We start from the raw sequence: 72,089 nt of genomic DNA, 5'->3' as shown, positions 1-72,089 counted from the left end.
ATCCCTGCCTGCCTCTCCTGATCCTTGTAGATTTCAGGTGGAAGTCCTCTTTCTCCACCTGTCACAAGTCAGGCCCTCTTTCATTTTATCTTACTAAAGCTCCCAGTATGTATCTTCATTTAAATTAAATAACTAAATTCATAACTAGGGTAATGTCTGCCTCCCTGGCAAGAATGTAAGTGTCATGGGGAAAAGGATGGAGTCATTACTCTTGGATTCATGGTGCCTACATGGTGTCTGCTGAGTGGCAACCACTTCATAGATCTTGATAGAGATAAAGAGAAGAAAGGAAAAGAGTGAGGAAGGAGAGTTTCCTTCTTCAGGATACAAGTGAGAAGTAAAGTCCTTTCGTGGCCAAGTGAATCACTTTGGCTGGTAATTCACTGACTCACCCACGATCCATCTTGTCCTTTTCCTTGAAGGGATAGAAGTCTCACCCTATCCTTCTGCCCCATGTCCAGGATCATCTTCCCTCCAGCCAAGCTCTAGTGGCCTTTTGAGATTTAGAATCTTAATCTTTGGAATGGTAGACTATTTCCTTCATTTGGGGATTTGTAGTGAGGTGGATGGAGTTAGAGTCTGTCATACTATTTCCTTCATTTGGGGATTTGTAGTGAGGTGGATGGAGTTAGAGTCTGTGGTAAAGAGTGAAGTAAGTCAGAAAGAGAAAAAACAAATACAGTATGCTAACACATATATATGGAATCTAAGAAAAAAAAAAAAAAAAGGTCATGAAGAACCTAGTGGTAAGACGGGAATAAAGACACAGTCCTACTAGAGAATGGACTTGAGGATATGGGGAGGGGGAAGGGTAAGCTGTGACAAAGGGAGAGAGTGGCATGGACGTATATACACTACCAAATGTAAAATAGATAGCTAGTGGGAAGCAGCCGCATAGCACAGGGAGATCAGCTCGGTGGTTTGTGACCACCTAGAGGGGTGGGATAGGGAGGGTGGGAGGGAGGGAGACGCAAGAGGGAAGAGATATGGGAACATATGTATATGTATAGCTGACTCACTTTATTATAAAGCAGACACTAACACACCATTGTAAAGCAATTATACTCCAATAAAGATGTCAAAAAAAAAATTCACTTGCTAGCATCATCAAATCCACTTCCTCTGTAGATGGGGATGACATCCTTTGGACACAACACCTCTACTCTGACCAGAGCATATTCATCAGGGGTGTCAGAAAGGACCACCAGGCAGCTATGTGGTACCCACCCCCACAACAGATGCATGCTTCTCATTGCCACCACTTTTTAAAATTAATAAGTGAATCTAGATCGCTTGCATAGATTCTGGTCTCACAGAAATATGGGATCAAAGTCTTCTCAACCTTTATCCCAGATCGCATTCCTGGGAACTCAAAATCGCAATGATGTAAAAGCAATTTGCTTGAGGATTACAAAGGAGGGGGCCAAAACATGCCCGCGTGCATGTGGCTCATTGGCTAAATAACATCATCCTCTTCCATTCTGTAGATGCTATAGCTCTGATAAGTTTGTGCAGCAGGAGAATTGGGAAAGAGACTTGCATAAGTGCAAAGGGGTGGGAGCCCAGGGAGAGAGACGAAACTGTTCATCACCCAGAAAGTTTGCACATATGGGCTCTGCCATTACCAGGAGATGTGTGTAATTATCCAGCAGCTTGGGAGAGATCTCTGACTGAAACCCGCAAATGAAACTCTCCAGTTCCTGGTGAAGCCGGCCTGATCCCTTTCCAGAGGAAACAATGATTCTGAGTAACCTTTTAACACATCTCCTTTTCTCTCCCTGAAACACTGGATAATTATTTATTTTGTCATCTAATCAGTTAATTAGGCTGGCATTGTGTTTTAAGTCGAACATCCAGTTGTTTAGGTACTAGGAAATGGCTTTTTGTTTGTTTGGGGTTTTTTGCAGGGTAATGGGGACTTATTAACTGAGTGGCTGGCTCTGGGTGAAGTTGCTCAGGGACACAGTGCAGACTTCATGGGAGTAAATTGATGCATTAGCAGCAGAAGGTTGTGTTCAAAACAAGAGCACCTGGGTGCGGGCAGAGTCTTGGTGGATGGCTTCCGTTGTCATTTCACTTCCTCATGTTTATGTGGCAATTTACAGTTTGCAAATCCCGTTCACTTAAAATAGCTCATTTAGCCCTAAGGAAATCACCTTTGGAATGCATTTTATTGCTCCTAATTCACAAATGCGGCAACCGAGGGTCTCGACAGGCAGTGGCTAGCTCCCACCCTCTCTGCCCTGCTCTACAAGCCGTCTGTTCCGTAGGGTGGTGAAGAGGAAATTAAAGGGGGTGGGCTCGGGAGGGGAAGATCTTAGGTATGAATCCAAGTTCCTCCACTTTTTAAATTGTATCCAACATTCGACAAACCTTAGCCAACGTCTCTCTAGTCGGGCACAGTGCAAGGTGCTGGAGATACAAATGTGAATAACACAGGCCCCCTCGCTACCCTGGACTAGCTTCCGTGACTGACATCCCTCTACCAGACAGGCAGGTTGCTGTTGACCCTGAAGGACTATGATGGCATCGAGAGATGACAAATGTAAAGCACGAAGCCCAGACTCTGGCACCTCATAGGTGCTTTAGGACGGGAGCTATTCTTAATTTGACTCCAGGCCCATCTCTCACTTTATTGAGCCACAGGCTAAAGCTCCACTTCTGGAGGAACTGTCCTTTAGCAGGGCCCCCTTGCAGTCTTTGCATCCAATTCTTGCTCTGACTCAATACACCTTGCTCTCCGTGGCCCCCTCCCCTCCCTTCCCATGGGCTAAAGTGACTCTCAGGTTCTCGCCTCCAGAACTATCTTCCTCCCTCAGCTGGTAACTGGGTCTCATGAGGCAGGCCCCGTGCTGAGTGGTTTAACCTCCTGGCCTTCACATGATTCCATCTTATTTCCCCACAATTCCATAAAATGGGTGTTTGAGTTTGCTAGGGCTGCCGCAGCAAAAGACCCCAAACTGGGTGACTTCAGCAACAGCAATGTATTGTCTCACAAGTCTGGAGGCTGGAAGTTCAATATCAACATGTCTTCAAGGTTGGTTCCTTCTAAAGGCTCTGAGGGAGAATCCCTTCCATGCTTCCTTCCCAGCTTCTAGTGGTGGGCTGGCAATCTTGGGCTTTCCTTGGGTTGTAGGAGAAACACCCTGACCTCTGTTTCCATCTCATTTATGTGATGCCCTCCCTGTGTGCCTGTCTGTGTCCAAATCTCTCCTTTTTATAAGGACGCCAGTCATTTTGGATTAGGGGCCACCCTACTTCCGTATGACTTCATCTTAACTCATTACATCTGCAATAACCCTGTTCTCAAATAAGATGAACTTCCGAGGTACTGGAGGTTAGGATTTCAAAATTCAACATGAACTTTGAGGGGGGACACAATTCAACCATGACAGTGGGTATTAATTTTTCAATTTCTCGGTTAAAGACGTGAACCTCAGAGAAGCAGTATGTACAGGTCTCAGAGCTAGTTTTCGACACAGCCATTCCAAAGCACATCTCCCAAACAGCTCTAAGGATCAATCTTCTTTTCAGCAAGTGACCTCTCCAGAAACAAGAGATGCAAGGCAGGCCTCGGTCTGGAGGTGAAGAGACCAGCAGATTTTCCTGTGGCTGCTGTTTGCCATCCCCCTTGCAGGTTACCCCCACGCAAGCCGGAGGCTGTTTGGGGAAAGCATCCTCTGAACAGCAAAGAGGCCAGGACCACTTCAGTGACTCCTGTTTTTATTAGAACTCAGACATGCAGGGACGAGCTGTCCCCTGGAATCCACACCACCTGGCCAGCAGGTGCTCACCGGTACCCGGGCCCTCTGAGCTCTCAGCACACCTCACATTCGCTCTTCCTCCAATGTGCTCCTCATTGGCAAGGCCCTGGGCCACTGCTTGGGCTGTTCCTCTGCCCACTGACTGCTCATCTGCCTACCAGTGCCACCTAAATGACCCCTTTTCTCCCTGGAGTTGCTGCCCGCTGCTCCACAGGCAGAATCAATGCTTCCTTCAGCTTTCTTTTTGCTAAAATGTTACTTTGTTCACTCTCTCCATGTATCGCCTTGACATCATTTTGACTCATCTTCTGGCTTCCACCTTAGATGATGTCCTGTTTACAGAAACTTTGAATTAGAGTTTCAAGTCCCTGCCAACTTTGAATTAGAGTTTTAAGTCCCTGCTAGGAGGTTCATCTCTGTATTTCCAGCACCAGGCAGGGGAGGCCTTGGGAATAGAAGGTGCTGAATAAATGTCACTGGAGAATTGTTCCCTCCGTATCAGGGCACTGGCCCTCAAGAGGGATATTGAAAAAAAGAAATGGGTCTGATTTAAATCCGTGGTCTACATCTGATCTAAATCTGAATCAGCATTACCGTAATCATAAGAGAGAGAATTCAAACTCAAGTCAGTGGAAGGACAGTTGAAGGAACCAGCAGAGTTCACCCTAAGGAAGAGGTGATTCAAAGGGCCCAAGATCACTGGCTTCCAATCAGAAGGACTGCGTTAGAACAAACAGAGAGGATGTGACCTTGTGTTCTGGGGGTGACCACAGGGCTCACACACAGAACCTACAGGAAATCAGGTTTTATTTCAACTTGAGGGAGAATTCCCTCATGGGAACTGACAAAAATAAACTAATAAAATAAAATAAAATAGCATAAGTAATAAAATAAAACATGAAGGCTGTGCCACTCCGGCCCCAGTCCAGAATGAGTTCTCCAAGTCTAGGACAGTGGCTCTCAACCAGGGACAATTTTGGCCCCCTTGGGACGTTTGGCAATGTCTGGGAACATTTGGGGTTGTCACACTGGGGGGAGGTTTTGCTCCTGGCATCTAACAGGGAGGGGCAGGGATGTTGCAAAACATCCTATCCCACCCCAAAGAATCATTTGGCCCCCAATTTCCATAGTACAGAAGTTGAGACACCCTGCCCTAGAGGTGTTTAAACCCTGGTCAGATGACATAGCAGGATCATGGCATGAGGTGGTAGAGTTTATCATGCACAAAAATCATCAGATAAGCTGATTAAAAGTATTTACTCTTGGGTCCCAGCTCTTAGAGATGTTATTCTAGTGGGTCTAGGGTGAGCTTGGGACTGGGTTTCATGTGAACAAACACCCCTGGTAAACCTAAGTAGGAATCTGGGGCCCACCCACTGAGGAACATCACACCGGATGATCTTTGAGGTCCCCCCCCCATCATCTCCTGACTCCAGGAGAGAGGCAGCAGAAAGATAAAAAGCCTTTACTTCCTTACCCACCTTTACAAAATACTAGTGGAGCGAGGGGCCCAATTAATTAGTATTTTTAAAAGAACTTGGAGATCTGTTTTTTTTTTTTTAATAAGGAAATGAACATAAGTGCAAAGCATCATGACTACTCATTATTTAATTTAACGATTTGTGAAGATTCTGTTGCCATGGCGACTGAGCACTATTTATAAAAATTAAGAACATAAATTATAAATAATAATATTATTACATGCAGAAGGGACTCGAACCTCTCAATCAGAGAGGAATAATTTCCAGATGGGAAAAAAGAAACCAAACATAGTTTGCATCACATATGGGGAAGAGTGCTGGCGAATTTGCATTTGCACAGTGTTCTAGAGGGAAAAAACAGGTCAGGATGACGATTTTATGCCATTTTCATGACAGCCTGACTCTTTGTACTCCATGGGGTGCCTTGTGATTCAGGAGAGCGAGGGTGGGGCTGGCAATGGTGTCAGGGACAGCGTAGAAGCAGGGGTCGGGATGTCAGCTCTGAGATAGTAGAGTCACTCCCCCATCCCACACAACTCCCACCCACCTGGAGGTACATGCCAGCATCCCAGGGGTTCCTAGACTCAGGGAGGGTCAAGCCAGGATGCCTCCATTTGGTGATGTCAGGCAAGGTGGCTCTCAGTCCCATTAGACTCATTTGGATTTGATCAACATGTTTGAGCATCTTGCTGTAAGGCTGTTGAAGCCAGGGAGACAGGGCAGCCAGGGAGACTGAGCTAGAGGTCAGGGGACAAAATTGTTTCAGCCAGACCCTACTGGCACCCTATTAAGTGTGGGGTCCCGAGTTGGGAGTGATTTCAATCTCCTTGTTCCACTAAGGAGACACAGGAGGGGAATTGAGGCCAGGTGCTCAGCCAAGGTCCCCCACACAACAAGCTGGTGGCAGAGCCAATATCAGAACCCAGATAGCCTACCTCCTAATCCAAGTGTCTTCTCCCAGGTCACCGTCCTCTTCTCGAATCCTCCCAGGGTCCTGGGCTAAGAAACTACGGCTATGGATGACTAATTGGCACTCCTGTCACCATCCTGGTGTTGTCCTGACAATCACCTACAAATTCTGGCTAGAATCAGACTGGATTACCCTAAGAGGTTAGTCCAGGGGGCAGAGGGCAAGGGACAATATGATTTCGGATCTGGTTAAATCACTAGTTTCTCGGTAAAGTTGACTATGGATTTGATTATTAGTTGTGTTTATACTAGGGACTTCTACTTAAATGCTGTTCTCCTTACCTATTGCCCGTCCAAACCCTGTCCATCCCACGAGGACTAAAATAAGTGACTACTGACTCCAGGAATCCTTCTCTGACCCCCCAACCACCCCTCATATTTTGCAGCAATGTGTTGAAAAGCAGAGAGAAGGCATGCAAACGCTGACACCACACTCATTGTGGAGGGAACAATGCCCTCAGCTTGGTCCCAGACTAGCCTTGGCTCAGGGGGGGCCTGCATTTGGGCAGGGAGGTGGCAGTCAGACTCTGCCAGCTGTCAGCAGGAACCCCGAAAGGGTGGACCCCAATATAATCCTCTCCTCCATGGAATTTCTTCAAATTTTTAAAGTGCTTTTAAGGATGCAGGTTTAACCAAGATGTATTCTAGGCACTGATAGCAAATGGAATGTTTGCAGAATATAATTGCCTTTCCTTGCCATGACAAAGGGAATTAGGTCTCTACAGAGCTGGTGCTAAGGTGAATACTTGAACACTTCATGAACGTAAGATAAAGTGCACCAAAGCAAGTGTATATTAAGGAGGAGAATGCTTAAGCACTTGAACTTTTACACTCCATAACTTCACCCCACAAAGATGATTACCTGATTTTTAAAAAATAGCTAAGTTGGTTACCAGTGAAATTGTGGTATATACTGGCCAATAAAAACCTAACAAACATGTTTTACCATATGAGAAGGGTGGTTCCATTAAAATTTGATTCAAGAGGAGAGGGAGAAGAAGCCTCTAGAATTGGAGGAATGGGATTTTCTCTAAAAGCCATGTAGTCAGCAGTTGCAATGGATGTGCTGCCTCTCCTGGGGGGAGCGCCAAAGACCAGGGGCAGCTGAGCATAGCATTTGCGGGGAGCTGCATTCACCCCGCTGCCTTCCTTCCTGCCCCTCTGGTTGTAAAGGTCAGAAAGAGTACTTCTTTGGATCCAGATAATCTCCTTGAGGCTTCAATGGTTATTCTCTCTCATTGCTCATGAATGTACTCTTTTTTCTGAAGAGGAGAAAAATGTGGTTCTTCCACACCACTTTATAAATTGGAGGAACGTGGTATCCAGAGAGGTCGGAATTACATAGAGATTCACAAGCATCATTGTGTTCATCACGACCTACAACCTGGACCTAATAGCGCTCCTCCATCCAGGGCCCCCAAAGTGGGACAGCCTTCAGCACAGTGACCTTCCACATCTGTCACCACCTCCTGCTTTGCAATCCGCCTCCCGACCTGCTGGATTTATCTCTTCACCTCTCATCTAAGCAGTGGCCTGATGGGGTTCTCCGCTGCTTCCTGAGACTTATTGAGGAATGTGACCCTCCCTGCATGCACAGATTGTGGGCTCCCAGGGGATACGTTCACCTACACTCACCCCTGAAAATGCATCATTGCTCTGTGCCCTCCAGACCACAGCCTAAGCCAGGTGTCGTTCTGATGACTGTACCTGCAACCCAAGCAGGTCGGACCCGAGATATAGCAACTGGACCACTTGTTCCAGGTCTGCTTAAACCTGTGTGGGGAACATGACTGCCTAAGGGTCTCCACGTCAGCGTGAGGCCTGGACAGTCCGTGCCTGTACCCTGGGAAACTCCAATGAAATAGTCCTCTGTTCTCAAATACCTGAGTGATCGACACTTTGTGATCAGAAACATTTTACGATGTTGATTATTTCTTCCAAATGAGAGAAGGTGGAAGTAAAAAAAAACATAAAATCATCTATACTTGGCTAGTTCTAGGATTAACTGTATGGCAGGTATGGACGTCTTACTTGGAGGACAGCCCGGGAGCCCCACACCTACGAGGGAACCTGACAACACGGAGTGTGAGGACAGGAGGGCCGGACCTTGCTGATTTTCCTCACAGGTTTGGCCCGAGTCCATCCCTCCACAGGGTTTGTTGATTGACACTGAAGCTGCCACAACCTGTACACTTGTTTCTTAGGATCCGGCTTGGGTGGGCAGTGTGAGATTTGTTTTTATTTTTCTTCCAGGGGAAGAGGGTAGGAGGGGGATGGGAAGAGGACGGTACATTCATTGGCTTGTTTGAGTCCCATAAATAATAATTCATCAAAGGTTAGAAAATGATTTGTTTTCCATGGAGACACTGCAGGCTCTTTGCCCAACATTCAGATAAACATTTATTTATGCAGATAGTTTATGAATTATACAGTGCTTTGTAAAATGGGGTGGTGGGGGAAAAAAAGATAGCCTCCTGAAGAGCTTTCCTTGGTTCCATCAGAACTAGAATGAGGAGTTCCAGTCAAAGAGGCAAGGATACCCACCCCTGCCCTGCCTCGCTGACCACTCTTGGTCACCCTCTGCCTGCACAGTGGTGGTGAAGGGCTTCTGGATGCACAAAGTAGAGAAATGAAGTGGGCTATTTAAAGATGGAAGAAACCTACAGGCCATTCCCAGGAGAATGAGTGTGTGCTACACAGCGAACACATTTTTCATCATCTCCAATATGCACAGGCTACCTGAAGCCCTCCAAGAGCACCCTGAAGGTCCTAGGATCCAGTTAGAGAGAGCTCCTGTAGCCCAATTTTATAGATGTGGAAATCAAACAGAGCCAGGAAGGGTCTGGTCAGGTAATAAGTCTGTGACCCTGTCAGATGAGCCTCAAGCCTTTTTGACTCCTGATCCTGCACCACATAGAAAACAAGAGAATCAAGGCAGAGGCATAGCCAGTGGGGCGTGGAGGTACGTCCGAGATGGCATCTCCCAGAGGTCTCCGTCTGAGAATCTGAACATGCAGGTGTTTGGTGGTTGTTATGAGACCAGAGACATCTGAGCATCCTTGCTGCTTAATGCACACATGCAGGGATCATCTGTGTAATATCAAGTGAATTAACAAAAATATGCTGATTTCTACTCTGCATCAGGAGTTAAGGACACAAAGATGAACAAAACAGAGTCTGGTGAAGAAAACAGAAGAAAAAAAAAAAAGAAACTAAGTGTCATGTGGTTTGTAATAAAAAGAGAGACACGTTGAATAGAGGACATGATAGAGTAATGACTGATGATTTCTGCTGGAGACGCCATAGAAAGTTTCAATCAGGAAATAAGATTTGACCTGGATCTTGAAACACAATGAAAAGGTCGCCATATTTATTGGATTCAAAATGAATTTAAATATGGAGAGAAAAAGAAGGCAGGTTGGGAGTGAGAGGGGAAGGAGGGAAGGAGAAGGATCCAGTTGGGAAAATAGAAACTACACCGGGTGCTTCAACTAGAGGGAGTCCAATCCTGGGGATTGGTTATATGGCCCTTGGAACAGCTGGGGATTAAATATGAGAAAATCGAGAGAATCCAGAGATTCATCACAGCTGGAGGCCACCACCATCACCACCAAGAAAGGAGGTGGTGCTATCAGAACCCAGAAGCTGGAGTGCAATTGGGTCAGGGAAACTCGGAACTAAGGTGGATCAATTCCTAACAAGGGCACAGGGAGGCAGCTTGGTCTGCTCTCCCCACTGTCAGATGAAAACTGAAACTCAGAGCCCTTAGCCATTTCCCCAAGATCATGTAGCTGGTAAGACCTGAATGGGTCGCTCTTTCCCCAGAGACTTTGCCCTTAACCATACTTAATAAATGCCTCTTGTATTGAGTCTTCACTAAATACTTGCTCATTATCCAATTTTCAAAGTGCTTTCATGTAGTTCCTATTTTTCAAATCAGATTTCTTTCTCAACCAAACTTTCCAGTGTCTTGGTGCTGGTCCTAGATGCTATCCACTGGCAACTCCTTGCTTTCAGGAAGCATGGCAAAATTTTATTCTTCTTGTAAAAAATTAAAAACAATTATTATTTGTGAAACTTTGTCAGATAATTGAGTAATTAAGTTTTTATCTTAAGTAATAGTTTTTGTCTTATTATGAGAATTACATTTCTGGCACCAAAATCAGAGGTCTTACGAAATCCCAGCATGAATGATCTTTGGGAAGCATTTAAGGATGGTGACCCCAGACTGCAAATATGGGACCTCAAGTTAATCTAAGATACTTTCTATTGACAAGAGTTAAGCTGTTGCCAGCACCCCAAATCCAGATTGTTCCAAACCCCTTTGGCAAAATAGGTGCCTCTCTTACAGGCAATTTGTGCTTCAAGGTTTCATCTTGGTCATTACTGCTGCTGCAGCTGATTTAAATATTTTAATGAATGATGTTATTGTCTCTGTGCCTGGGGGTCTTTTCAGCAAAGGTCACAATTTGAAGGAGGAAAAAAATACAGAAAAATAGTTCTAAATAAGTCAGTGATGATGGATGACTCACTTCGGATGTGTAGCGAAACTCAAGCTTGAGGCTTCGGTGCTAATGAAGGATGCCCCCCTGTCTGGCAGAGGAGGGGTTTCAGAGGCATAGAGGTGTGTCATTGGAGGAACTAGGGCCATCTTCCAAGAGCATCGTCACCAGATTTTACCGCCAACCAAAACTAAGGGATTGGATGAAGGTGACTTCTGAAGAGCTTGTACGATGGAGTAACATTACGGACAGTCATTATAAGCATCTGGGGTTGGGGGGTGTGGGGAGCAGGGTGGAGGGGAAAGTGAGTCATTTAAATAGTGTGGAGAATTCTGTCTCTTATTCCACCCAAAGAGAATTTTTGCCCCAATGTGAGCATGACCAGGAAGTGTGACTTCTGTATTCTTACACTAAGTAGATCCCAGTTCCAACACGTGTGAATGTCTCACTGTGGAGGGTGTGATTCTAGTGTTTCAGGATGGGCATTTCAACATGGATCTGAAACTTGGGTCTAGTCCTGCCTCTGATGTTCTACTTAAGAAACAGTAGCATGTTCCACCACAAAGGGAAAACTGCAGGTGGGTGGGGGTTGATTGAGAGATGGTCCATCTGCCTCCAACATGGCAGCCTCCAATGGATCTCAGGAGACTTGGGCCTTGTACAATCTTCACTTTCCATGCTGACTTTGGACCCTTATGGTCACAATGCCCATTCATCCATTTAACTCTGCACTTAACCGTTTTTATTGAGCACTTTCTCTGTTCCAGGCAGTGATCTGCGGATGCCCAAGATACAGTGATGAGCAGTCAGTGGTGAGGGAGACGGACAAGAAGCGAGAACACAAATCGGTAAATAGTGTGACTTCAGGTAGTGGTCATAGTTCTAGAAAACAATGAAGCACAATAAGGAGGTGGGGTGGGAGTTGTCATTTGGGATATTGGGGACCCAGAGTCAGCAAGCACTTCTCTGAGGAGGTGACAACTGAGCAGGTAACAGTGATGTGAAGGGGAGTGTTGGGGACAGATCCAAAGAAAGAATTCCAGGGAAAGAAGCCTCAAGTGAAGAGTTGAGAATGTTTGAATAATAGCTCATACTGCTATTCACTAATCTGTGTGATTCCTCCCAAAAAACAATGGGGTGGCAGGTGAGATGTGATTAACCCCATTTTAGAGATCAAGAGCCTGGGTTGTGAAGTTTCTGCTCAGGGTGTGGCCAAGCCCAGCAGAGCAGACAGACACAGATGTGACCAGGAAAGGCATTTCCAGGCAGATCTCAGGAACAGAGCTGACAAAAGTACAATCCAGTGGAGGCTAGGCCAGAGAACCAGAATCTGTGGTCAGACAAGGGTCAGGTCATGGTCATGAACACAATTACCAAGATAGGCCCAAGGTTGAAGCCCAATTGCCAGGAATCAGTCAGTGCTAGAGAGTCTCTTTGTGGATGATATTGGGTCAAGAGTTAGTAAAAGCACCAAGATAGGGTGTAAAGTCTTTCTCAAGAGCCTTCTAGGAGCCTGGCTTCCTGAGATTTGATCTTGCCTACTTCTAAATCTATGTGCAACAGGTGATGATGTTTAGATATACATGGAATTAGTTTGTTAAAATGATGTTTAAAAAATAATACTCAGGGATCATTTAAAAGGGGGGGGGGGAGAAGGTAAATCCATGGAGGCTCTTGGATGAAATGGTTGCCATAGTTGTCTGGGACTGAGTGTTGGGTCACTGATAGCCAAAGCCAGGATTATATTATGGAATTGTCACAAGAGAGAAAAGAGGGACCTTTCCTGGGAGATAATTTTCCAGCTCCGAATTTATTTTTTGGGTCCTCATGTAAGAGACGCCTTTCTGAACAGAATTTTTATGGACAATACCTAGGTCAGCTTCTACTGGGAAGGTATGCTATATCTTGTGTGTGTTTGTCAACTACCACTCCGGGAAATTCCAGTGCATGGGCAGGGTGCTGGCTAGTTTTTGGGCCCCACCTGTGTGAGAATCCTGCCTATTTGTCAGCTTTCAATTCTCCCCTAAACAATTCAGACAGGGTGGCAGCTTCCATTGCCGTGAAGCCCTTGGGCTTGCTGTGGCCAGTGTAGACATGGAGAACCCAGGAGCAGACAAAAGAGGTATCACCCACCGCCTACACCCTCGGAATTGCCACAGAGATTTCCTGCCTTGGGGATCTGGTATTGAACAATGCAAACAGTGAGAGTCCATCATAATTAAAGTTTTCAAGATTTCTGCTTCAGTTATTTTGTTCAAAAAAACATAATCTCTCAGAGGTTAAAATGATGAAACTGGTATTTACAAAGACTAAATGGCCTCAATCCCTGGGCCTTGGAGGGGCAGATTGGGAGGGGGAGGAAGGCCAGGGGAAGGACAGGAAATGCTTTCTGCTTTGAGGAGTTTCTGGCAGGCAGCCTTCTACAGCTAACAGGAGCTTTGCAAGATTTACTCTACCACCCTCCACCCAGCCATTGTGCCTCCATATTCCCTTCCGGGCTAATCCAGAACGTGATCCAATGAAAAGGTTTAGAAATCTCACCTCCATTTTCAGACATCTTAGCTGCTGTAAGGAACTCTATTCTCCTCAAGACCTCCCACTAGAAATATGTATGTTTGCCTGCAAACATTCACCTCACATCAAGGTAAGATCAGCATCTCCAGTCCATTGAGGTCAACATGTTGTTACCAGAGCTAATAGGTATTATGTTCAAGAAAATTGCATGCATAAAAATCCATAATGATTAGAAGGAGGGGATGCTCAGACAAATTCAATTCATTTTAATAAACATCAATTGAGTACCTTCTATGTAGGACCCTTCATACCTATAGTACATCTGTGTTGTTACCTCCATGCTGGGCAGCAGGCTAAGTTCTAGCAACAATAACAACCAGTAACTTCTGTGAAACTACAAGTTAATAAGCCTTTTACAACCATTGCCTCATTGATGTATACCACAAGCCTGTGAGACTCTAATTGTTAAAATAATTTGACAGAGGACAGCAAGGCTCAGAGACACCAAGTAACTTTCTCAGGGTCACACTGTTATTTAAGCAGCAGAATTGGGCTTGAAACCAAGTTTTCAGACTTTCAATTGAGTGTCCCATCCTCCTCATGGGGCTGCCAGTGTGGATACAGGGCCATCAGAAAATTGGAAGATTCATACCTTGTTTAAATATGATGGAAATATTTCTTATTGATTCACACCAGTCTATATTGGTCTCATATAGCTCATTTTCCATCAAAGCTGTAGCTCTTAAAATTGGCAATCAAAATTATCAATATATGTTGCCATAATCACATACACACACATGCACACACACTTACCTGTGCTAAACACTTTACACCGATCATTTATTTCACCTGTACACAATCCTATGGGGTAAATACTCTCATCATCCTTATTTGCAAAGGCTTAAAGAAATGAAGTAACTTGTCCAGTCACATAATTGGTGAGAGTCCCATAACCAACCCTGGTTGTTCTGTCTCCAGAGTTCAAACCATGACACTATTTATATCTATATTTATTTTCTATAGCTGCCATTACAAAATGCCTCAAACTGAGTGACTTTACACAAGAGAAATTTATTCTCACAATGCTGAAGGCCAGAGGTCCCAAATCAAGGTGTCAGCAGGGCCATGCTCCTTCTGCAGGCTCTAGGGAAGTATCCGTCCTTGATTCTTCCAGCATTTGGTGGCTCCAGGCATCCCCTGGTGTGTGGGAACCAGAACTTCAATCTCTGCCTCTGTCTTCCACAACCATGTTCCCTCTGTGTTTGTCTGTGTCCTCACCTCTTCTTCTTATAAGGACACCCATTCATTTTATTGGATTAGAACCCATCCTAAGTCAGCATGACCTCATATTAGCTTGATTATATCCTCAAAGACTGTAATTACAAATAATGTCACATTCACAGATACCAGGGGTTCAGGCTCTGATAAACCTTTGGGGGAGGGGGCACAATTCAACCCATATGCTACTCATTGTCTTCCTCTTCAGCCTTCTTCCAAGTCACCTCTGTCTCATTTCATAGAAGGGTCATCTTTCAGCTGGGAATTATAAAGTGCTCAAAGATGATAGAAGGCGAAATTGACCTGTAGGGAAAGAATCGCAGAGGGTCAGAATCCAATCTGAATCAATCCCCCTTCCTACGATCCACCAATCTTCACAATTTTTTTTTCAGAACATAATGAGTTTCACCTTCCAAATCAGGATGTATTGTTGAGAAATGGAACTGAGCATGACTAAATGTTTGTTAAACCTGACTTCTGAAGCTTCAATCTTAAAAAATATCAACAAAATATTTGTTAATGTAATGAAAAAAGAAAAATCTTACATTTACGCAGCACACATGACTCCAATGGTCCTAAAAATGATTAAGTACTGCATCCAGTGTCTTGTGTGATTCATAGAGTTCTTGTCCATTCTAAATGTTGTTGTTTTTCTTGTCTGAGATCATGCTAAAGTCATAGCATGGAAGGCCAATAGCCTGATGTATCAATAAATGTGGAGAAAAGCTTTCACTTCATCCCCTTCATGGCTATTTAAGTGTCTTGCACTGATAAGTTAGTAGGAAATCTCAAAGTGTGCACAGCCCAAATGATGTGAGTGTTCAGAAATGAGTCTGAGCATTGAGTTACTCAAAATCTACACTGCCCAGGCAGAAACCTGCATTTCCAAAATAAATTACTTGTAAAATGCAATGTCTCGATGAAATATTCAAGTTTAAATCCATTTTGTATTCCCAATTTTAAATACAGACACAAACTTAGGCTGTAGCTTCTCCGGCTGTATCTGAAATTGAGCAGGTGCATTGAATCAATCAGCTGGAGTTGGAAGAGAGAAAAATAATCCCCCCATCCAAAGGCAACTGAAAAAATCCATAAATAAAAAACAGAGCTACAGAAAATCTCAGTTATAAAGGAAAGTTTGTACATGTGCATTTAAAGACAACTTATTTTTTCCCTCAGCTTGGAGATTTAAGGGTCCTGTTTTAATAGGCAAATATGTATGAACTTGACTTTCACCAAAAACTTGTCTACAGTTGCAGAAGTTTTTAACCAGAGTTACACTTGGGAGCAGAAAATTGTTTGCACAGCCATGAAAGAGGAATTTTAAAATCTTGTTGAATCAGGATTAGCTGTGTGCAGGAACAGGAAGAACAGAAAGCCGATTTCCATAAACTCTTTGCCTCCTCTTCCAGGAAGCTACTCATCTCCATGTGCCTTGGGCATGTGCAAATCTAAGGAAGAAGGGGGAAAACCCACACAGCAGAGGACCCCTAGCGTGGGGGTCCCTCTGATCTTAGGAGTCACCTGCTGAGTTATTTGGCAACTGGGGAAATGAAAATTGGGAGCATCTTGTTTGAGATTTTTGGGTACCAGAGCTCCACAAGCCATGTTCAGGTCCTTTCCTTTCTGGAAGATTCCCATCCCTTCAAATCAGAATGACTCAGCTCCTCAGGAATCTCACTCTGTTCAGCACATATAACTCTTCGTACTTAAGGCTGTGCCCTCTGATTTTCCCAGGCCAACTCTGCCACTATTGATGACCTTGGATCATCAATAGCACCAGAGCCCACCTCTGCTAAGACAAAGCAATATGCAAAAATAAACAATGATTTAAAGTTGTTATAAATAGACTCACCTTTCATACAGCAAAGATAAGTTATGAGACCCTTTGCTTCATATTGTCTCCCGATCAATACTAACAATCAATAACAATCAATAGCAATCAATACTAACAACAATGGCAGCCCTGCATCTTAGGTATGATTTGCCCTACTATCTTCTTATAATTTTTGTAGTTTTCCCCCTCTTTTTTTCTCTTCCTCATTTCCTGTTGACTTCCTTCTCACCCTCTTGCTTTAACTCATTGGTCTTGTAATTTCCAGCTCAAGTCTAGAAGCACCAGTTGTGTTCATGACATTCTGAGCCAGGAGGCAGTTTAGACAGAAGGAGTCAGGCCAGAGGAGGCATCTCAAGCTAGGGAAACCCAGATGGGGAGGAACAGGGAAGACCAAGCACCTGGTGATGCCCCCTTCCTCCATCTCCCCTATGGCTCACCCCCACACATTCCAGATGCGCTAAGGTAAGTCAACAGGTCATCGTTCTGGACAGCATTACTTGCGGATGCTATCCAGGTCAAGGACACGACTGCAGCCCATGTAACCCCTAGCTCAACCCCATTCTCATCCCAGAAAAGCCCCCCATCCCGCATCCTTGTTAACTCTGTTTGCAATTATCAAAAGGATATATCTGAAGGAAAACTCAAGACTAGAGGAGAAAGTGGTGGCGATGAAGTTTAGCACACAAAGCAGAACATGTGATGATTCCAGCTCAAGGATCTGATCTGAACACCCCTGCCCTAAAAGCCTCGAGCGCCTCCCCCATCCCCAAGCTGATGCCCCGCCCCCAACCCCCACCCCGCTGCCCTCAGCCCATGTGCTCCTGAGCTGTCCAGGTTGGCTTCTCCGCTTCCATTTCCCTGTTTACTGTTTCAGCCTCTGAGATTCAGACTCCCCCAACACGCTGGGTGCTCCAAAGCTGCTACACTTCCTGGATGAGGAGACTTCTTGGTCCTCATCTCCTCTTCATTAAATACCACTTGATCAGCCATTAGCTGAGACATCACTGCTCCAGGAAAGCTTTCGGTTTCAGCTACACACACACACACACACACACATACACACACACACACGCACTCTCCTCCTTCTAGATTGAAAATTTCACAAGTATAGAGGTTATAACTATTGCGTGAAGTTATGTCTATCTGTGAAAGTCTGTATGTCAGAGAGATGGGAGAGAGACCACATCATTTATTTGGGACTTGATCCCATGGAACACCTCAGATTCCCTACCACCGTGATAAATGTTGGGTGCTTGATAGATATTGAAGGAATGAATGTCTTGCCCCACCATCTCCACCCTGGGTAAGATGCCTCTTCTGAGTTCCCATAGCATCTTCTTCTCACTTCCACCCTAGGGGCTACCAAATCTGACTGTTTCCACATCTGTCTCCCCTCTAGACTGTGAGTGCTTCGAAGACAGGGACCATGTCTTGTGGGTTTCTCTGTCTTCAGCATCCCAGCCAGAGACTGGTAAAGCAAAACAAAACAAAAAAACCTCAGACTATTTATTGAATAATGAGCACGAATGTGTACAAAGCTCCAACTATGGTCTTTTGTTCTATAAGTTTATAAAATCTTCTTTTAATGTTTTCAAATATCTTCTTGGTTGAGAGGAACCTGGAACATGAGGTCCTCTCAGGCCCTCCTGCTGCATCCATATTCCAGAGATGGTCCCCATCATCCCCAGCCCGACCAGATATGACCAAGCTGGCAGGAGCTGAAGATAACATACCTCCGAGGGCACCTGTGAGGGATGAGGTGAGCAGAGCCCCTGCCGCTGCCCTCGGCAGGTGATTTTTTATCTCTAAACATAATGTAATAAGATGTAATAATAAACACAGCACACAGGGAAACAAATCATTCCTGCTCTCTACTGCCGTCTTGCTTGCACAGGCTGTGTAAAGCATGAAACAAATGTAACTCTTTTCAACTAAACCACATTTTTAAAGCTAAGTGAATATTTTTTAAAATGCTAAATGATGCTACTGGATGGAGAATATTAACATTTTTTTCTCAAAATAGCCAACAGCAGCTGCTTAAAAGCCATCAGGTCCATTTAAAAAAAGAAAGGAAGGAAGAAAACTAATAATAAAAACCAGAAGGAGTAGTGAAAGCTAGTTGCTTTCCCTGGAAGTCCTGAAAAAAGAGCCTTATTTTAAGTCCCTCTCTAGAATGGAACTAAGCTATTTTGCATCCAGTTTTATGAACATTAAAAATAAAGTTAGATCAGTTCTCACTTCTTTTTTCTCTGAAGGCCCTCAAGTGTCTCTTAGGCCAGGTATACAAGATAACAGGTAACAGGTCATAACAATTTTTGTAAATACAGTCCAATTAGCACCAAATGGGGGAAAAATAAATCAAAAGTATGGAAGGATGGGAAAACAAACAGCACTCTTTGCCACGATAGGATGTTAGCATTATTTATTTAACCACAGTTCTCCCACTGAGAGAGGCCTCATTTTCAAAGCCTTTCTAACGAAAAAGAAGACTTTCTTTTGGCAAACCGCATCATAAAATAGTCCTGTCTCCTTTAGCCTTCCACCAGCTAAAACCAAAACTCAAGGAGCTTCCCCGTTCATTGTCCCCAGTCTTAAGGAGAACAAAGGAAGTGACAAGACTTATTTTTGACAAGAAGCAGGCTAAGATGACTTTTTCAAGATCACATAATGTCAAGGTTGTCTGGTCCAGGGCTTTGCCATTACAGCAGCACAGGCTACTATCAAAAGTGTTTGGGATTTTGTTAAATGAAGCTCCCGGTTCTTAAATCTTGATTGTCAATTTGATACTGCCAAGACTGTGGGGCTGAAAGCCCATAGAGATATTTCCTACTCAAGATCCAATACACATAGATATATGTATAAGTGAATCACCTTTCTGTACACCTGAAAGTAACACAACATTGTTAATCAACTATGCTCCAATATAAAATAAAAATTTAAACATAAAAATAAAATGAAAAGATCCAATATGCAATTCAGTCTGAAGATGAAAACAATGCCCAGGGCCAAAGGGAGCTCTCCTGATCTTCCACACCCTCCTCCCATCAAACGTAGCCCACAGTTTACTCCAGCAGACCACCATCTCTTCTGTTGGATCTAGGCACCAAAATCACGGTTGCCATTTCAGGTTGGGTCTAAATATATCCATCAAAACGTGCTCCCAGGTACTTTACAAACACAGCAACAGGACTGCTTATGAATGAATGAACTCACGGTCCAGGTGTCCCCCACGAAGGTCAACCAGCATCGACCTCACCAAGACCTGGACTACGGACCCCAAAGGAGTTCTTCTGGCTCTTTCTCCTCAAGCTCCTTCTTCAATGGGCTCTGCTGCCAGTGTCATAGGGATTTCTCTGTGTGGTGGGAGTCCCACGCATCTCTACTGGGGTCATCCATGTTCTTGCCCCTTGTTCTCGGCTCTGACATGCTCTTGCCCTTGGGTCAGGGTCCTCAGTCTGTTCTGTAAAACATCTGGGATCATTTGTATCCATCAATGAGAAAGTTCCCTTTCAGTGCTTTGTCTTCAGCAATTGTTTTCTCTGGGGGATTCTCTCTCCATGAGAGTCCACAAAAGTCTACATGAGCATTTATCGTTAACCAGGGGCTGGTCCTGTCTGCCATGTCAGCACTCTTTGCCCCATCCTTCACCTCAGCTTGCTGCTACAAAGGGAAGAATGCCTTAGGGACTTTCTGTGCACAAAGATTATTCAAGCCTGAGTACAAGCCTGAGAATAACGGGATCATGTCCTCTCCTATCTCTCATTTCAAACCACAGAGAACATGGCATGGAGAGCCTGCCACTGGCTGGCTGAGAACCCCCGCCTGCCTGATTAGAGAGTGACTGCAGGGCCCAGTTCCATACAGGTGTCATATTCCAAAACAGAAATGAGGGTCTAGTCGAACACTTTGTCTTGCATTCCCCCAGCACTGTCTTGGGAGACCCCTGACAGGAAAGGTAGACAAAGGAGACCAAAGACCATCTAGAGCCACAGTCAAGCTGAAGGTAGCCACATCCTTTCTCTTTGAAGGCCTGCAGCTCTCAAGTGAAAGCACATGAGCCCGAGACCCCAGACTCTGGTCAGCCCCAATATCCCATATCTTAATCCCCTCCTTCTCCTGTTGTGAAAAAACACATAATAAATGTCAGCTTTCTTGATGCAAGTGGACTTCTCATCCTGCCCATTTGGGAGCCTTTTCCTTCTCCAACCTAATCCTAGATAACCACACCATCTCCATGCTTGCACCACGCCAGGTACATGCCCAAGAGTGTCCTACTGACCAACTGTCCTGTCCATTTCCCACACTGGCATGTGAATTTCTTGTGTTCTCTGTGTGTGTGTATAGGAATTTCCTGTGTTCGTTCTCTCTCTCTCTTTCCTCTCCTCCTTCCCTTCTTTCTTTCCTTCAATTATTCATTAAATAAAGTTAAATTGCTATCCTACATCTTGCTAGGCACTGTCTGGGGCATTGGAGGTAGAGTAGAGAAAAGGGAAGATGGGCTCTGCCCTCATGGAACTTAAATTTGTGGAGGGAGAGTTGAGGAGAGAGGGAGGTATGGTGAAAAGAGACTGAGCTATGGACTCAGAAAAAAATAAATGCAAATGCAATTCCTAATTCCACAATGTACTAAAAGCAACATTGGGGCAAATTGGGTGACACCCTTCATTCTCAGGTTCCTGATTAACTAAAAATGGTTGTGCCTACTCTGTAGGGTTATCTTGAAGATTTAATTGAATAATGCTTGCAAAGCAACTTGTACGTAGTAGGTGATCAATAAATGTAACCATTATATAAGGACCAACTGTATAGCACAGGGAATGCTGCTCAATATTCTGTAATAACCTAAATGGGAAAACAATTTGAAAAAGAATAGATACATGTATATGTATAACTGAATCACTTTGCTGTACACCTAAAACTAATACAACATTGTTAATCAACTATGCTCCAATAAAAGATAAAAAAAAATTTTAAATAAAATAAAAAATAAATGTAACGATTTTTATCATTGTGCCCATTGTCTTAAGTAGTGGTATCAAAACGTTTCTTGTAAATACTAAGCATGACTTCCCAATATATGTCTATGTATTTATCAGTCATGATATAAATTACACATGTGTAAATATCAGCAAATATACATATTGTTTTCACAGAGTTTAATTTTCACTTATATTTTTAGATGACAATAAATACAAATAAAGTATGTTCTACTATATTTTCTCACACCACAATAAATCATTTTGGGTACCCCTATGAGCAAACACCCCACTTTGAAGATCATTGGTTGAAAATGTGGGTTTCCAGGGAATTTATGAGTGCAACTTCACAGGAAAAAATATTTCCCCAAATTCCATGCTTTTTGTAACTCTCTTAGGAGTGTCTTGTTAATAAAGGTATTGCCCAATTCACTGAAGAGGAGCTAAAATGGCCAATAAACATTTGAAAAGAAAAGCTCAATCTCATGAGGAATCAGGGAAATGCAAATTAAAATAATGAGATACTCTTTCTCAATCAACAGATCGGCAAATATGAAAAAGTCCTCAAATACCAAGTGCTGGCAAGGGTGCAGGAAATGGGAATTCCCATATTTTGCTAGTGGGTGTGTCAAGTGAGTGGCAAAATCTTTTATTAGAGCACTTGTCAATGTCTACTAAAGAGCAAATTGTGAGCACCATGTGCCCTAGAAATTATATTGTTAAGAGTACTCACCTTGGAGAAGGGTTTATTTATTTCTTTTGTCATGGACCTTGTTGACAGTCTTGTGATATGTATATACATATGCATATGCATTATTATAGGTATACTATGTTATGTATGTATATGTATGCATATAATATGTGTAAGTATATTATACAATATGTATATTATATACATTATAACATGTAATATTATAATGTGTATAATAAATGCATACAAAGATTTTAAAAGAAACCAATTATATTGAAAGCAGTTATAAATGTTTAAAAAACAAACTTTTGAGATTGTAATATGTGTTGTTTCTTAACTCACTAACTAAAGTAAAACCTACTAATATTCTCATAATTACTGTAAATTTGAAGTGTTGATACTCATCAACAATATTTTTAGGTAACTTCAGCAACTGTAACGTGATCTTAAACTGTGATTCCCATTGGCGACAAAGCCACAGCATTACCAGTGCTACTAGAGTTTGTTGTCTGCATTCACAAGGAAATGCTAAATTTCAGGTAACTGTCAGTAAAAATAAAGATTAACTTTTTTTTCCTCTTTCAAGTTCTGGACCCCTAAATTTTCCCCACATGTTTACAAGAAGACATAGTCAAGGATGTGCATTCCAGCGCTGTTTGTGATAGCTAAAAATGAAAAATAACAAAAGGGTGGATAAATAAGTGCAATATGCTCATCAAATGGGATATTACAAAGCAGGTAAAAGAGATTAAGTGTAGGTAGAGCTCTCAAACTCACCACTGAGTATAAAAAGCAAGGAGTAAGACAAACAAAACCACAGTGTTCTTCCATTCAGGTCAATTATTTTAATAGCAAAAAATAAGCTGGTTACTAGTTACTGTAAAAAAAAAATGCATTTCTGATGGATTTACATTCAATAACACATTAAAGCATGAACTAAAATGATTCACAGAAAATGCCTGATAATAGTTCTCTTTGAACAAGGAGAGAGGAAAATGGGGTCATGGAGGGAAAAAAAGTGAGCTCAAATTGTATACTTGTATGTATTCCAGACAGAAAGGCAGAGAGAGAGGAAGAGAAGGAGGGAGGGAGGGAGGGGGAGAGGATACATAGATAGAATTCTAGATGTGTGGTGTATTTTACCATCTTCAAAATATGAAACATATATATATGTATGTGTGTGTTTATATGTGTGTATATGTATATATGTGTATATCTATATATAGAGATAGATGTACCCAGATATTTCTGTCCATCAAGAGGTCCAAGGAGATCTTCTCTATGGCAATAATTTTAAGACTGTATTTAAACAATAACCTAGAGCTTTTCTAAGTTCCAAAGTCATGAAGGAAGAAAAGAAAATGAAAATAAACGTGCAAAGTTCATTGGTTTGCCATTCAGTTTCTCAATAATCCTGACATCATTTTTAGAAGAACATTAGAAGGCAGAATTATTGTCACCAATATTTTGTAAGGTTCATTTTTCTAACTCTGTGATAAGTTAGTGGCACCTTTCATAAAAATTGTTGCTTGATGGCCGGATGTGAAGATTCAAGTTAGGAAGAAAATAAAAGACCTCTGCATATAGCGATGCCTCAGAAAAGGGCAGGTTCAAGTTTTATTAAGAATTTATTTGTCATTTTGTAAATGGCATCAACCCCAGGAAATGACGCAGTGAGCTCCCTGGTCCATCACTGCCGCCGTGCAAGGCAGTGCCTCTCCATGAATTGTTCTCATTACTTTGTTTCGAAGCAGCATTTGGCGTTTGCTGTTGCAGAGGTTGATCGCCAATGTCTCAGAAAGCACACAAGATAATGCAGGTGAGGGAGAAATCTTTGGAATGATACAACGTGGGGAGATAAAGTAAAAGCTATTTCCAGTCATGAAAATAAAATCAATCTGAATAGGGAGCTGGCTCTGGGTGGAGCATTGCACGCAGTGCACATGTGCTGGTTTTAAGATATTCCGTAGGCTCTAAAATGGTGACTATAACCTTCTGTGCCAGTCTTTTGCAATGTGCAGGTTCACAAAACCCTGGTGTCAGAGGAGAGCTTAACTATCATATGCTCCTTACACACCTCTAACCCTTGAATTAAGTCAGTGACGATGATGCTGATGATAGCAACAACAACTAAAGATTGCAATGGACCAGGCACTGTTTAAGCATCTTCCATTTCTTCAATGACCTGGAGGCCGTTTCGTCTCTAATTGCATGTCTTCAGTGACGGAGAGCTCATCACCTCCTGATGAAGTCCATTCATCTTTGAAGAACACTGGTTGGACAGCTCTATATCAGCCTGAAAACTGTGTCCCTTGGATTCTACCCACTGGCCCTAATTCTATGCCTAAGAACGGAAGCCCTCTTTTCTTATCCTTATTTGTATATTTGAAGGCAGCTCCCATGTCTTCTGAAAGACTCCCCCCCACAGCTGTCCCAGTGACCATCCTGTGGCTTGCACCAACTTCCCTGTAAATCCTATTACTACCTCCATGACTCTCCAGTGAATTCCAATGGCCAACCTGTCATTTAAAATACCCACAATGAATGTGATAATCTTGATGTGTTCTGGTAAGCAGGACAATCACTTCCCTATTTCAGAAACTACTCACATCCATGCAACCTGACCTCAGTTTTGTATTCTTGCAAACTCTGGAATGTTACGTGAAGAAGTAGAGGGCATGTGAAAGAAAATAATGGGGAAGGATACTAGAGAATGTTCTTAGAGCCTCTAAGATGCCCACTGACTTGTCTGGACACTATCCTAGAGACACGGGGTTCCACTGAGTTTTTAAAAGAAATTTGTATTGGGGTATAATTGATTTACAATGTTGTGTAGTTTCAGGTGTGCAGCAAAGTGAATCAGTTATACATATACATATATCCACTCTTTTTTAGAGTCTTTTCCCATATAGGTCATTACAGACTATTGAGTAGAGTTCCCTGTGCTATACAGTAGGTTCTTATTAGTTATCTATTTTATATACAGTATTGTGTATATGTCAATCCTAATCTCCTAATTTATCCCTCCCCCCACCTTTTCCTCCTTGGTAACCATGAGTTTGTTTTTTACATGTGACTCTATTTCTGTTTTGCAAATAAGTTCATTTGTATCATTTTTTGGATTCCACATGTAAATGATATCATATGATATTTGTCTTTCTCTGTCTGACTTACTTCACTCAGGATGACAATCTCTAGGTCCACCCACGTCACTGCAAATGGCATTATTTCATTCTTTTTTATGGCTGAGCAATATTCCATTGTATATATGTACCACAGCTTCTTTATCCACTGACTTTTATAACTCGAGAGCACCAACATGATCGAATCTTGAAAAGGGTGCAAAGGTGGCCTGGAGAAATTCGAAGTGGGGAGCCAAGAAACCAGGTGGACCATTAGGAAAATAAAACTAAAGCAAGAAGTGCTTAGACTGGGTTCATGAGAGGAGGACTAGAGAGTTCTCATGATCTAGGGTGCATCAGAATAACCTTGGGAGTGTGCTTGAAATATCCATCACCAGACTCTCTAAATGGCCTCTAAATGGGGCCAGGGCATCTGCATCTTGAGAACCTCAGGCTCCTGAGACACAAGATGTCATGGTGAAGAAACTCACTGATAAAGGAGGGAGAGCTTGCAAATGAATTCGGTACATCAATCCCTGGAAACTGGACAGGACAGGTTGTTAACACAAGGAATAAGGGGACACAGGAGGCAAAATAGAACTGAGGGGAAAAGAAAATTATTTTTCTTTTTCCATGCTGAGTTTGCATGGTCTGTGGGACTCCCATGTAGAGATACCCAGCAGATGCTTAGAAAACAAAGTTAGGACTTGGCTAGATAAAATCTACTGGGGGACGAATTTCTTTCAAATCTATAGAATCCAGCCCCTTATTATTATATTTTTGTACTTAAATTCAAAATAGCATCTTTGAACTATTTAAATCCAAATGCTCAATTGGGGTGAAGGTTTGAAAAAAAACAACTGTTTAAGTCAGATGCTAAAAGGACTAATATAAACTCACTTTTGATTTTAAACTTTTAAATAACTTTCTATTTAAAAAAAAAAAATCGCCTTCAAGGAATACAAGTGCTCTCACCCAACAGGCAGTCCGTGAGAGTAGTTATTGAAATATCAATGTGTTTTTTCACAGGTGCTGAAAAATAAATGCAAGTCATGAAAAAAGTAATGAATCAACTTGAAAACCCAGCGGGATGGTAACCTCCTGGAGTAATAATAGCACACTCTCTGTCGGGACGGACGGCACATTAGAAAGGTATTTGCACCCAACTTTGTTTCCATGAAAAGCCTAGAAGTACTCAGTAGTAAGGACTGCTGGCAGGATCCTGACAATCTTTAAAAATATCTACCCTCTGAAAGAGTTTGTCACACCAGAGTTATCTCCTATACAGAGAGCTGTTGAAAGCATGGATGGGTGCAGACTGTATAGAGGAAAAACCCAGAGTAATCCAGAGGGAAGAGGTGTCAGGTGGGAGAGGGGTCTTATCACGGCTGAGGCAAAACTCCCTATTAAGAAGCTAATGACGCCAACCCTGAAATTTCTATGATTTAGAGACAGGAGACGTTTGGGCTTTATGTTTTTATGTGCTTTGAGGAAAGATGCAAGGGGACAATTCTAGGTGGGACAGGTGGCATCATCATTTTGGAAGCTACCTGAAATTTGTCACTCCTTTTTTCAAGGAAGCACCTCAATGACCTTGACTTCCCCTGGACTTTTCCAGCCCACGGACTGCATCAGGTCTGTGGGATCACAGGGGATGGAGATGGTGGGACTTGTACCTTGTTAATCTCCGTATCCATAGCAGCCAGCGCCAAGACTGGCACATAGGAGTTGCTCAGTAAATGTCTGTTGGAAGAATGAATGAATGAATGAATGAGCTGCTTTAGGAAATATGCCCAGTGTAGTCAAAGTGCTTAGGTCTCAGAAAGGGTTGAGCTTCGATGAGGTACAACCTGAGATAAATGAAGTGAGCTGGACAATCAGTGGACAATCTAAGAAAGGAGGTTAGGAAAGGGCCTGGGAGCCAAGACTGCCCGAGGCTTTGACGTTGCCCAAGTCTGCTATTTTGCACCCTTGTCTGATTCCCCTTGTCAACACACACTAATGTACAATCAACATGAACATACACAGACATATATTTTTAAATCAGCCTGCATTGGTTCAGCTTTTAAAAGGGCATCAAACTAGCAGCCTCAGATAGAATTTCTTGCAACCTCTTACTACAGTAATTCTGAACACAGAATAATAATGGTAAATGCAATAAACATTTTAGACCCCTGATATTTTTGACCCAGATGGTGTGATAAGGGCTTGACACAGTTTTTACTTAGTACTCACCACCACCCTCCAAAGGCAAGACTGTGAAAATTGACTAGTTTACTGATGAGAAATCAGAGGCTCAGAAAGATGGAGAACAAAAGCTCACTCAATCAACACTTACAAGGAGGCTTGACAATCAGCCCAGTGCAAACATCTGGCCAGAGCAAGCCTGGGTGCATAACTCAGGGGATAGGACAAAAGACTGATATTCCTGGCCTGCCCTGTCCTATCATTGCTGAGAAAGTGAGCCCACCTGTCTGAGATAGAGAGAGAGACCCTGCGGCCACCATCAGGGGTCCTCTGGGACAGAAATGTAAGATGCAGCCAAAGCAGGGATCTAGGAACTCACTTCCTCTCATTTTAATTTCAGCACCTCACCCCTTCCTCCATCAGCCGTCCTTACTGCGTAAGGGGTAGAGGCATCAGGACAGCTCCGACTCCATGTTTTTAGCTGGAAAATGGGAATACTAACTAACAGCACCTCTCTCCCAGGGATTCTATGAGTAATCATAGGATTAATGCAGGTAAAGTACTTCACACAGTACAGAGCACATCAGAGACCCTGGAGAGGTCACTTAGTTCCATTCTTACTGCTCATCTCACAGTTTTCTAGTTTTTAAGAGATTGTAATAATCAGAAAAGAAGCGGATCAAAAGTCAACAAGGGCACCCAATGGTGGCATGACAGGTCTTGGATGGTGTGGTCTCCGTATCTGAGGCACATCAAGCAGAAACAGAGGCAAGAATGTCCTGATAGTGGCTCATGCTGGAAATGGCAGTTTAGCACAAGTCCCTCGTGTTCACTGAGTCTGAGCCTGAACTTGAGACTATGAAAAGGGGCATCTTGAGTGCACAGAGCCTCCTTCCATGACCTCTTCAGACCCATCCCATATTACATGGTGAGCTAAAGGCAGGATTCTGCTGTCTTGGCTGGATGGACAACCTCTGTCAAGGTGTGCACTTTTCTAGCCCCCAGTGGTCTCATCTGTGAAATTTACTACAATAGATAATGCAGGGTCATTGGGAGAATAAATGAACTCATGTATGAATAGCGGTCAGCAGGGGTCCCTAACCTCCCAGCCGCAGACCAGGTACCAGTCCCTGACCTGTTAGGAACCAAGGCACAGCAGGAGGTGAGCGGCGGTCGAGCAAGCGAAGCCTTATCTGCTGCTCCCCATCACTCCCCATCTCTCACATTACTGCCTGAACCATCTCTCACATTACTGCCTGAACGCCGCCCCACCCCCGACCCATTCCTCCGCAAAACCGGTCCCTGGCTCCAAAAAGGTTGGGGACCACTGACACTCAGCATATTGACGGCCATGTGCTAATCCTTAATCAGAATCAGGTAGTGTCACCATTTCTATTGTGTTTGTTCACACCATTATCATAGAAGATGTTTGCATTGAAGAGCTCAGAATATGTATAATCTATAAATGGCCAAATGGGAGAGAGAGCACATATGGGACGTTGTATACACATCTCAGCTTTGGTCAACACAGGGTCAGGAAAGCTCTCTCCTCGCTTGAGGATGAGTCAACAGGGAACGGGGCTTATTAGAAAGAACAACACTGCAGAACAAAAAAAGGGGAAAGACAACATCATCTTGAACAGTCCCTGAAAAACCAGGACACATAGAATGATTTAGTGCTGATTTTTTTTAAAAGGAAAATTGTCTGCATGATTGGGCATCATCAGTGGGGGGCCAGCTGGAAGTCACGAAGAGAAACAATGCCAAAGCAAACAACTACACCAGAAGAAAAAGGAGGTGAGAGGGGTGAGAAAGGATTGGAGCAGCTCTAAGATGCCCCAGGTCTGCAAAGAGGAGAACTGGCACCATGAAAAAATAAAAACAGTGACCAGGAGCAAAGGGTAATAGATCTTTTAGAATTCAGAACAACAACAACAAAAGACAACAAGGATTTGAAAATAATTCAGGAGAAGATGAGAGAAAGTAACGAGAATAAGAAAAATGTTGACTATCTGAGTTAAAGGAGATCATAAGTAAAACGAATAATCAGAATAGAAGTAACAAGTAGATTGAAAGGAGACCAGGGCATTTTTACCAGAAAGGCTGATCTTATTTGGGGGTGGGGGGAGGATCAAAGAAAAAAGAAGCAAATACTAGCAAAAGTGACGTTATTACAAGGAGAAAGAAAAAATAAGACCTATAATACCCAACATATAATATAGGTGACTTAGAAAGTAGTAAAACTCAGGATAAATTCTACCTTCTTTGAGATTAAATGATAGAAGATCATGAAGAAACATCTACAGAAGTTTGAGGAGCAAAATTCGTGCAAGAGAATTAGACCCAGCAAAATTATCTTTCATGTATGAATGCAAAGGGAAGTCATTTACTCTCAGCCAGACAAGAGGTCAGAACATATATCTGTCCTCAAAAGCCTGTCTCTAAAAATTTAGTTGAATATGTATGCAAAACCACTGAAGTCAATCAATATTAGGAACTGAATGATGGTATTTAAGAACTGGCAATGAGCATAAAAGCCAGGAATACTTGAGGTTAAATCTAAACTGCTATTGAATTTTGGTCTCAGACCTAATAAGACATTGTAAGATGAGCACTCTCACTGCCGAAAATTTTGTAAATGGAGGCACTTTTGCAGAAAAATAATTTGGTAATTTATTTCACAAGCCTTAAAATAAGTATACACATTGACTTGATTAAATCTAAAATTTTATTTTAAAGAAATAACCAAAATTGCCCTCAAAGATTTAAGTTGTAATATATTTATTTTCTCTTTGTTAATAATATTTAAAAGATGAATATCACCTAAAAATGCCCGATGAAATAAAAATTAAAATGGCTTAATGAATTAATACAGCCATATAATGAAGTGTTAAGTTCCTTTAAAAAAAATACTTAACATAGAAATATGCTCAGGATATAATGCTAAGTTAAAAAAATATTAAACAAAACTGTATAAATGTTCCTATTTCATTTTTTGAATGGACTGATAGATATATTATTGATTGGTGGGCAGCTATTTAGATAAATGCAGGGGAAAGTATTGAAAACAATATCAAAATATTAACTATTTTAATTCCCTGTTTAATAAAATAGGGCTAATTCTTTTTCTACACATGTCCATTTTTAAAAATTTCTAGTGTATTAGGATGTGTAGAAATTTCTACACACCATAGAAAGTAAAAGAAAAATAAAGAATATAAAGAAAAATACATTTTTTAAGGTGAGAATACACAGCAGTCTTCAAAATCTATAGGGAAAAGTAGCTAGGAAGTGTCAACTTTACCTCTTACCTGCATTCATCCAGTAATCCTTTCTTCCACCCACTCATTCACCTGTTCACCACAGACCTATGGATTCCTAACTCCCACTAGATTCTAAGCTAGATTCGGGGCACACAGAGGAGAAAACTCCAGATAAGACCTTGGCCTTCATGGAGTGAACAAACATGCAACCAGCTCTAAAGCAGTTGCAGTGGAAAGTAAACACAAATGAGATTGGTGGTGCACTGGGAGAATGAAAGACTGAGTCCGTGGGTTCGTGGAGAAAGGTGAAGGTACCTTCCTTGCATGGACCTGAGGTGGTGCTCTGGGGGCATAGCAAAAGGAAGTCTCACCAGACCTTGGGCACATGGGCAGCATGATGGACTTTTTGAAGCATTTTCAGTCTAATATGACATCAGTTCCTTTTTCTAACCTGAAGTAGGAGAGTAAGAGGATGGAGAAACCAATGATAATGAGTTTAACTTTTCCCCCTTCAGGTTCAATATGAGTCTTACAGGGCAGATGGAGCTAGAAACCAGGTCTGGAATCTCATGACCCTGACCAGGTTCCACCAAAATATCCTCCTCCCACTTCTCTCCTCCAACTCAAATGTCCCTTCCACTGTGAAATATTCCCAGTTTCCCCATACATGTTGGTCATTATCTCTCTTGACTCTTCGAGAACTGACTTCTAATTGTATACTCTCGACATTGAACTCTATTATCTTTCATTTAAACTATTTGGAGAGGAAACTCTTATGACTGTCTCCCAGCTACAGTGGGAGATCCCTAGGTCGGGCACTGGATCTTTTCCTATTTGTTTGTCTTTTGTTGATTCTCATCTCCATGTGTCCAGACCATCGTAAAGACCCTGATACATAGGTCTGAGTTCAGATGGATTCACTGGAGTTAGTGGTGTGAGTAATACCTGTATGACTATGCAGCTTACACATGAATTATTTATAATTACACACAGTAACAGGCAGAATATATTCTGGGTGTCTTATCCTGAAACCAGCAGAAAGACTCACATACAAATCACCCCTCCCAAGGCAGATGACCAGAGAGATAACAGATCTCAAACAGCCCTACCCTCCCAAACTAATCATATCTCCGTCCTTCTGCACATCACCAGATGCAGGCTCTGCCTCCCTACATCAGTCATAAATCTGCCCTTGGGCACATTGCTCATCTGTCAGCAGCCTTTATTCCTTTTGTGCAACTGGGACACTCCACCTGGGATCACAGGACAGGACCCAACTCAACACACTATAGGGCAGTGGGGGAGGTCCATCAGGGGTTCCCTCTCTTCTGTTGGAAGAGAGACCCACCCACCATCCTGCCCTCCTGCCATCACACACTGAGCCCTCAGAGGCTGGCCTACGGGGTCCTCCATCCACAGGCATGCCTCCCATTCCTGTGCATGACTTCAGCCTTCACTTTTTTTAAAAATGAACTATAGTTGATTTACAATATTGTGTTAATTTCTGGTGTACAGCAAAGTGATTCGATTATATCTATGTAATATATATATTCTTTTTCAGATTCTTTTCCATTGTAGTTTATTACAAGATACTGAATCAGCTTCTGGTGCCTCTTCCACACAGATACGCTGGGCTCAAAGTGGTACCTGGTCTCCCTTTCTGAAAGTTCTGCTTCCTTGATTCTCCTTTAAGAACTTTCTTGGATCTCTAGATTCAAAGGTACTTCCCAGGATGGGTGGGGACGAGAACGAATGTTCATTAAATGCCTCCCAAGTGATGGGCATTGCAGCCTTACAACCATGCTGTCGTGGAAAAAAGAACTGTCCTTGATTTAAGACCACCAACAACTCCACAAAGGCTAAGAGATTTGCAATAATTCACTCTATGTCACACGCTAGTAAGAAGAAGCAAAACTGGGGTGAAAAACCAGGGCTGCCTGTCTCCAGAGCTTATGTTCTTTCTATTACATGAGGGCCTGACTGGGAAAGGGTGCCTCTAGCTCCACACTGCGTCCCTCACTGTGTGTGTTAATACAAAAGGAAGGTGGAAAATGAGAGAGGAGAGAAAGAAGTTTTATAGCTCATTTACTCCTCCCACCAGGGCAGCCTCCACCCTGACCCCGCCAACAACCAAGCAGCCAGGACGGGTGAGCTCCGACCCCTCCTGGCCCCAGGGAGGGGCTCAGCTCTGCACCCTCTCAATTTTCTCATTTCTGTTGCATTTCCCTTGCCAGGGCCCTCCCTGAGAGTGGGGTGGGTCGGGGTGCTGAGAAAGGGAGGGTGTGGAGCCATGGCAGTGCCTGAGGGAGTCCTTCCCACCACACACCTGTGAGCCCTTCAGCCTCCTCCTACTGACAGCTGCTTTAGACCTTCAACTCTCACCGAAGCCTGTTTTTGCTGAACTTGCATTAAACAAAGACCTGGAAACACGGGTCAGCAAAATCCAAACACTTGCCTCCTTCAAGAAGTTGTCTGAGGAGCTCCATCCCTTCTGTGAAACAGCATTAGCAAATACCGCAAAGGGAACCATGTCTCATTCTGGGTACCACCACTCAACAAGCCCCAGACCTCAGATAAAGTGGAAACCCCTTACCTTGATTTGTCAGGCTCTGTGACATCTTGCCCTCGCTGCTCTCCTGCCTCATTGCCATTCAACCCAGTTAAGCCTTTAGTTCACTTTCCTCCCTTCCTTCCTTCCTTCCCTCCTTCCTTCTTTTCCTCCTTCCTTCTTTCCTATCTCTTCTTCCTCCCTCCCTCCCTCTCTCTTTCCTTCCTTTCTTCTCTCCTTCCTTCCCAATAAACACTGAGCACCTGTTTACTCCTGGGTGCTGAGTCAGGTGCTGTAGACACAATTTCCAAGGCAAACGGACTCACTGTTCTTTCTCCGTTTCACGTCCTTGTGCCTGAAGTCCCCTTCACACGGAATGCCCTCTCTCACCTACTCTACCTGGATAAAACCTGCTCATCCTTCAAAGGAAATATCCATTTTGTTTTGTTTTCTAAATAATCTTTCCCTATTCCCCACCATCCATCCTCCAGGTGGGGTTGGGTGCCTCTCCATAGCCCTCTTTTCCTACCCTTCCTATTGCACTCTTCATCTTTGGTGCCATCATCTGCTCACTTGCCTGTATCCTCAACTAAACTGCAAGATCCTTAAAGGCAAGGGTGCTCAGTGTTTTTCATCTATGCATCCTCCTGAGCCAGCTCTCACCATACACCTCTAGGCCTTCCAAGATTCCCAGGCTCACCAGCAGCAGAAAACTTGTTCCTCTTAGAGAAAATACAAACCCTCAGATAAAAATACTCTCAACTGCCAGCTTCCAAACCTACGCTCACCTGTATATGCTCCCATTTTTTTCTCTGGAGTCCCAGATCACTACACCCAACTGTCTACTCAGAATCTTTGCTGAGACAGCTGGCAGTCAATTCCAACTCAGTTTCTCTAAGACAAACTCATCCTCTTCCTTTCCAAACAGACGTCCCTCATTTTCTGTAGGTCCCCCAAAACACAGTCACCTAAGCTGACACTCAGAGCCAACTCTGAGGCTTCCTTCTTCCTCATCCCATGCATACAAACAGCCACTGAATAATGTGGATTCTAGAACCTAAGTATAATCCATCTACATCTCTGTCACTCTGTTCCACATCTCCATCATTTATCTCCAGGATTTCTGAAACAGGCTCTGGACTTGTCTTTCTGCCTCAGCCTTGCCTCCTGACAATCCATTTTCTACAATGAAGCAGGAGTAATCTTCTTAAGACATAACATGATGTCATTTGCTAGCTTAAAACACATAAACACCTTCCCATTGCTCCAATGATAATATCGAAAGTCTGTCATGGAGCTTCCAAGGCCACTCAGATCCCAGCCTCTACCTTCCCATCTTGCTCACCTCCAGTCACCCCCCTCACCTCTGTCACACAGTCTCCAGCAAGACTGAGCCTTCAATTAATGAAAACCCCTTGCCCTCTGTGGCCTCCAGGCTGTTATGATCATGGTTTTCTCTGCCTGGAATATTCCTCTCCTTCTCATTGCTGGCCTAGGTGTGAATGTCACCTCATCATCACGCACCAGTCAAACTTGCCAGGCAGTGCAGGGACAGAGACACCTCTTCACGTCCCTTTGGCCCCATAGACACCTCGAGTGCCATGGGGTGGCCTCCCTGGGCCCACATAGCCCAGATGTTCCCCGAGATCCCCAGCGGGAGCTCCTGCTGTACCTCATTATCACCGTCCCTGTAAATAACAGCAGCACTGACACCAGTCTGCAAAATGAACACATGCATATTTGATCTGTATAAACAGTGCATATAATATGACATTTCCTTTCAAAACTCCCTCACCACTTGGAAATTCAAATGAGAATCTGCACTACCCTTGGACTGGAGACTAATGAGGGCATCATAAATATTTGATTAAAACCAGGCCAAATTCTAGGGTTTTCCCCTCACAAAATTTTGAAGCAACTGCTGAAAGATGTCTTGAATATCTTAAGTACTTTTGGGGGGCAGCAAAAAGTAGCATCCCTCTGGAGGAATTTTCCACCTGCTTCCACTCTTGCACAGGGTGCCGGCTGCTATTTCTCTTGAATATTGGCAGGCATTTGGCTCTGTCTTGGCTTTAAAATCACCTTCCACTTTGGAGTGTTGGTCAGTGAGCTTGTGTTCATCACAAAGAAACAGTGACAAGAGAAAGGAATATTGGGCTACATTTCAGAAAACCTGCCCCTCAACCCAGCTGGCCAATGTCTGGCTCTGTCAACATGGGGAGGGGTGTTGAACATCCCTTGGCCTCAATGTTTTCCTCTGTAGTTGATGAGAAAATAAGTGGTTGCCAAGATGAGAATAGATTTTGTGTACTAGAAATTGTTAAAAAAAAAATATGATAGATTGGGATTACTAGTTAACAAGCTAGGCTAAGTATTTGGTCATGATTTTCCTTGTTGAGACTCTCCAAACAATACTATTTAGACGACAAAATAGGAGAACCCATTTGGAAAGCCATTCTAATATCCACAACTTTGGACCTCTTGTCATACTTTTCATGGGAATGAAATACTACACACTATGAAAAAAGTACTTATTTCGAAGAGTTTTTTTTTTTTTTCATTACCAAAAAATACTCTAAAATAATAAAAACCTTGAGAGCAATAAAAACAGCCAATAATAGGGTCAAATAAATTATGATATATCCCAACAGATTATTGTATAGAAAAATAGTCATTACAAAAATGCCTCTAATAATAAAGTTATATGATTAATAAATGAACTTATTTACAAAACGGAAGTAGAGTCACAGATGTAGAAAACAAACTTAGAAAACAAACAGGTGGTAAGGGGGGAAGGATAAGTTGGGAGATTGGGATTGACATACACACACTACTATATATAAAATAGATAACTAATAAGAACCTACTGTATAGCACAGGGAACTCTACTCAATACTCTGTAATGGCCTATGTGGGGAAAGAATCTTAAAAAAGAGTGGACATATTCACTTTGCTTTGCACCCAAAATTAACACAATGTTGTAAATCAACTATACTCCAATAAAAATTTAAAAAAATATAATGTTGAGTAAAATCAAATAGACAAGTCTATGTGAAATAAAAAATAAAATATTTTTTTAAAATATCAAACTCAAAAATCTAAAAGAAATCACTAAATATTGCCTAATCTCTGAATAAGAAAGAGAGTCCTAAGATTAAAAACATAGGATAAATTATTAAAACTGTTTAAAATTAATTTTACTATATAAAAATTTCAAAATTTTAAAGTAAATATACCATAAATAAAGTTCAAGAAAAATAACATTATAACAAATATGACAAAGTACCACTCTGCTTATTAAAAGACTCATGAAAATTCATAAGAATATAATCATTCCAGTAGATAATAGGGTGAGAAAATGGACAGATAATTTAAGCACGCAAAAGAAAAAATCATTTTATTTTTAAATAATCAAACCTACAAGTAAATAAACAAGTTGAATTTACTATAATTTTTATCAGATGATCAAGAGCTTTTTTTAATACACTAGTCAATGTTGGGGGAGGGAATTTATGAAGAGAGGGCATTCTACTGCATTCTGATACATTCTTACATTGGAAGAAATGTAAAGAAAAATTTATAAATAGCAATTTTAAATATAAATCAAAGGCCCTAAAAATGTTCAAATCTTTTACCCAATAATTTCATTTCTAGAAGTCTGCCCCCAAAGAAACAACCACATAAGCAGATAAAACTTTATACCCCTAGGACTATCAGAGAATTATTTAAAGTACAAAAATTAAAACTATGTAAGTTGTTATAAGAATAATTAAACATTGGAAGGAGAATATCAATTTTAAAAGTACATAGTAGATGTGGTCCATACTCTTCTATCCATACTATTTCTAAGACAAAAAAAAAAAAAAACAAAGAGAATAAAAAATTTAAGAAAATTATTTCTTTCACAAAATCAGGAGATATATTCTGAAGTGAAAACTGATCTAACATTAAGTGAATATGTTGAAAAAGCATACCCGGTATGGCAAAGTCAGGACACCATAGATTCTTCAAAAAATAGGCAGATGATGGTGTAGCAGAGAGTCTCCATGGACAACAGACCAACACACAAACTTTCTCCCCACAAGTTGCCTCCTAACCCACCACCCTTTCCTGACCTCTCTCTTTCACATAGTCCAGCAGCATAGAGTTCATTGTAAGGAACTCCCCCATTTACAGATGAGGGAAGACTAGGAACTAACAAAGGACCATCACCAAAATTCTAGTTTGAGAGTGTCAGAAACACAGCAAAGCAAAAGGAGATGATAAACATACCTCAGAAAAATTTTGGTATTCAGTAAGGCAATAGCATGCCCTAACATTGTCTCATTAAAAGGAATAATAACCTCTGCAAAACAAAAGATCAAAGTAGAAATCTAAGAACCCAATTTTTAAAAAAGACAACCAAATGAAATAAAAATAAATTGGCAAAGAGCAAGAAAAAGTAGAAGAGAAAAAAATAAAATCATCTAATAAGTAAAGGTCATTTTAGAAGCAGTAAATAGGAAATAGACTCTGCCACGGTAATGATCAGGGGCATGGAGGACAGACTTGAGAAACCTGAACAGATTAAAATAGAAAAAATAACAAAAAATGTAAAATTATAGAAGAGAAATGATGACTGTGAAAGATGACAAAGAAAATCCAATGTATGCAAAATTGGTGACTGGAATTAATGAACAAAACAGATAGAACATACAAGTTGTTCAAAGATGTAAGATAAGAAAAATATTTTTGAGATAAACACTTTACTTATTGAAATGACCAACAGTTCCCAGATAAGTCGAGGCAGGTCTGTAAGCAAAGAGGTACATTTTATTAGAGTTATTAAACCTCAAAAATAAAGAAGAAATCCTATAGCCAGGGAAAGGAAGTCAACTCATCTACAAGAGGGAAAAATCAACCTGCCCTTAGACTTCTCCCTGAGACACTCAGTGCTACAATATAATGGAATAATGTCTTCAGAGTCCTCAGGGAAAGGGTGAGAAAATAATTTTATATGCAGCTAAAATGTCCTTTTAGAATAAGGAGCAAATAGTTATTTTCAGACATTCACAACTCAAGAAGGGAAGTTTCCATGATCTCTTAAAGGAAGTATTAAAAGTTCTTCTGTTGCCATTTCAGGAATAAAGGAAGAAGATACTGTAAAAAAGTTAGTGATAGTTATTATATTTAATTTAAATGAACTAATTTAAACAAATATTACACAGCTGTGGGAAAATATTGCTATCAAATAAAATGTATATTCTATCAGCTACCACACTGAACCTATAAAACATCAGAACAGGAAGAAAGGGAAAGTTATGATATGAATGCCAGTCTCTTTGTCTTGTGTAATGAAAGCTGGAAGATCAATATCTGTAATATTTAAAGCTGATAAATAAAGAAAAATATGTAAGTATATTATTTAAAGGTGTGAAATATTCACTTGAATAAATAAAAATAATAAAATCAGGTGGTATGGAGAGGCTGGAGAGAGAGTAAGTGGGAAGAAATCAAGAACCTTACCGTGCATGCATTTCAATAAATACTGTCTGAAGAAGTAAAGATTACCTATATTCTATAAATTTAGTAATAAACATAACTACTAGAAGAAGTGAAAGTAAACCCACAATAGACCTTCCAAAGTGCTAGAAGAAAAGAGAACCATATACATACGCATGCAAACACACACACTTCAAAGTACATACCAACCTTAAAATGTCATACAAGGATAAATTCAAGGCACAGAGTTTTAAAGGAGATCTGTATGACCATTTTTAAAGAGTAAACAAGTTACCATGGAGATATGGCAGTCCTGAATATTTATACAACAATGAAAGTTGTAGTAAATGTAAGAAGAAACAAAAAAAAAACAAACACGAAATAATGTTAAGATATTTAATGCACCTCTCTCAGCCCACAAAGATAATAATTTAAATGAGATAAAGTAAAATAAAATGTGAATCTACAATCATATCAAAATAAAAAAGGTTTTAGAAATATAAAAAAATAAAATAAAATCAGGATATAGACAACCTAACTAGCATAAGACAGAACTAATTTAAAGATATTTAATATATTATATATAATTACATAATATATAGAACTGATTTTTATGCTTATGTAACATTCTGGGTTTGAAGTTGCAACAACAGAAGTTGTCTCTGGCTGATTAAGTACAGAAATGGAATTCATCAAAGATAATCAGTAGTTCACAGAAATATGACCACGTCTGGGGAGCCACGCTAACGGACACACCCACAGGAAGAGTCCCCAAATCATGATTATAAAGTAACCTGATGAGGGCATTTTCTTCACTGCCAGTTCAAAGCCCCATCTGTCCCAAAATCTCAACCCTGCTCTACCTGTTGGTCTTAAATCCCTCAAATTGCTAAATTCTGCTTCTCTGCTTCTATACATTTCTCAAGATGCTCACTTCCCAACAGAAGTGTCACCGAGATGAATGGGCTTAGTGGAGTTTGAGCCAGATGCAGAAGTTTTAACGGCAAAAGCAGCTGGGGGAGTAATTTTATGAGTCCCACCATGGGAGCCTTTGAGTAAGCCTTGGGCTTAATACACCCCACACACAACAAAGGTGTCCTATAAAGTCTTGGCAGCCTCAACACCTGACAGACACCTGCCCCAGGTCACTCCAAAGTTGATCTGCAGGAGGAGGCATTGTGTCTTCTTTTCAAAGTCCCGTGGAATATTTACCAAAAAAGTGAATAATAGATAGGCCACAAAGAAAACCTTACCAAATGTTCTCAAATAGCTATAGCTCAGATATTTTCTAAACATAAAGTAATAAAAATTAAAATGTCAGGGTGGTAAGGATTGTATGCCACCCAGAAATTAATAAAATAAGATACATATGTACACAAACTCCCTCTTAAAAGGAATTTTCCTTAATGGTAGAACATCTTTCTAACATAAAATTACAATTATATGAACACTAAGCATCTAACCAATATTGTTAAAGTCACGTTCAAAACAAAATGTTTAAAATTTTTTTTTAGTTTTATGTTACTAGGAAAAATGAATGAAAATATAGGAAACATTTGACTAAAGAAGTAAGAAAAAGATCAATACAAGAAATGTGAGATAAGCAGAAGCAGTCAAAAGGAGTACAAATGATAAAAATAGAAAATAGTGAATTTGAAAACAAATTGGTAGAAAGAATAAATTCAAGACCTTAACAACAACAAATAATTTTTTTTTAAAAAAAGCTTAGATGCGCTAGTCAAGAAAATAAATCTTTGAAAGTACAAATACCTAAATAAAAATATGAGAATCAAATACAATAAAATAAACAGAAAAAAAGGAAAATAAAAGAAAGTAAGAGAATAATGTGCTCACTGCTGGGCAAATAAACTTAAAATTCTTGATGAAATTGATAATTTTTCTGAGAAATCATAAATGAACACACTGATCCCAGATGGAAAGATTATTTGAATGAAATTGGTGTCATAGAAGAAATTGAAGACAAAGCCATTCTTCCAAAAAGCTCTGGGTTGAGATGGTTCCATGGGTGAACTCCTTCAAATCTTTGACGAATGGATTCTTTCTATGTCCTTTCATTCCTGGGCAGCATAGGGAAAGAAGGGAGCCTTCTAAATTCTTTTTGTGAAGCCATCCTAATGTTGATTTTTAAACCTGACAGAGAGCATAAAATAAAACTACAGACCAATCTTGCATATGAATATTGATGAAAAATCCTAAATAAAATATTAGCAAATAGAATCCGGCAGCACATTAAACCGGTTTGAAGATGGCAATCTAAGCACAAACTGAGCCTCCCTCTTCCTGTACCCAATCCATAGAAATGATAGTAAAGCTATTTTTAAAACAAACAAATAAATGCACACACTCAAAAATAGAATGGAGGTACTCTCAGAATGCCTGAGCAGTAAGAAATTCCTGAGAGAAAGCAAAAGGAGAAAAATGCAGCTGAAACATGGTGGCTTGAACACGTTCCTTCCTGAAACGCCACTCACTCAGATGACAGTGAAGTAATATTTTTAAAGGTATAAGCCCACAAGAACAAGGGAGACACGTATTCGTTTTATTGCTGTACAGCTAAGCCTCCAAGTCTCATGACTCAACACAAAAGAAGTTTATTTCTCAATCGTGAAAAATGCTGCCCATGATAGTGTGATAGTGGGAGACTCCACTCCCAGACCTTCAGGGACCAAGTCACAGCCATCGTCAACCCAGTGGCTCCTCAGGTGGCCCCAGGCATTGACATCCAGTGGGCAGGTGAGGGAAGACAGAAGGGAGAATCATAATGGGAAGTTTTATGAGCCACCCATGGCAGTGGTGTGTATCTCCTCTGTTCACATTCTACTGACCATTACTCACCCTGAGGTCGCAGTTACCTACAAAGAAGGCTAGAAACATACATGCCCAGGCAGGAAGTGTGGTGAATACCTGCTGAGTCCCAGCATACTCCACCTTTCCAGTTAGCAAACACCTATTTCACTTTCTTTGCATAAAATAAAGTATACTCAACCATACATACTCCTAGAACAGCAGCTCCCAATCCAGTAAACTCAATCTAGCCACTGCATTCAGCCCAGAGTCCAGGATGTATGTTTCAGGCTTAGTTTCCCCTATTACCAAGTTCAGATGTGGGAAACTACAGAAAGCCAAGCCCCAGATATGTGGGGAGGTCATCTTCAAACAATGACTCAGAGAAGGATAAGAGCAGCGATTAAAAATCCCCACTCAAGGGAATTCCCTGGCGGTCCAGTGGTTAAGACACCATGTTTCCACTTCAGGGGGCATGGGTTTGATCCCTGGTCAGGGAACTAAGATCCCACATAACACGAGGCAAGGCCAAAAAATAGAAAAAAAAAAATCCCCACTCTAGAAGAGTTTACAGATGAAAATTTCAAGCCACATGAAGAAAGCTGACATCATACAAGTTATATAAATACAACTAAGGGAAGGTGGATTTTTTTCTAAGGAAATGGAAATAATTATGCAATTGGGAAAAGACTCTAAATATAACAGTAAAGTTCTCGAAGTGATATAAGAATGAATTGTAAATATAGAGCAAGATAGGAGACTAGTTTAAAAAAAAAAAAACATTGGCAAGTATCGAGTACTAACAGGTATATATTAAACCAATAGATATTAAACAAGAAACCATATCATTGTAAAATACAGAATTGTGACTGAAAATCTCAATATTAAATCTGTACATGGGGCACACTCAAAGACTGAACTTGTTAAATAGAATATAAGACTGAGGAATTTAACCAGGATGTAGTACAGAGAGATAAAAAGATAGAAAATGTTAATGGGAAATTAAAATACTTGGAAGAATTCTGGAGATGTTCCAACCTATGTCCAGTAGGAGTTCAGAAGAAGAGAAAGCATGATGGGGAGAAATATTTAAAGAGATGATAGCTAAGAATTTTTCAAACATAAAGAAATATGTGAGTCCCAAGATAGTGCATACTGGGTGCAGAGCAATATAAATAAAAGTCTACATTTGAATACATTGTAGAGAAATAGCAGAATATCATGAATAAAAAGATCTTAAAGGCAAACAGAGAGAAAAGAGAGATGACCTTCAAATAATTGCATTCTCAGCAGAAACAATGGAAGGTAGCAAGTTGAGGTAACTTGTTAATCACTGGTATTTCCTAAAAGAAGACTGGTTACACTGTGACATCTTGGTGCATTGAATGCCACACGGCTATTTAAAGAGTTAAATAAATCTGAAAGTCCCATCAGGATAATCTCCAATACTGAATGGGAAGATAGCAAAGTAATAGAAAATAGGTCTATAGTGTACCCAAATGTGTATAAACAAGCAAACAAAAAAGAGACGCAAGAGGGAAGAGATATGGGGACATATGTATATGTATAACTGATTCACTTTGTTATAAAGCAGAAACTAACACATCATTGTAAAGCAATTATACTCCAATAAAGATGTTTAAAAAAAAAAAAAAAAGCAAGATATATATGAAAGATACAGGAGAAACACTTGACTATGCAGAGGTTCCTGGAAATTTACAGAACAACTTGTAATGAAGGTTGCCTCTGTATAGGTGAACAGGCTGGAGTCTAAAGAAAGAGAGACTTCTTTTTCACTATATACTCTATACACTGTCTGAACTTTTAAAATGTGTTTATACAATGCTTTCTCAAAAATAATTTTAAAACTTTCCCAAATTGCATTGCAGACATCAGTGAAAGAGAATGACATCATAATATTGAGGGATTATGGGTGCTATTTTGTTCCCCTTGCACTTTGCATTCTAAATTTTCTGCAAAGATTAGATAATGATTTTATAATCAGGGAAAATAAACTAAAATAGAAACAACTTTAATGTAAGTGGAAGTGCAATTTTTAGATAAGTGTCCTTTCATGTAAATAAAGGAAACTAAGAACTTCAGCCTCGGGAGGCATAAAATCGTGGTACCTCTCAACTCCAATGGGGGTCACATGGAGAATTGCTTGTGAAATAATAATGAGAGGAAAGGAAGAGAAGTATGTAAAATGAAGAATATATTGTTTTTTTAAGAATTATTTAGTCACCATTATCCCTCTGGACAAGAAATGGTTGTTTTTTCTCTTTTACAAATACAGAGAGACCCTTGCAGAGAAGCTCATATTTTTTACAGTGAACATCTCAGAAAAGCTTCTTGGCCATAGATGCTAAAAGGAGAAATGGTCAGATGTCTAAATAGCATCTCACATGCAGTAAATCCTCAAAAGCTATTTCTTACATATTTTTCATCTCCCAATTTCTCTAGACCTCTAACTTTTCCCCTTCATGCTGCCCTTTCTAGTCTTCCCACATCAATGAACAGAACTAGGTGCTCCAACCAAAATCATCCATTTCTCTCTTTCCCTCACTACTCGCATGGGATCCGTAAGCAAGTTCAGTTGATTGTATCCCCAAGTATATCTGGAATAAGTTCATCACTTTCCACCTTCGTGGCTACCACCCCGATTTGTGCCACTCCTCCACCTGCTCCCACCTCAACAATCCACGTCGTGGGTTAGCATTCCCTGCCTGGAAACCTTCCCAGTAATATTTCATGGCAGCCTCCTCATCACTGATTTCTCAGCATCAATCCTTGCTTCACCGACTACTCAGCTTCTATCCCATTCCCTTTCTTTAAGGTTTTCTCTGTAACACTTAACTTTTCTTGATTGATTGATTGATGGTTGATTAATCGTCTGTCATTCCCATTAGAATTTCAGCACAATAAAAGTGGGGTCCTTAGCTGTCTTGTTCACCAATAAATTCCCAAAGACAAGACCGGGCTGGCACATGGTAGGTCTTCAGTAAATTCTTGGTGAATAAATGAACAAATGTTCTACGTATATTCTCTGCCAGACTGTGAGCATCTGGAAGATAGAATCAGCGTCGTGCATGTTTGCGTCCCTGTCATCTGGTACACACAATAGCGCATCAATAAAGCATGTTGGGTTAATGAGAACTGGGGCACACACTTCCTGAGATTTTACTCCATACAGAGGTAGAACCAATACACAGCCCATCCCCAACCCCTCCCTCTGTAAATAGCTACCCTAATTATAGAAGGCATTTACAAAGGGCTATGTGTTAGGTACTGTCTCACATGCTTTACACACATTAGCTCACTTTATTTTTTTATTTCTTTATTTTACTGAGGTGAACATGCTTGACATGAGATCCATCCTTAACAGATCTTTAAGTGTAGCCTGCAGTATTGTTATCTACAGGCACACTGTTGTACAGCAGACCACTTAATTATTTTAACAACCCCACACGTAGAGCAGGAGCTAACACCATGCCCACTTTAGAGATAAGAACGCTAAGACACAGACAGGAAGAGGGCTAGAGCAGAAACTGAATTCAGACTCCTCATCTCCAGTGCTCTTGGGAGCCCATCCACTTTGCCAACCTGACTCAACCACCATCTTTCTGTCTACATTCTGTTTACCTTAGAACTACCTTATCCAACGCCTCTAGCCCTAGGTGACACTCAGATTTAAATCAATTACAGCTACATAGATAGGAAATTCCCTTTCCTCAGTGACACTAGCCCAGGTTACCTCTCAATAGCCACATGCAACTAGGTGCTACTTTATCAGAGAGCACAAAGAATCTCTCCTTTGTCACAGAATGTTCACAGACAGCACTGCCTTGGAACACAGATCCTTCAAGGGCAAAGATCACATCTCTACATTTATCATAACTTTTTGGTGGAGCGAAAAGGTCAGCTCCAATAATGACCATAGCAGAAACCCATGATAAATACTTGACGTCCATTCCTGAGGCACGTCTTTACCTCCCAGTGGCAAACTGGAATACCTTGAGACGAATAAGTAAGCATTCGTCTAAATCGCACCCTCCATTGCTCGTTAACGGGGGAAGGTTTAAGTTCTTCTGTTCTCAGTGTTGCTCACCGCACCCCATGCAAGAGTCAGCTTCCTTTATCTGCCTATTCTCCTCCTAATTGGGGATGTTTATTGTGTTTTTTGTTCATATGGATTTTTCCTCAACAAATATATTTGACTATTTAGCAGTTCTGAACTTCCAAAACCCTGGAGAGAAAGCTTGAACTCAGGATCTATGAAAGGTGTCTGCCACACTCAAAGCAAAGTCTTCCAAGACTGTGATTCTATTTTCTTACTTTTTTTTTTCAGTAGCTGTTTTCAAATTCCATAACATTCTAATGGGTTTCCAGAAGCATGTTAATCAAGACCTTCTGCTTCATTGGCAAGAGCCGGAGACATCTGCAACAGTTCAGTACAAGCAGCATACATTAAGGTCCTACTATGTGCCTGCCTTGTGTTAGGCATTGGGAATTTGGCAAGTTCCTACTATGTCTCTGGTCTGATGCTAGGAACTGGGTGTTTGGAGGTGGTCCCTGGACATCCAGGGGCAGCTGCTTTGCACACTCTTATATACCACTGCCTAGCACAATGTCTGGCGTACAGTAGGTACTTAATAAATACTGATTGAATGAAGAAATAAATGGATGTTTATATGTCTCAATTTTCCATAAGTTGGGAAGCCCCTGGATGTCCTGTCTTTGCAGAAATTGTAGAGGGAAAGACAATCCATAAACAAATAATATACAAATACATAATATGCCACATGCTGATAAATAATAGTAAGAAAATTAGGCAGAGACTAGAGGTTGAAGGTGGGATTTTAGAGAGAGAGACAGAAGAGGCTCTCTGATTAGGTGATGTGAATAGAGACAGAGAGAGATATCCATGAGGGCAGAAGGTGTAGGGAGTCACAGCCTTGCCATGGGAGGGGCTCATCATGCCTGGGGAGAGACTGGGGAGCAAAAGGAGGGGAGAGTGGCAGAGGATGAAGGCAGAGATGCACGGGGGCAAAGGAAGAGAGGATCTCACAGCTATCGGAAGGACTTCTGATTTGATTCTGAAGGTTCTGAGCAGAGTTGTGACTTCACAGACTCATATTTTAGAGAATAATCTCTGTATGAAGAACAGATGTAAGTGGGCAAGGATGGAAACAGGACACAGTTGGAGGAGAACGACAATAATAACTCAAGGGAGAGGCCACTGTGCCTCGGGTTAGGGTGGTGGGAGCCACATGGTCTGCTGGAGAGGAAGGAGAGGAAGAAAAAGGAGGCGAGGAGGACCACAAGGTCAGTTGGGATTGCGTGAGAGTATGTGATGGGGACGTGCACAGACCTTAGGGACGCACAGAGGATGACACCTGCTCAGGATGACCAGAGATTCCTAGTTAAATTTGAACTTCTGATAAACAATCAGTTTTTAGTATAGGTATGCCCCACGTGATATGTGGAACATACTTACATTACAAAAGTATTCATTGTTCATCTGAAATTCAAATTGAACAGGCTGTTCTATGTTTTATCTGGCAATCAGACCAACCTAGGGCATGAGACCCAGGCCTGCTGCGCACAGCTAAGCTAGGTATTGAAGACCAGACAGGTCTTGGCCATGTGAGTAAAAAGGAAAGGAGTCCCAGGTGAAAGGACCCACTCCCATCCCTTCTCTGAATTTCTGTGGGACTTCCAGAGAGCAGGACTCAAACATCTGGCAGGTTGTATGTATGGAGTGGGGAGTGAGGCAGCACAAAGCCCACTTCCGGTGTCTCTAGAAGTCGGAAGTCTGACCAAGGAACAAAGTTCTAGGGAGGCGCCTTTTTTTTTTTTTTTTAATTTATTTATTTTTGGCTGTGTTGGGCCTTCACTTCCGTGCGAGAGCCCTCTCTAGCCGTGGCGAGCGGGGACCACTCTTCATCGCGGTGCGCGGGCCTCTCACTGTCGCGGCCTCTCTTGCTGCGGAGCACAGGCTCCAGACGCGCAGGCTCAGTAGTTGTGGCTCACGGGCCTAGCCGCTCCGTGGCATGTGGGATCTTCCCAGACCAGGGCTCGAACCCGTGTCCCCTGCATTGGCAGGCAGATTCTCAACCACCAGGGGAGCCAGGGAGGCACCTTTTAACTTAGGTTTAGGAAGAGTTTTCTCTTAAAGCCTGGAGTGTATAAGGTTCATGTTCGTTGCTGAAGGATGAGAGGCCAAGATGCCTATCGCTGATTCCTTCTGGTCTAAAGGTCTGTCTTGTACAGCTTGAGCGGGAGCTTGAAGGGACAGGATTTAGAGATACGTTAACTATCAAAACCACCTCAACGAATGCACAAACATTCAGTGAGGGTCTACCATGTTTCAAGGGCTGCATTCAACGTTTTGTACAAGTTCATACCCAGGCCCATCCAGCTTCAGGCACTGCTGTCTTTTTCTACACTGTTTACTCCCATCCCCACCCCCTACCCCACCGCAAAAATGTCCCCAACAAAGTGGGAAAGGAAGAGCTTGTTGAGCTGGGCAGATTGCTTGAGCAAACATGTAAAGGTAGAAATGCACGTTGTGATCCTGGGGACAATGAAAAAATCAGTCTGACTTGAAGGGATACAGGAGACAACTGAAGCTTTGTGTGAGCTTGAGTGCTGGCCACCCACCCATCCACTCTGATGGGAAGTTTGGAAGACCCGGGAGATGGAACGAAATAGATGGCGCAACAGGAGGAAAGCCAGAGAAGCATGCCTCTTTCCAGAGCCTATTCACAGAAGTAGCCAAGGGTGAGAATGAGAAAACACCCTGCCTTTATGAGATTTTTATTAAGAAGCAAAATAAGACGTTAAGTAATGGCCTTTTTGAGTGCATATCCTCGGCAGGGAAACAGCCAATGATTTCGGAGAACTGTATTATTACTTTGTGTTTGCTTATCTTTTTCTCTCCTTGCCTGATAATCCTCTGTAGCTCTATCTGTCTTTTTAAGTACATGTGAGAAAATAGAAAAGGTTACAGAGGACAGTCAAAGAATTGCATATTATTACCTGGTTTTCCAGAGCTGATTGTGCAATTGTTTGTTTTGGATGAGATAACAATGAAGATAGAATTTTTCAAAGCAAATGGTGTTCAAATTTCATTCAGCCAGAACTCACTGCCCCACTCTCATGCGTGGCTGCTCCCTCCCACCACTGAATAGTCTCTGGGGCACCTCAGCGACTGCCAGTGGAACAAAGGATAGAAGGTAAAACCCTTTCTCTTTGACCTCCATGCCCACTGGGACCAATAAAATTCCTGTGTTATTGGAATGGTGCTAATTTCTGGGTACCGGGTTCTTACATACGGTCTCCCAAACAAGCCCTTTTGCTCACCCTTCTTACCTTGCCTATGTTAACTCTTCCCAGTTAAACACCATCCTGCTTTTTCCAATCCACCTGCACTCTGTAAAAGTGCCTTTTTTCTCTGTGACACTTTCCCCCATCACCCCCAGCATATTTCATCACAGTGCCCTTTGTTCCATGGATGCAATACATTTCACACTTCAAGGAGGTGTTCCTGCTTCTTTATTTCCGCATCTACCTTCCCATGGGTCCATGAGCTCCCCAGGGCAGGGATCATAGTCTGTGCATTTCTGGAACACTGTGCCTGGCACAGAGCTACCTATCCTTGGATTTTTGTCCAATAAATGAATACATAACAAAAGGTATGAGTTTACCAGGAGTAGAAGGAGAACATTATTTTAGGAGTCTTCTACAGTCTGTGTGACAGACTTTGCATCTTATTCCTATAACGCTACTGGATGCCTTTGCATTTCAAAAAAGAATCATGTTGATTTTTTATGAGTCAGATCACAGATGAGACACCCGTACCATCGATATAATGAAGGCAGCATCACTGTATGAGATTGGCCCTCTACATTGTCTTGGATCTCACCTGGAAGGTAAGACAAACTCGTGTGAAAGACTCTGGGCTCTGGAGTCCAAACATTCTGAATTCAAACTCAAATTCTGTCGCCACCATCTTATGCAACCTTGGGGAAGTAACCTTGCACTTCTCTCAGACTCAGTTTCTGTAGCTGTAAAAAAAGGAAAACAAAATTATCAACCACATAAGAATGTTGTTAAGAGTAAGATGAGCTAATACAGGTAAGTCTTAGCACAGCTCCTGCTATAGCAGTATTAAAATAAAGTAAGTCCCCTGCATATGAATGAGTTCTGTCCCAAGGGCATGTTCATAAGTCCAATTTATTCATTAAGTCCAACAAAGATAGCCTAGGTACCCAACTAACACAATTGGCTATATAGTACTGCACTGTAATAGGTTTATAATACTTTTCACACAAATAATACATAAAAAACAAACACAAAAAATAAAGAAAACATTTTAATCTTACAGTAGTACAGTACAACAGCTGGCATACAGGGGCTGGCAACGAGTGAACAGGCAAGAAGAGTTACTGACTGGAGGAGGGAGAGGAGTTGGGAGATGGTAGAGCTGAAGGATCGTCAACAATAGGAGACGGAGGGCAAGCTGCAATTTCACTCACACCTGACGCTGATGGCACAGGTTCTGGTTCCTTGCTGGATTCAATTCTATCTACCCACTTGAATTCAATTTTATCTACCCTCTTGAAAAAACCAATCCAGTGATGTCTGGGTAGTAGCTCTTTTTTTCCCATCATAGATGACATTGTAGCACTGGCTTGCATTCTGAACGGCTGCTGCAACTTTCATGTACCATTCTACGTTTGGGTCCTGTGCCTCAAAAACTAACAGTGCCTCCTCAGATAAAGAAAATCCCCTTGCCATTTCCTGCATCATGAATCTCTTTGGTTCTTCAGTTACTTCTTCTTCCTCTTGTCTCTCTTCATCCTTTCTCTGGGCCTCCAATTCCAACAGCTCTTCACTAGTAAGGTCTTCGTGTTACACAGCAAGGAGGTCGATAAAGTGGTCCTCTTGTAGATCTAGCTCCAGCTTCTCGCTGAGGGTCACTAAGTTGCTGAAGACCTCTTTGGACTCCTCATCCACGTTCTCAAATCCACAAAAATCATGAACAAACTTCACACAAATGTTCCTCCAAACCCCATTCATGGTGATGGCTGTAACCTCACTCCAAGCAAAGTCAATGTTCTTTATGGCCTTGTAGATGTTATAGTCCTTCCAAAATTGTCATAAAGTTCTTCCTGATTCGTCACTTGCCTTTAGTGCCTGACGAAAAGTGTGACGTAAATAATATTTCTTGAAAATCGCTATAACTCCCTGGTCCATAGGTTGGATGAGCGACGTAGTATTCAGTGGCAGATGTACTACTTTGACGTTGGCATGAAAGTCATCCAAGAATGGGGGGTGGCCCAGAGCATTTTCGAGAAGCAAAAGAATGTTGAATGGGACGTCCTTCTCCAAGCAATATTTCTCTACCTCCAGGATAAAGTGGTGGAAAAACCAGTCCTGGAAAATGGCCTGTGTCACCCAGGCTTTGGGGTTACTCTTCTGCACAACAGGGATAGAGCCATTGGCTATGTTTTTAAGGGCTCTTGGGTTCTCTGAATGATAAACTAAGAGAGGTTTCAGCTTCATATTGCTGGAAGCATTGCCACCAAACAGAGTTAGCGTATCCTTTGCTGCTTTATAGCCTGGCATCAACTTTTCCTCCTTACTGATGTAACTTTGGTCTCACGTCCTCTTCCAGTACAGTCCTGTCTCATCCACATTAAAAACCCGCTCGGGTAAATACCTTCATCAGTAATTTCTCCAAGCGTTTCAGGAGATTCCCTGAATCGGGCAGCTACTGTATCTGCACTCGCTGCCTCGCCACTTACTTTTACATTGGGAAGGTTGGTTCTAGCCTTGAACCAATGAAACCAGCCACGGCTGGCATTAAAAGATTCACCCTCTGACTCTTTGCCGTGTTTCTTCTTCAAGTATTCATAAAGGCATTTAGCTTTCTCTTTTTTTTTCCCCATGGTTTTTCTAAAAATTTTATTGCATTTATTTATTTTTTATATATAAGGTTCTTATTAGTTATCTATTTTATACATATTAGTGTATATATGTCAGTGCCAGTCTCCCAATTCATCCCACCACCACCGTCTCCCTGCCACATTCCCCCCTTGGTGTCCATATGTTTGTTCTCTACATCTGGGTCTCTATTTCTGCCTTGCAAACTGGTTTATCTGTGCGATTTTTCTAGGTTCCACATATATGCATTAATATATGATATTTGTTTTTCTCTTTTTGACTTATTTCACTCTGTATGACAGACTCTAGGTTCATCCCCCTCACTACAAATAACTCAGTTTCGTTTCTTTTTATGGCTGAATAATATTCCATTGTATATATGTGCCACATCTTCTTTATCCATTCAATGGACACTTAGGTTGCTTCCATGACCTGGTTATTGTAAATAGTGCTGCAGTGAACATTTTGGTACATGACTCTTTTTGACCTATGGTTTTCTCAGGGTATATGCCCAGTAGTGGGATTGCTGTGTCATATAGTAGTTCTATTTTTAGTTTTTTTCAGGAACCTCCATACTGTTCTCCATAGTGACTGTATCAATTTACATTCCCACCAACAGTGCAAGAGGGTTCCCTTTTCTCCACACCCTCTCCAGCATTTGTTGTTTATAGATTTTCTGATGATGCCCATTCTAACCGGTGTGAGGTGATACCTCATTGTAGTTTTGATTTGCATTTCTCTAATGATTAGTGATGTTGAGGAGCTTTTCATGTGCTTCTTGGTCATCTGTATGTCTTCTTTGGAGAAATGTCTACTTAGGTCTTCTGCCCATTTTTGGATAGGGTTTTTTGTTTTTTTAATATTGAGCTGCATGAGCTGTTTATATATTTTGGAGAGTAATCCTTTGCCCATTGATTCGTTTGCAAATATTTTCTCCCATTCTGAGGGTTATCTTTTCATCTTGTTTGTAGTTTCCTTTGCTGTGCAAACGCTTTTAAGTTTCATTAGGTCCCATTTGTTTATTTTTTATTTTATTTCCATTACTCTAGGAGATGGATCAAAAAAGATCTTGCTGTGATTTATGAAAAAGAGTGTTTTTCTTATATTTTCCTCTAAGAGTTTTATAGTGTCTGGTCTTACATTTAGGTCTTTAATCCATTTTGAGTTTATTTTTGTGTATGGTGTTAGGGAGTATTCTAATTTCATTCTTTTACATGTAGCTGTCCAGTTTTCCCAGCACCACTTATTGAAGAGACTGTCTTTCCTCCATTGTATATCCTTGCCTCCTTTGTCATAGATTAGTTGAGCATAGGTACGTGGGTTTATCTCTGAGCTTTCTATCCTGTTCCATTGATCTATATTTATGTTTTTGTGCCAGTACCATATTGTCTTGATTACTTTAGCTTTGTAGTATAGTCTGAAGTCAGGGAGTCTGATTCCTCCAGCTCCATTTTTTTCACTCAAGATTGCTTTGGCTATTTGGGGTCTTTTGTATCTCCATACAAATTTTAAGATTTTTTGTTCTAGTTCCGTAAAAAATGCCACTGGTAATTTGATAGGGGTCGCATTGTATCTGTAGATTGCTTTGGGTAGTATAGTCATTTTCACAATATTGATTCACAAGAACATGTTCACAAGAACATGGTATATCTCTCCATCTGTTCGTGTCATCTTTGGTTTCTTTCATCAGTGTCTTATAGTTTTTTGAGTACAGGTCTTTTACCTCCTTAGGTAGTTTTCTTCCCAGGTATTTTGTTCTTTTTGTTGCGATGGTGAATGGGATTGTTTCCTTAATTTCTCTTTCTGATCTTTCATTGTTAGTGTATAAGAATGCAAGAGATTTCTGTTCATTAATTTTGTATCCTGCAACTTTACCAAATTCATTGATTAGCTCTAGTAGTTTTCTGGTGGCATCTTTAGGATCCTCTATGTATAGTATCATGTCATCTGCAAACAGTGACAGTTTTACTTCTTCTTTTCCAATCTGTATTCCTTTTATTTCTTTTTCTTCTCTGATTGCCATGGCTAGGACTTCCAAAACTATGTTGAATAATAGTGGTGAGAGTGGACATCCTTGTCTTCTTCCTGATCTTAGAGGAAATACTTCCAGTTTTTCATCATTGAGAATGATGTTTGCTGTGGGTTTGTCATATATGGCCTTTATTATGTTGAGGTAGCTTCCCTCTATGCCCACTTTCTGGAGAGTTTTTATCATAAATTGGTGTTGAATTTTGTCAAAAGCTTTTTCTGCATCTATTGAGATGATCATATGGTTTATTCTTCAATTTGTTAATATGGTGTATCACATTGATTGTTTTGTGTATATTGAAGAATCCTTGCATCCCTGGGATAAATCCCACTTGATCATGGTGTATGATCCTTTTAATGTGTTGTTGGATTCTGTTTGCTAGTATTTTGTTGAGGATTTTTGCATCTATATTCATCAGTGATATTGGTCTGTAATTTTCTTTTTTTTTGTAGTATCTTTGTCTGGTTTTGGTATCAGGGTGATGGTGGCCTCATAGAATGAGTTTGGGTGTGTTTCTTCCTCTGCAATTTTTTGGAAGAGTTTGAGAAGGATGGGTGTTAGCCCTTCTCTAAATGTTTGATAGAATTCACCTGTGAAGCCATCTGGTCCTGGACTTTTGTTTGTTGGAAGATTTTTAAGCACAGCTTCAATTTCATTACTTGTGATTGGTCTTTTCATATTTTCTATTTCTTCCTTGTTCAGTCTTGGAACATTGTACTTTTCTAAGTATTTGTCCATTTCTTCCAGGTTGTCCATTTTATTGCCATAGAGTTGCTTGTAGTAGTCTCTTAGGATGCTTTGTATTTCTGTGGTGTCTGTTGTAATTTCTTTTTCATTTCTAATTTTAATTATTTGAGTCCTCTCCCTCTTTTTCTTGATGGGTCTGGCTAATGGTTTATCAATTTTGTTTACCTTCTCAAAGAACCAGCTTTTAGTTTTATTGGTCTATTGTTTATTGTTTTATTGATTTATTATTGATCTATTGTTTTCTTTGTTTCTATTTCATTTATTTCTGCTCTGATCTTTATGATTTCTTTCCTTCTGCTAACTTTGGATTTTGTTTGTTCTTCCTTTCTAGTTCCTTTAGGTGTAAGGTTAGATTGTTTATTTGAGATTTTTCTTGTTTCTTGAGGTAGGATTGTATTGCTATAAACTTCCCTCTTAGAACTGCGTTTGCTGCATCCCATAGGTTTTGGATCATCGTGTTTTCATTATCATTTGTCTCTAGGTATTTTCTGATTTCCTCTTTGATTTCTTCTGTGATCTCTTAGTTATTTAGTAACGTATTGTTTAGCCTCCATGTGTTTGTGTTTTGTACATTTTTTCCCTGTAATTGATTTCTAATCTCATAGCGTCGTGGTGGGAAAAGATGCTTGATATGATTTCAATTTTCTTAAATTTACCAAGGCTTGATTTGTGACCCAAAATGTGACCTATCCTGGACAATGTTCTGTGTGCACTTGAGAAGAAAGTGTAATCTGCTGTTTTTTGATGGAATGTCTTATACATATCATTAAATCTACCTGGTCTATTGTGTTATTTTAAGCTTGTGTTTCCTTATTAATTTTCTGTCTGGATGATCTGTCCATTGGTGTAAGTGAGGTGTTAAAGTCCCCCACTATTATTGTGTTACTGTTGATTTCCTGTTTTATAGCTGTTAGCAGTTGCCTTATGTATTGAGGTGCTCCTATGTTGGGTGCATATATATTTATAATTGTTATATCTTCTACTTGGATTGATCCCTTGATCATTATATACTGTCCTTCCTTGTCTCTTATAACATTTTTATTTTAAAGTCTATTTTATCTGATGTGAATACTGCTACTCCAGCTTTCTTTTGATTTCCATTTGCATGTAATATCTTTTTCCATCCCCTCACTTTCAGTCAGTATGTGTCCCTAAGTCTGAAGTGGGTCTCTTGCAGACAGCATATATATGGGTCTTGTTTTTGTATCCATTCAGTAAGCCTGTATCTTTTGGTTGGGGCATTTAATCCATTCACGTTTAAGGTAAATATCGATATATAAGTTCCTTTTACCATTTTCTTAATTGTTATGGGTTTGTTTTTGTAGGTCCTTTTCTTCTCTTGTGTTTCCCACTTAAGGAAGTTCCTTTAAGATTTGTTGTAGAGCTGGTTCGGTGGTGCTGAATTCTCTTAGCTTTTGCTTGTCTGTAAAGCTTTTGATTTCTCCTTTGAATCCGAATGAGATCCTTGCCAGGTAGAGTAATCTTGGTTGTAGGTTCTTCCCTTTCATCACTTTAAGTATATCGTGCCACTCCCTTCTGGCTTGTAGAGTTTCTGCCGAGAAATCAGCAGTTAACCTTATGGGAGTTCCCTTGTATGTTATTTGTTGTTTTTCCCTTGTTGCTTTCAATAATTTTTCTTTGTCTTTAGTTCTTGTCAGTTTGATTACTATGTGTCTCGGTGTGTTTCTCCTTGGGTTTTATCCTGCCTGGGACTGTCTGTGTTTCCTGGAGTTGGGTGGCTATTTCCTTTCCCATGTTAGGGAAGTTTTCATCTATAATCTCTTCAAATATTTTCTCGGGTCCTTTCTCTCTCTCTTCTCCTTCTGGGACCCCTATAACGTGAATGTTGTTGCGTTTAATGTTGTCCCAGAGGTCTCTTAGGCTGTCTTCATTTCTTTTCATTCTTTTTTTTTATTCTGTTCTGTGGAAGTGAATTCCACCATTCTGTCTTCCAGGTCACTTATCCGTTCTTCTGCCTCAGTTATTCTGCTATTGATTCCTTCTAGTGTATTTTTCGTTTCAGTTATTGTATTGTTCATCTCAGTTTGTTTGTTCTTTAATTCTTCTTGGTTTTTGTTCTTTAATTCTTCTAGGTTTTTGTTCTTTAATTCTTCTAAGTCTTTGTTAAACATTTCTTGCATCTTCTCGATCTTTGCCTCCATTCTTTTTCTGAGGTCCTGGATCATTTTCACTATCATTATTCTGAAGTCTTTTTCAGGAAGGTTGCCTATCTCCACTTCATTTAGTTGTTTTTCTGGGGTTTTATCTTGTTCCTTCATCTGGTACATAGTTCTCTGCCTTTTCATTTTGCCTATCTTTCTGTGAATGTGGTTTTCATTCCACAGGCTGCAGAATTGTAGTTCTTCTTGTTTCTCTAGGTTTCTTTTGAATCAGCATTAAGGTGAGCAGGGCTTGACACTGATGTTGATCCTGCATCCACACACTGAGAAGCTTCTTCACCTCCTCCATCACTTTTCCACACTTCTTTCATATTTTGTCAACATCATTGTCATAGCAGACTTCACGTTCCATGATCTTTTCCTTGTTCTTTAGAATCGTGCCAATGGTTGAATGATTCACGTTATGAGAATTAGTGACATCTACCCAATTTTTGCCTTGCTCTACTTTTTCAATTATTTTCACTTTTGTTTCCACTGTTATCGCTTGACACTTCTAAGCAGTACCAGATACATCATCGCTGCTTTTATGTTTGCTTCCAGACATCCTGCACTTGAAATAAAGATATTGTATTACTGGATTCTATACAGTACAGTACACAAAAGCACAACCACGTGTAGAGGATGTACACACATGACAATGTATGCCAGACACGTGAACTAACTTACGTGATTGGACACGTGAATGCATGTTCGCATCTTTGAAAATTTGCAGCTTGAAATTTCGTATGTAGGGGACTTACTGTACTATGTGTTATTACTTGTACCATCCTTTATTTTCATTCATGCACTCAACTATTTATTACTTCATCTCTTCAGCAGAGATGTCAGTAGGTCAAGCCTCATAGTACACAGTTATCACCACATGCATTGTTTTCATGAACCCTTGGAAAGTTCTTGGGCTCAGTCCAGTACCTCTTGCCCTAATCTCTCCTGCACTGCACTGCCCAAACCAACCTTTCTCTCTTCTAGGGCCCCAATCTCATGACACATCTTCCATGGATGGCTCCACCCTTCCCAGATCTGATGACTTACCCACTGACTGGCTTTGGCTTTCTGTATGGAATCTTGGTTACAAGATTGGTTCATCCGCTTCCTCTGCCTGCTTGAATGCCGCCAAATATTATGTCTGCACTAGTCCAGGCCCTGAGATCTCACACTAGCAGAAAAATTTAGATTGGATGGCTTATGCAATTCCTTTCAGATAAATGAGGCAGTGCTGAGACGGAGAATTTCACAGCTTCTGAGTTCTCTGTAAGTAAAATTGAATATAGATAATCTTTTGGAAGGGATCTGCCATAGTTTATTTATAGCTGGGTTAATGGGAGTTGGGGGAGGTGGAGTGTGGTGTGTAGCAGATGCCGGCTAGACACTCACTGTTCCAGTTACTCACTGCTGTGTAACAACTCCAAAACTTAGTGGATTAAAACAACAGTGTATTGTTTTTACTGCTCATGATTCTGTGAGTTAAGAATTTGGAAGATATATATAGAATATATACAATATAATATTATACATAATATTATTATAAAATATCTTTAAGTCTACTAAAGCCTTACCTCCAAAAGCTATAATTAGATTAGAGAGGAGAAAAATCTTAACTCAGGTTATATTAAGGAACATGAAGAGATGGATTCTGTGCAACAATGCACATCACCAGTTAACATGTATGTCAATAACAAAACTGGAACATCAGATACCAGATACTGTAGCGTTGTTCCCGAAGCCAACCCTGCATTATTCAAGAAATCCAGAAAGAATAGGCAATGGAATTATGCTGATTTTTAAATATAATTTTCCAGTAGTTTAAGAAAAATAAGTTTTTCATTTAAAAAGCCAGCGGGATCAGCAGGCAACTAAGTTCTGTTTTAGTTGGAAATCAGTGGGTGGGAATATAGAGTCACATTTTTTTTCCTAAATGGAACTAGAGAAGCAGCAGATCTAACAAGCTGTAATCAGCCAAATTTCTTTTTTTATAAATACATGAGTAAAAACTTGGGTTTTTTCTTTTTTACATGACATCTTTTAATCCAACATAGCAGTAGCAAATCACCTTTGCAAATCTCAGTTCCTTTTTGCTGCACAAAAATCTTTCTTTGGAGGAGGTCAAAAGAAGCTCATCTGAAGTCCCACGAATCTATGGGAAATTGGGGATTTAAGAGGCCAAAATAGTCCAGGGCCATGTGCATATGAAAGTAAAGAAGTATAATTATCTTACAGGAACTCACCTGTCCCTACTCCAAAGGGACATAGGTAGGGCAGCCCAGGGACACCAGTTCCCTGGAACAAGGTTGGGGAAACCTGTTAGGTCAGGGATGGGTGAGAGGGGTCAGTTATCTTAAATAGCTGAGAGAGGATTGAGCCAGGGGTGAGGTACAACCAGGGATCTGAGAAAGACATCTAAGGCTCAGGGCCAGAGAAGGAGTGTCACCCAGTGACTGCAAATGAGGACTGAAATGGGTCATATTAGCCTGTGCCCCTCACTAGCCACTGTCCTTGGACCAGTTTCTTCATCTACAAAGTAGGATTTATGATGCCTACATATCATCTTTGACAATCAAGTGACAAAAATGCACATGAAGTGTTTAGTTCAATTCCTGGCATGTAGGTATGACCCATAAAGGGTCCAAGAGGCAAAAGCAGGTCTAAAATTGGTCAATGAACAAACAGGTCAAGATCCAGCTAAGTGTCCAGGCAGACCAGGAAGTGCAAAGCAAACTGGGAACATCTCTGGGGCATTCCTAACACACTGTTGTTAGGTAGTGGTGATTGGGCACTGATTGAGGGCAGTTGCTGTCACACCCAACATAACGATGCCATCAAACACTAATGTACCTTCCTGTATGTCACGGATCTCTTCCTCAATAGGTTGTGTGCAGGTGTATTTTTGGGTGTACATGTGTGTTTGTGTGTGTATGGCAGGGGAACTATTTAACAAATCTTATCCTACTTTCACTAACGTGGTTTGCAACAGAAATGCTAAAGTGAATCCCTTTGTAGACAAAAGAATATTCTGGCCAAGCAGTTACTCAGAGCATACTCTTTCTGTGGTGCACCTTTGATTGGTGCGTTCATTTTTACCGCAAGTCAGTATCAAGGGTGTGACACTCGTGTCGGAATATCAGGGTGAAAATTCTGGCTCTTCAACTTACTTAGGCAAGTGGCTTAACCACCCTCTCTGCCTCAATTTCCTTATTTTCAAATGAGGATGATGTCAACTCATTTAATTAGGATTAAATGAGACCGTGCATTTGGATTGCCCAAGATAATACTTGACACATAGCTGAAGTGCACAATAAATGTTAGCTACTTTATTCTATTCCATCTCATGTCATTGCTCCAGCACTGCCATCATCCACTTCCTTGTCCTAGAGGTCTTGTAGGGAACCTGGACAGTCTCCTTTCTACCACTCTTCCTAAAATTTGTAACTAAGCCCGTAGATTCTACAGCCATAATGTGTTAGGGCACTGCTTCCTCCCTTTCTCCTACTGACCCTCTTCTGGTTCAGGCCATCACTATTCCGTGCTGCATTTTCAGTGATAACCCCCACATGATTTCCAGATATCATTATTCATGCTCCATTTCTAGGTTCCCCACCCCCCCCCCTCACCAAAGCCACCCAGAAATGGTAAGAAGCTTTCCATAGCTCTCCAAGGCCAACACTGACCCGGACCCATTTTGCCTATTTCCTCATCTCAATGCCCCTCCCAGGGCCCCCAAAGCCATCTACACCAGTCTTCTCCCCACTATCCCAAGAGCTCTAGCTCTTTTTGGTCACTACACTAGTCTCTTTGCATTTTAAAAGAAGAGCTATTTCATTACAGTGTTCATAGCAGCACTATTTACAATAGGTAGGACATGGAAGCAACTTAAATGTCCGTCAACAGAGGAATGGATAAAGAAGATGTAGTACATATATACAGTGGAATACCACTCAACCATAAAAAGGAACGAAATTGGGTCATTTATAGAGTCGTGGAAAGACCTAGAGAGTGTCATACAGAGCGAAGTAAGTCAGAAAGAGAAAAACAAATATTGTATATTAACACATATATGTGGAATCTAGAAAAATGATTATCTTATATGCAAAGCAGAAATAGAGACACAGACGTAGAGAACAAATGTATGGATACCAAGGGGGAAAGGGGTGGGGTAGAAGGAATTGGAAGATTGGGACTGACACATATACACTATTGATACTATGTATAAAATAGACAACTGATGCGAACATACTGTATGGCACAGGGAATTTTACTTAATGTACTGTAGTGTCCTAAATAGAGAGGATATATGTATACGTATGGCTGATTCATTTTGCTGTGCAGTAGAAGCTAACACAACATTGTAAAGCACCTATACTCCAATAAAAATACTTTAAAAATTAAATAAAATAACAGAAGAGCTATTTACATCTATATATTACACCAACCATACTGTGGCTCTTGGGGTCTGACCTCTTTTCTCGTTCTGTATTTCAATGTGCCTAGCTAAGCTTGACACTTAGTGGGTGCATCATAAATGCACATTAAGTGATAAAGGGGAAAATCCAGGTCATTCTAAAGGGCAAACATTTTGGTGTGAAATTCAGAACATTCCCTGGGTTGAAAGTTACTCATGCAAGAATCTCCCATGGAGAGATAAGCAAGCCCTACTTGTTGAGTTGTGTATAATTAGACTATGACAAATAGGTTCAGAGCATGTCATAAAGAGTAATCTCTTTGTGAGCAGAAGCTCTCTTGTCCTTGAGGTGCTTTCAGTGTCACTCTAATCTTGTATTTTAAAATCTTGGGTATATCTCTGTCAAACAGAGGCAACTCCTGATTTCCTTCTTCGTGGGTGGACAGTAGAGATGTGCGGAAACTTAAACATCAGAAAAACACACAATTATATATGTTCAGCTATTTGACAATTCAGTGGAATTCAGCATGATCAGTATATCCTTATTTAGTGCCTAATACATGCAAAATACAAAGCTATAAAATAAGAAGGGAGATGGGCAGTCACAAATGAAATAATTATCCAGTTTGACCAGACTGTAAGGTGTTAGTGGATGCATGTGGAAAAAGCCACTGGAAAGGTAAATTAAGATAGAATGGTAGAAAGACTTGAATGCCAAACTGAAGAATGATGGATTACTAGCAGGGTGTACATGAGTCCCATCTCTTAGCAGACAGATGCAGGCATCGTGCCCTTGCAGTATGACCTCTGCCTTGTTATACCAACAAGACTCATGACTTAAAAGAAATCCAGTTCAGGTTTCCACTTTGCCTCTGTCATGAGATGGAGGGTTCACAAATCAGGTTGCTTCCCCAGGTCCACGGTCTGGAGAAAATACTGAAAGCCAAGGGAATGGATCTGAAATCCTCAGTTCTAAGGAAGCAGCTCAAACCCTCCAGCAGTGAGACCCCAGGGGCTTCCTGGGGAACAGGTGTGAGAAGCATCAGGGAGCTGCTGGCACCAGGTACAGTCCACAGGATAGGGTGCACTGGAAAGACACCTTGATCTCCAGCAACAGACATGGGTTCAAACTGTGGTTGGTCATTTATTTCCTTTGTGGCTTTGAATGTCATTAACTTTCTGTACCTCTATTCATTCATCTGTCCAATGGGAGAAGACAAACATTCCTGGCTGAATAGACATCTTTTTTTCCAAAATTGTGTCCATTTCCCCAATGATCAATTGTTCAAAATAATAAATGAAGCTAAATCTGGACTCAGAATCTACAACTACAGTCTGACTAAATGAGCACACCACAGCAGCTCCAGGACTAGGGGGCATCCACAGGGGGACAATCAGGGCAGCATTAGATGCAGAATGACTGTGCATCATGAGGACAGCCTTTTTACTTAACCCTTTCTTTCCCTTTCCTTCTCACCTTACAGACCAAACTGAGGGTGACCTGTGGGTAACATCAAAGGGTTCTGTGAGGTTTAAAATGAGATCACAGGACAGTTGTATGCACAATTGTTTTGTAATCTGTAAAGTCCCATGCTACGAGTTACTGATGATGACGATGACGGTGAGGATGACGGCAATGACAATGATGATGATGATGGCGATGATGATTCTCAGCGGTTCAGTCCCTAGGAGAGCAAACAACAGCGGCCTGTCTTTTCCAATGTTTTCATCTATATATTTATGTATATTTACTTACCTATACCCTATATTATCGATAGAGAGGATTTAAGGCAGTTTAAAACAAATATAGTAATGGCATGTTTCGAAAATAAAATGAAATTGAAAATAGGAACAAGAAAAAGGGATAATGCCATTATTTGGAGTAGAAGAGTTAATATAATCTCTGGGTCATCAGCTCCTGGCAGCCAAGGCAAAGAGGAGAGCATGAACTATCCATCACTTTCATTACCAGAGCAGAAGAAGCCAGACAGTTCTTCAGGAGAAGTGACTGATACTAAACTCCAGTAGGAATGCTTCTAGGGTGTCCATGGTCAGACATAAAGTCTAGAGGAGCAGCTGACCCTGGTTGGGCTGGGGCTCAGGGGAAAGGAAGGCTTTTGGGTAAAGGAGAGCTCAGGCTTTTGGGTAAAGGAGAGCCCTGGTGAGTCTTGAAGAGGACCAGAATTGGATCAGGAAGGATGGGCATTCTAGGCAGGGAAGCAGCATGTGCAGACGTGGTCGACGCAGCCACTGCATTCATGACCACATGTGGGTGCCCCATAAATATGTGTCCAATGGAAAAAGCCAAAGAGAATATGAATAAACCAGTCAGAAAAAAAAAACCAAAGGACTAGTTAGCTCAGAAATTCAAACAGCCAAACTTTCCAGCCGCTTCAATGAGTCTGTGTGTTATATAATAATGCAATAGTTAACATGCTTAAATGGAAGCCTTCTTTGTCTTTCTTTTGCTACAATCTTTGTCCAAATAGCACCAAGCCATGTGGCTCTCTCTGCAATATTCTAACACCATAATGCTTCCCCAGTAGGCACTGATATCAGCAAACCTCCGGAGGGGAGGTGACACAAGGCTTCCTCCCAGGTGACAAATCCAGACTGACTTTTTGAATAAGAGAAACTGAAAAACTCCCAAAGTACCTTGTCGATTAGCTGACACTGAGTCTTACTGAGTTTGGTCAGCGTATTTTCTGCAACTTGATGATGCACAGGTTGTAGCAGAGCTAAACAAGCAATGATAGCTAACAGTTCAGAACCCAGTTACTGTTTATTTAACAAACTGGGGAACCTGGCTTCTATTGCATGCCAGCTCATGAAGGCACTAGGGATCCAGGTAAATAAACCACTGTCCTTTCCTTCTCCTATGGCTCTCAGCCCCTCTCTGCCCATTGTTCTCACCTCATCCCATTTGCCTCTTTGGTCTCTCCCTCCCTAATTCTCTCCCCCTACACCCATCTCTCTCTCTTCTCTCTTTTCCTCTTCCTTTTTCTCTCCTTCTTCTCCCCTCTCCCCATAGAAAAGTGCTTTATCCTCAGGGTCTCCGATGTCACATTGCCATGTCTAGAAATGGGTCATTTTTCACTCATTCTGCTCCTTATTAGGAAAGTTAATTCAATCCAGTTACTCATGTATCCTTTCAGCTCTGGGGGAGAAAAATCTCCTGTTATGTCTTTGATAATTTCTTACCCATCTATTTTCCTTTGCTCTCAATAGATTGCATATTGGGTTTGGTAGGCAGAATAATGGTCCCCCAGAGATGCTCATGTCTAATTCCCAGGACCTGTGACCCACAGCTGTCAGAGCAAGAAGGGAGCTCAAGCATCCTCCCCACCCACTGCCACCATTCAGCATTGCAGACGAGTTCTCAGAAGAAGGCAACTGCCAAGGGGACAAGGATTTCGTGAGCAGCTACTAGCTCCTCTGCAAACTTTTGAGACTGCATTCTCTGCCTTTGCAACACATGGCAACAGATTGTTGAATCTCTAGGAGCCAGAACTCTGAATTTCATTTAGCATTTAATTAACTGGAATAGACTAAGAACTCAGTGGCAGCCTCCTGATTGCAATCTGTGGATGGATGGGCATTTTTATCTGAAAATGATGACCAGCTTATCTTCTGTCGTGCAGCTATCACACATGATATGTATCTCTCGTTATCCCAGCCAATCAACACAGAAAGTTTATTAAGATTCTATCATTCGAAGTTATCACCAATGATAGGATTTTTCATCTGAATGTGCTTGTGTGCAGTACCGTATTTTGTCTAAGAGACCCTCAAGGAGAACGAGAGAGGGAATGTTCTCATTAAGGAGGGTGCAGTGAATCTACAGTCAATGACCAAGTCATTGAAAGAGTGTGGCCGCCCAGACGACTCTAATAACCTGATCACTTAAAAAGAAGTTTATAACTCCTCTTTAAAAAAAAAAAATTGACATGGCTACAGAGGAAGGAATCAGAGTGATCCTATAGCAAGAAGGAAAAAAAGCAATTGCTTAGGTGAGTAACTGGAAAGGCAAGCCATATGATTCTATGTTTTGCTAAAAGTGGGCTCTGACCTTCCTAGAAGCCATAAAAAAAAAAAAGAAATGTGATCAGTTCTGAGATTTTGAGGTCCCATGAAATGAATCCTTTATTTATGAGAAGCCAGCTTTCACTTGGGTCACCTATGGACAGGAAATTTGGAGAAGAACACACACCCTCAAACACTTAGGTATTAATCCACACAATCAACACATTTCCCTTGATGTGTGGTCACCCTGTTGGTGCTGGGTTTTCAGTGCTAAATCAAACTTACCTGTGGACAAGCCACTCTGTGTGGCAAGCAGGCAGTGAGACAATCACAGTAAAATGTGAGGATGCTTCTATGGAGGTGTGCGAAACCTCCTCTGAGGGCCCAGGGGCTCGGCTGATCTCCTGAGCTCTGTGAAATTGGGGATGTTTTCATGGACAAGACAGAGATGTAAAAGAGAGACATTCATCTAGGAGATGAGGAAGGCGACCTAAGTGAAGTCAGGCACGGAGACGAGACACAATCATACTTCATGATTGATTTCTGTGTGAGCTGTTATCAACAAGTGTTAGCCTCTCTTCCCTGGCTGAAAGCTCCAAGGGACCACTCTGGCTTCCCTCTTCAATGTCACACCCCCAGCACAGGATCTGGCACGTGGTGGCGGTTGAACAGGTTCCTAAGGAAAGAATGAAGGAAACAAGAGACGTACTGAACAAAGCCTTGGTAACCTGGAGCTGTGGCAGATGCTCTTGGTAATTAGGCAACCAGAATTATCTGCTTAAGGTTTTACCAAAGTAATTTGGTCAGCATTGTTTGTCTAACACTGTTCAGAGGTCCACACAGAGGATTTTATCAGTTTTCCAGAGACCTCTGGAGTTTATAAGACTGCTTGACATCTTACATCTAAGCTGATGCCCACAAACATCTGATAAGGGAAAGTATTAGCCTGGTGGGGTATGAGGCTGGGAATAAGTCTAGGGGCAATAATTTTGCTCTAACTCCTTCCTGTTACATTGTTGTTTGGGTATATGTATCTGCCTCCCCCACTTATGCTGTGAGTTCTCTGCATTTTCATAGCAAATTCCAAAAACCTTGGCTGAAATCAGAGTTGCACCACCTGGGAGCTGAGTGACCCTTGGGCACACAAATAACTAAGCCTTTCTGAATTTTAAATGCCTCTTCAGGTAAATGTAGAGAGAACAAAATTTGTCCGTACACAACTCAAAAGAGTTGCAAAACTTCTGGTGTCCCCAAACCCGACATGGTCAACCTCCAAAGTCTTCAACCGCTCCCCCCCACCCACTCTCCTCTTTCAAACCATCCCAACTATCTTGGGAGCAGGTCTGAAAAACTCTGTTCTCCCGACTTCCTTTCACTTCTCCCCATTTTTAGAAAAATAAGGAACAGGGAGGCTCCCAGCAGGTTCTCCATCTTCAGCCTTTCACATCTCTCCAGGACCCCAGGACTCCCGTCTTTCCTCACCATCTTTCTTGTTTTCCTGAGTTTTTACCCAGTTAGGGGACCTATCCTCCTAATATTTCAAGTCTCCTTTTCTAGAGCCATGGGGGCCACTTTGAATGTCTCTGGCTCTGCCTCGGGAGCCCTAATTCTTCACTATTACCTGGGAACCTCTGACAACAACCCTTCCTCGAAACTCATTAACTCGGCTTCCCCGTTAATTCATTAGCACTCAGGAGCCCTGGCGATGATCTTTCTCTTCCTCCTGCAGTCTCTTCCCTTACAAATTTCATTTCTGAGGTTTCTCTCACATTTCGTTTACTGTGACATCATTTATGAAATTCTCCCTCGGCAGGAGAGGAGTCAAAAATAACTATATATCATTTTAAATTGCTCCCGTTGGTAACTCTACATTTTAAGAATATCAAGGGAAAAAAAGTGTCTAATGACAGGGCTACAAGTGGATAAAGAGCTGACAGGGTAATTGCATTACCAGATGCTTCCATACACCAGTTCACTGCTTCCCAGGCCTATTTGAAGCAACGGGTGTCAGGTCAGTAATTAGGCTCTTGCAGACAAACTGGAAGTACCATCTGATACCTTCTGAACACCCCCATCGCTCCCATTTATCCAAGTTCAATGTGAAGCACACCGTCACCATCCTCTTCCCGCAAGGCTGCCAGAAGTTCCCGGGGACATCTCCCCCGCCCTGTCGCTCCCACACAAGTTAATAAATTAACTCTTCCCCCACACGTCAGAGAACTTGCTCCCAGGATGGCAGGACTTTGGTACCTGTTAATAACAAAAACACCCAATAACAACTTAGACTCTGCTTTTTGATTCTTCTCCTCTGACTGTAGGCTGGCTGACATTCACACTCAGGGTTTCTTCGTGTTAATTTCTTTGTTTGATTTCCTAATGTGGTCATCACCTTGGAAGAGTGCAAAGGCCACAAGAGATGGGACAACTGGCTGTTAAGTCCTGCGTGAGCCATTAACTTGCTGTGGGGCATTGGATGGGGTCTGATGTCAGTTAGACGTGTCCCCATTTATTGGCCCAGGATGGGGTCTACAGCGAAGGAATGAAACTGTGACCAGACTAAGACATAGGACTCTGATGTCCTGGGAGGGGGTCCTGTCCACCATGCTGGGTGAAAAGTCATAAAGGTACAGCAACAGCAAGTGATGGCCTAGGTAAGCCATCTCTGTTAGAGGAAGGGTGTTGAACTCTAACCTGAAGGTAGCAAAAGTGAACAACTTATCTCTAAAAGTGTTTGAGAGCAGTATTCTTTGAAGAGGTCCATGAGTAGACTTCGGGGATGGCTGCCAGGCCAAAGGTAATCAGGAATAGGATGTCAAACCAGAATGACAGAGAAACAGGACAGTCATCTTGAACATGTGCTAATTTTGCCCACCCAAACTAGCTTATCTTTTTTTTTTAATAAGCATCCTGTTTTCCCTTTGGGAAAATTCATTCTCCTACTGTCAATCCACATGGTCAAGTGAGGTTGACTTATCCCACTCCTAATACAAGAGATAAGTGTAATCTCCACTTCGGTCCAACAGAGAAAACCCCAGAATTATCGAGGAAAGGATGCTTTCTTTCTGATGAGGTTGCTGAGCTCATGAGTTTTATTTTTAGGTGATTTCTCACCTTAAGGAGAGAGATCACCTAAAAATAAAGCCAATGTGGAGGAGAGTGGAGAGAGACCAAGCCTGAGTGATGTCATGCAGCTCCTAGATGTAGCCATACCTGAAACAGGAAGCCATTGGAATTCCCAGTTATGGGCTGCAATAAGTCTCCTTTTATTTGGTTTAATCCAGGTTCAGTTTTGGGTTTCATTTCCTGACAATGGAATAATCCTAACCAATAGAGTTGGATAGAGCTCAGTCCTAGAGGAATTGGGTTCTGGTCAGCTCTATAAGAAAAGCTCCCTTGACATGAGGAACATTCAGCTGTTGAAGAGCTAAAAATGGATGTAGGTACTAGAACAAAGCAGAAATACAGTTACCCAAACGAGAGAAAAATCATATAGTCAAAGGAGTTGATTCTGAGTCTCAGAGTGTCAGAGTCTTTAAATGTCTCCCACTCAGGCCAAGGCAGGATGGGTCTCCTGGTTGGGGCTAGGAGCCCAGCTGTGAGGAGCAGATGCTGGTTTCCATGTTCATACAGGCCCAGGGATTGTGGACTGGCCATCTCCTTCCCTAGGTCCTTTGTTTCCCCATGTGTAAAGTGAAGAGGTCAGATCATTTGCTCTTTAGATGACCCTGCAGCCCCTGAAACTATAATCTCCTTCTCCCTTCTAACCCCAGGGTGGAACAGTGTTAAAACCAAAAGATAAAATGCCTAGGGTGGCTATGAGAGTCTCAGAATGATGGTTCCTTGGACTAGAATAGAGGATTTTTGAAAGCAAGGAGTCTGGCTTCTATTCTCATTACAAGGAATCTTCCATCTTCTACCACCTTTCAACCAATCTTGTGCACAGCTATCTGGGAAAGGTTCCCAAAACACCTATGAGATCTTATTGTTTCTCTGGGTAAAATTTTCACCAGCTACAAAATACATGGATTCTCTCTAAAGACTGTGCATGGCCAAAAATAGCATTTAGAGGATATGAAGTTGGAAAACCCTCTTTGCTGAAAATTTGAACTTTTACATAATTCTCGTTATAATGCCTTTTACATTCTTTAAAACAAAGGCAGAAGTGGCATCTATAAATGTTACATGGTATGATTTTATATGGTATGAATTTTATTATCCTATTTTTGTTTAATGTTTCTATAAAATCAGTGGAGAAGGAGAAAATATGGGAAGACAGAATGTGTGCTATGAGTGTGTGTTAAACAAGACATGGGTATAAACACACAAGGGTCTCTGAATTTTATGATAGAGTTGTCATTGCCTCAGCTCAGTCCTGTCCTGAATATGCTGTGTTGGCTCAAGTTTTTAACAGTCTTAAGAGGTTACTTGGCTTCTTGATCATTGGAAAGTCAAGTCAAGCTTCAGATGTGGCAAAGCAACATCTTGACATCAGGTAACCACGGGTCATAAATGTGGCCTCCCACAGAACGGCTTTTGGGGTGGAACCCTGAGAATTAAATGCAGGTCCTGCCTTTAAACCCCAGCCCAGGCTTAGGCATCTCCAGGAAAACAGGTTCCTCTTCCTTCACCCTTTAATGATGAGGCCATTTTTCAAAAAATGTTCTATAAACATTAGCCTTTCACGATGCCCTGTAGGAAACATGCTCTAGACAGTCAAATTTTTGCCAGTCTCTGGGCTGGATTCTGAGGAAGCAAGGGGAAGATGGAAATTCAAGGAATGCCTTAGGAAGACAGAACCATGGATAGATCATTTCAACATATGACAGAGACACCCACAGGGTACCAGGGGAGGCCAAGCTGAAAGAACAACTTCGGGATGGGAAGGGGGTATTTCTGGAGGGGGAATGAGGAAACCAAGTTTTTGAAAATGGCCTGATGCAACTACTGGGTTGAATTTAAGCAAAAGATCTTCTCAGTACAGTCTGACTAGTTTCCATGACTAAGACTACTAGTCACTGATGGGAATGGTTCTGATGATCATGTAGAACAGTCACTTTTGGTCTCATTAAGAAAGAGAAAAGAAAAAAAATTAAAATATAAAAACACTTTTATTTTTAAGCAAATACAAATGATTAAAGGATGGTACAGCAACAGCACCCATCTCCGTGTCTGGGAGTATGGCATAGACCACTGTGCGCAGAGACCTGTGATGCCACTGAAGGATGGAGATTAATACACAGGATGAGGCCAGGGAGGCAGTTCATTCTCTTCTCCTAACCAGGTGATGAATTATCTCCTCAGCCAAAGCTGGATACAACAAAAGGAGGAGAGAGATTGGGAGAGGTACTATGAGGAAGTAAGAGAATTGGAAGATTAAGACAGTATACAGATTTTCAGTATAGTCCCTCTCATTGTTCTAATGCCTGAATGAGTTAAAGGATGCCATGGTCAAAGTTCATGTTTACAAGGTTTTTGAAGTTGATTCTCTTCAGCCTGGTGTAAAACATATCAGTTGGAGATAGACTGAATTCTTGAGCCAGTTAACAACAGCTGTAAAAGTACCAAGAAAAGAGCCCCTTCTTATCCAAGCACCTCTTAAAAATCTTCATTAGAAACTAGTTAATGAACAGGTGCTGATAATAAGTAAGCCAGGGGAAGAGTAGCCAGGAAAAGGAGCCTGATGTCAAAGCAGCCACAAGAGGTTATTAACCTAGCCACTGAAAATTAAACACAATGAAAAGAGTGCAAAGAATGATTAGGTTCACTGCAATTTCTACTATCTTAAAATTTTATTTTTAGACCTAACATATAGCATAAAAAGAAAAAAAAAGGGAGTGGGGCATGGAGTTAATTTACTTGATCTTGAATGTAAACTCAGTGGTTTATCATTCAGTCACCTGATCTTTCACATTCTTGGTTTCCTTTTTCCTCTCTGGTAGAATGGGGTAAACAAGCCTCACCTCACAGGAGTTGTTGTTTGGATTAGAATTGAAATAAACAAAGAACCTGGCCAAGTGCCTGGACCAGAGTCAGTATTCAATCTGCTGTAGTCAACGTTATCATTGTTATGCTCAATTCCACTTAGCAAACGTGGACCGCAAAGTAAATATTGACCCTGTAATCCCTTGGCTTTTAGCCCAAATTCTTAAACTAAATTGTCTTATATTTATGGAGATGCAAAGGCCCTGGATTCTCATCTCTTTTACTCTGAGAGTCACAGGAATTGTTCACTTAAAGATGGTGGAGAAAATGAATTTTTTCTCTACCCTCAACTCGCAAACCCTATGAAAAATAGTAATCTTTTTAAAATGAATGAGACTAAGAGAGAAGATATATCATCTTCAAATGATACAAGGGAATTACCACCACTTTAAACCATAAACTATGGTACACACCTGCCAAATACCACCTAGTCTAAACCTACGTGGAGAAGGACACTGAACAAAGATACACTCCAGCTTCAATCTCAAGCAGAATGTATTGTCCCTAAAATGCCAACTTTTTGAACAGTATAGTCAATGATTACTTGATTAAAGATCGAGGGTTGTGTATTAAATATAGAAGAGGTGAATAATGCCCTTGTAGAGATCCTATCCAAGAACACGTATTGTCTAAAGAGTGAGCTCCAGGAATAATCATGCCATTGCCTCCTAGCTGATGAATATGGATAGCAGTCAAGTGGATTTCCAAGAGGGAGAGGAGGCAGGAAATTCAAGATGGTAGCACAGAGAATTTGTGGCCATGCTGTTAGCCACAGCAACATCCCAAATGTTGAAAACTCAGGCAAGACATCCCCCAGGATGAGAGAAATAATAGCTCTTGTGAATAGAATGAAAGATTCAGTTTTCCCAGAATTGTGACTTCGATCTGTCCTAGCTCACTTTACCCCTGTCCTTCTTCATGTCATTTGTCTATAGGTAGCCTGAAAATATTTTAGCCATGAAAAGATGTTAATAATGCCAAAAGAACTATTAACAAAAGATATGTATGTATATTGCAGGAAGGGTTACTCAAGTTGATGGAAAAGAGCTCAGAAAAATAATTCTACATAGTTTTGAGGGAATTTTTCTCTATACAAATAAATTACAGGAAGTCATACAATCATTGAAAGAAGAGATTATCAGACACAACAAGAACTGATAATCTAGAAAATAATTTTTAAATGATATTAGAGATGGAAATCATTTTAGACGAAAAACATAAACACAATTGATTTTTTTTTAAGTTGGAGAATATACTTGAAAAAAATCACACAAAATACAATGGAAAAGAAAAGCAACAAAAAGCATTATAGAAAGGTAACATATAAGAAAGCTAAATAAGAGCCAGTATATGTATAATTCGT

The sequence above is a fragment of the Eschrichtius robustus genome, chromosome 1 (assembly GCF_028021215.1).
Source record: "Eschrichtius robustus isolate mEscRob2 chromosome 1, mEscRob2.pri, whole genome shotgun sequence".
Taxonomy (NCBI): domain Eukaryota; kingdom Metazoa; phylum Chordata; class Mammalia; order Artiodactyla; family Eschrichtiidae; genus Eschrichtius; species Eschrichtius robustus.
Note: the sequence above shows the minus strand (reverse complement) of the source record.